Source organism: Cibotium barometz, chromosome 59 (assembly GCF_041138505.1).
Source record: "Cibotium barometz isolate CiBa-2024 chromosome 59, ASM4113850v1, whole genome shotgun sequence".
Lineage (NCBI taxonomy): Eukaryota > Viridiplantae > Streptophyta > Polypodiopsida > Cyatheales > Cibotiaceae > Cibotium > Cibotium barometz.
Window position 1 is genome coordinate 31316926 of NC_141104.1, and position 72089 is coordinate 31389014.

General features: G+C 40.7%; 1 protein-coding gene across 1 annotated transcript; it reads right to left on the minus strand.

Annotated features, from left to right (window-relative positions):
- Positions 1–42618: 42618 nt before the first annotated feature.
- Positions 42619–55398, minus strand: LOC147605708 (uncharacterized). Its single transcript, XM_086793637.1, has 4 exons — positions 54087–55398; positions 53838–53978; positions 53575–53742; positions 42619–42663 (listed from the first exon to the last, which is right to left on the minus strand). Exons 1-4 carry the CDS (start codon positions 54804–54806, stop codon positions 42619–42621), a joined length of 1074 nt encoding a protein of 357 aa, XP_086649763.1. The 5' UTR covers positions 54807–55398.
- Between the last annotated feature and the right edge of the window lie 16691 nt (positions 55399–72089).

The following is a 72089-nucleotide window of genomic DNA, read 5'->3' on the forward strand; positions in this document are numbered from 1 at the left end:
GTCTTTATGTCAAAATCTAATTCTAAACACATGAAAAGATAAATGCTTCATAAAACAGCTCCTAATGAAGGTTATACCTAAAATCTAGTCACAAACTGGTCAAATATTCTATCTTCTAATTCTTTAACTCCAAAAGGGTTTATTCTATGAGTCGGACTAAGGCAATCAGCAGCTCTTGGTGGAAAACCCTCTCTCTCCTCTTCTCGCGGTGTTTCCCATTCATTGCCATGGTTAAGCATGTCGTGCACCAACTCAAATTCTCTCATACACATGCCTATTGATTTATTAATTTAATCTCAAAAGAATTTAAAGCAAAATAATAGAAGGAGTGCTTGTGTACTTCCCCAATGTATTTGTTGATGTCTTGATTGATTGGGAATCCATGTCTACTCTCTAGGAGTTGTGGAGGAGGTGTTTGTAGATTTGGCAAGCCTCTTAGATCCATTGTCAGGACTGCAATCTGCAAGGTATAACTTCGCACACAATTATCAGATACTAGTTGTGTGGGTACTTAAAATTACTAGAACACATGCAGTCTATAACCTACCGTGAGCGAAATCACCAAAATCAGCTCTTTATGTGAAAGTGGACTCCAAAAATAGGTCACGTTTTACTTTTTTATCAAATTTCAATTCTATCTACATACTTTACGGCTTCCTTTGAGTATACTTGTATACTAACTAATTTACAACTCAATCTTGAATTTTCATTTAATTTTAACACTTACAATATTTACTGTTGAAAAATATTGAAAACCTGTTTGAATTCATTACTAAAATCTGTAGCATTCAAAACTTAGGATTATCTTTAACCATAACTTGGTTAATCTCAGAGGTATGTGACAAGGACTCTCCATCCATGCAACATAGAATTAAACCAAAAAACCACATAAGAATTCTTTTTTTTTTTCCAAAAAAGATCTTGTCATTAGTTATATAAAAACGCCCGTAGGGTTACAAAAGATCCCCTCCTTCTCTCATAAGAAAATAGAGTAGAGATCCAAGCAAGGCAGCTAGGGAGACTCTCCCTAGGTGCAGAAAAATACAAATACCAGTACACAGACTGAGGGGATATATCATACAATAGGGGGGGGGAAGCCAAATAGGTGGCCTGTAGTGCCAGCGGGGGGAGCCCGCGTGTAGTGTATAGAAGGGGCAGCTATGCCAAGTGGTGTGGAAGGCCTGGCGTTGCAAGATCGCCTCATGCGAGTTGCCCTAGATGCGGTCATACTGTCCTAGCAGAGTGTGGATCAACTCCTGCCAAATCCCCCAAGCAGTCTCTGCTGGTGGCTCCAGTCTCCCCTCAAAGGCCCTGAAACAGACACTACAAGAGAATGAGAACATAGCCGTGTAAACTAGAGAGAGATAGAACTGAGAGAGGGGCCATGGACGAATTTACGATCTGGCGGGGATTACGCGGCTAATTTGCAGCGCAAATAGTTGCGATCTGGCGGGGTTTACGCGGCTATTTGCAGCACAAATAGTTGCACAAATAGCCGCGCATATAGCGTCGCTCTGTTATAAAAAAAAATCGAATAATCCCAGGTTCGAGGCCACAACTATTTTCGCTTCCCCTCTGCTCCCTCTGCTGTACATAACCCTAAGTTTTTGCAACCCTCTCTTCCTCATGATGGCTGCACCTCACCCTTTGTCCTCTCCTCACAAAGTCTCATCCCAAGGAGGATTCCTTACAAGATAATTGAAAGTCTCCTCCCAATGATGATTCCACAAGGTAATCTCTATCCCACTTGTTTCTCCCACCTCTTCATATATTCATGGTTTTTGAATGGTATGTTTAGAATTAGGGTTTTTGATTAGTATTCTCTTTACTCTCTCTTTATCTCTCTCTCATGGATAAGCTTCTTATGTTTAACATTTTTGAATGGTATTCTCTTCTCTCTCTCTCTCTCTCTCTTTCTTATACATTAGCCTAAGAGGCTTATGCATAAGAGGCCTATTATGCATAAGAGGCTTATACTCAAACCTCCTTATGCATAAGGCTTAAACTTCTTTGTGTATCCATTCTATTCACACTTTTAGGGTTTTTTATTACTAATTCTTTTCTCAACTTTTTGTTTTGTTTTGTAGGTCTTCTAATCCTCTCTTTCAACTTCACCAAAGGAGGTAAATGCTTTTCTTTCTTTCCTCTCTTTTCGATTTTGTATGTATCCATTAGGTTCTTAGGGCTTTTGTATATATGCATTACTAATCCTTTCCTCACCCTTTTGTTGGTTTTGTAGGTCTTCTAATCTTCTCTTTCAACATCAACAAAAAGAGGTAAGTGCTTTCCTATCTTTCCTATCTTTTTATCCTCTTTTTCCTCATTTTTTATCTACCAAAAAGAGGGGTTTTGTTTTGTAGGTCCTCTATGCATAGAGATTAATTTATGAATAGAGCTCTAATCATAGAGCTTAATCTATACAGTAATCTCTATTGGTAGAGCTTAATGCATAGATTAAGCTCTATGCATACATTCATAATGCATGGAGATATATGCATAGATTAAGCTCTATGCATGCATTCATAATGCATAGAGATATATACATAGATTAAGGCTTGCATAGCAGAATAGCTTGCATAAGCTTTTTGTATGTATGCATTACAAATCCTTTCCTCACCCTTTTGTTGGTTTTGTAGGTCCTCTAATCCTCTCTTTCAACATCACGAAAAAGAGGTAAGTGCTTTTTTATCTTTCCTCTCTTTCCTCTATTATTATTGCACCCTTGGTGGGTGCTGGGGATTTGTTTTGTAGGTTTGCACATAAGGTTTATGCATACTGCTTTATGCATAAGCCTCATGCATAGCTTTATGCATAAGGTCTCATGCATAAGGCCTCATGGACAGCTTTATGCAAAAGGCCTCATGCAAAAGGCCTTATGCTTAAGGCCTCATGCTTAAGGCCTTATGTATAGTGCTTTATGCAAAAGCCTTATGCATAATGCTTTATGCATAAGCTTTATGCATAAGGCCTCATGCATAAAGAATTATGCTTAAAGCTTTAGTATGCATAAGGCCTCATGCATAAAGCATTATGCATAAGGCCTCAAGCATGCTTTATGCATAAGCTTTAGCATAGCTTGCATAAGGCTTAGGGCTTGCAGGGAGCTTGCATAGTGGCATAGCTTTCATAAGCTTTTGTATGTATATATTACTAATCTTTTACTCACCCTTTTGTTGGTTTTGTGGGTTTTCTAATCCTCTCTTTCAACATCACGAAAAAGAGGTAAGTGCTTTCATATCTTTCCTCTATTATTATTGCACCCTTGGATGCTGGGGATTTGTTTTGTAGGTTGTGCATAAGCTTTATACATTATGCTCATGAATGCTTTATGCATAAGGCCTCATGCATAAGCTTTAAATTTTCTTGGTCATTTGACTTAAAGAGCCGGGACTAGTTGTTTAATTTTTTTTACATTTTCTTGGTTTGTTTATTTTTTTTGTTTGTATAGATGTAGCATGGGTCCTCGTTCTTTTGTCCCACAGACCCACAGGTTAAGGCTCTCATCGAGTCTCAACAACGATTGTTTGCTAGGGAGGTAGAGGGCATCTTTGGCTATACTCCCACTCCCGATCAGTTAGTAGCCTATGCAGCAGGCACCCCTTTACCATCAGGTCCGCCCACATCCTCGCCCACATCCCAACAAAGTCTCTTGCTAGGCACTTCACTTGCCTTTACATTCAACCCTCATCCATGTCAGCCCCAGTTAGTGCTATAGCATCTCCTACATCTCCACCTTTACGAGATGTGAGACCTCATAGTTATCATGGCTCTCATGAGAGTGGCAGTCATCTTGTCGTAGGGAGGGTAGTCGTGCAGATAGTGGCGGACGTACCTCACACCGCACTAGCACTAAGAGTGAAGGTAGAGGAGATAGAGGATGCTTATGGCAGTGCTTTGGGACTAGGGATAGTTCTTCAGAGTCACTACCACATCATGGTGATATATCATATTATGAGATCACAAATGTGGGTGGCATAGTTGATGACTCTCATGGGAAGGAGGTGGTAAACTACTTGCACCAAGTAGTTTTTACACAGTATAAAGACTGCTTTATACATTTTAAGCAGCAAAGGGAGAGCCTAGTGGATGATTGCATTTAAATTTATCCACAAAAAGTATCCTAATCCACAACCAAAGGTTTAACAATAGATGGGCGTGACACAAAATCAAAGACATACTTAAGAATAGGAGGTCTCTAGTAAAGAGACATGCAAAGGAGGAGAATGCCCGAATAGATGGCGGTGCTCATAAGGGTGAGTGGAAGGAAGCCAAGATGGAGCTCTTAGAAAGATTAATGAACCAACAAAAAATGGAAGGGCGGCGAATACAAATGGAGCGATATGGATCGTCGTACTTTAGATCTGGATGTCATGCATCATGGGAGGCCGAGTTTGTATGTATAGTGCAACTTTATGTCTTTTCTTTGTATGCTCTCTATTTGAGTTGTGTTATAATTGTTATAATTTTTGTCTTGTGATGTAGAGATCCTACCTCAGAGCAGAGACTGGCTACCATCGTCGCCCCACAGTAGAGGAGATACGTGGTATTACCTTCGCGATGAAGGTATCATCTCCGAACGAACAATACAATCGAGCAAGGAGAACACCAATGTAGGTAATTCTTTTTATTTTTATTTACAAAACATGTTTCGACCTTTATAATACTTTCTATTTATATTTTTATATATCTTTACTTTGTGTAGGCACAAGGTGGACAAGAAGGAGGACAAGAATACTCCAAGAGTGATGACTCCTCCGAGTAGTCGCCCGCTAGTTTTTCTTCATGTATAGTTTTGGTTTATGCAACTATGTTTCGTTTTGTGCATATCTATCTTTAATTTAAGTTTTTATGTTGATATCTTTGCTGATCTTGATTCCCCTATGTACAAGTAAGCAAAACCTTAAACCAAAGAGCTGCCTGTGCCAAAAATGTAGCTGTATGTGTAAAAAATGTAGCTATACATCTGCACATGCAGCTCTCTGGATTTTTTTAAAATTCTAGAGCGTGTCTATTATGAAGTATAGATGTGCTTATAGCCTCTATTATAGACACGTGTCAGTAGATGCAATTTCAGACGTGCTTATAAATGCACCCGTAACATTTTAAACCACGTTGTCAAAATGCATCTATAAACGCGCCTACGATCGCGTTTCCTTGTAGTGGTGCTATAAGATACCTGGCTAGATTTATTTATCTTCTTTCTTAGGATTTATACCCATTGCATCAAGCATCCCAAAGGGATCCCTTTGGGTGTCAAGGAAATGAAGAGGAAGCCTTTCTATAGGTTAAGGAAATTATGAGTACTTTGCCTATTGTTATGCCCCCAGATTGGAGTAGGTAATTCTTTGTAAATCCTACTCTGGCACACGGGAGAAGATGCCATAGGTGTAATATTGTAGCAGAGCAAGGAACAGAGCATTCTTACATGAGGCCAGTATATTTTGTGATCAGAATAAAGACATTTGGAGAAAGGAAATATTCTAAGGCAGAGCTTGTAATGGTAGCTATGGTGTTTTCCTTAAGAAAATTCAGGTCTTACTTACTTCCTAAGACTTTCAATATACTGACACATTACTCTTTACGTTTCCATTTCATTCAATATGATCTTCCATCAAAGAGATTATCTAAATTGCTAGATGAGTTGCAAGAGTTCCAATTCACTTGCATAATAATAGTATAGGGGCTACATTTTGCAGATGTTTTGACATACAGAGACAATCCTTTCGTATTGAGGGAAGAGACCATGATGAAGAAGAAGGTACCCAAGTGGACCCTGAAGCAGATTTGTCTAATGCTTTTACTCTGTTTTTTGGATCCTTCAAGAGAAGCTAATTAGGGGTAGCCCCAGTGGGGTTGTTTTGTTGAATCAGAAAGGTACAATAGTATATCAAGAAGGTATTAAGTTACACATGTAGACTTGCAATGAAGGTGAGTATGCCACCTTGGAGTATGGACTCCAATAGTGTCCTAAGAGAGGGATTAGCAGGCTAACTATCAATGGAGATAGTTTACTGGTTATTAGACAGCTTCAAAATGTCTGGAAGGCCAAGAATCCCAAGTTGAAGGTGTGGTGCTGTAAGATTCCTCCCCAGCCTCTCAAAATGTCCAGCATCTTCCCCTGTAATCAATCCCTCTTCAGAAATATAAAAGACCTTGTTTCTAACTGTTTTAACCTAGAGAGAGAAAATATTCTAGAGAGAGAATATTCAGATTTTTAATATTTTTGGATAGAAAATTATCTCATCTTATTAAAATAAGTTCCCCTAAAACAGAAATTCAAAAAGAACTTTCCAATGTGCAATTGAAATTAATTGGAAATGGGTATAAAGGACCTTAGCCTAAGGGTCTAGATTTTCAGAAATTTTTGGATTATGGTCCAATTAAGGTTCCTATGGGCCAATAGCATCAATCCATGTGTAGGGAAGAGATAAATCCAATTTGTAAAAAGAAGATACCCAAAAATGAGTAAATGCTCACATAAGGTGAAGAGTTGAATATGTAAAAGGTTTATTGGATGTATGGATGTGAATGTGCATGTATAGATGTGAATGGGAATGTGGATGTGGATGTATGTATGTATGTGGATGTGGATGTATGAATGAGGACGTGATAATGGATGTATGCATGTGGACGTGGATATGTACAAGGTTTATTGGATGTATGGATGTGAATGTGCACGTATAGATGTGAATGGGAATGTGGATGTGGATGTATGAATGAGGACGTGATAATGCATGTATGCATGTGGATGTGGATATGGATGTGTATGTATGAATGTGGATATGGGATGTGGATGTATAAATGAGGATGTGAAAATGGAGATAAGCATGTAGATGTGAATGTATGGATGTGAATGTGGATGTGGATGTGGATGTATGGATGTGGATATGGATGTGAATATATGATATGTGACGTGAAGGAATCTGAAGTGAAGAGATGGAAAATGAGGTGATTGGATGAGTACACATATAAATGGAATGTGGAATAAGTAATGTGGATTAATGAGGGATAATGTGGAAAAATGAGAGTTAATATAGAAACTGTATTTGTAAACTGTTTGTAGATGCTGTTTGTAAATGGCTGTTTTATGTCAAGAATGTTGGGGAAGCATTTTGACCGTCTTGTGATGATTAAGGTCGTGGAGACCTAACTGATAAAGTTGCAACTGCTGACGGAGAGTCAATGGAGGACGTCTCGCGTAGCAAGGTCTCGACCGAGGTCTTGACCAGCCTCGGTTCGATTAAAATGGTGAGCTTCCGGTACGGTGGATGAGGGACCAAGGAAGCGGCCTATGAGTGAAGCGCTAGGTCACCTGCGAAGGATCCTAGAGGGTGCTGACCATACGGTGCTCGGGCTCTGGGTCACCCAGGATACCCACGCGTGCGTCGAGGAAGATATTGGAACAAGGAGTAAGAGTTGTTTTCTGAAACTGGGCATGGATCTGGTTGATTGACCTTGCTGGTCTTCAATGGATGAGTCTATGGCTCTTTATATGGATCTGTTGGTTGATCTTGCTGATCTTCAACGAGAGTCCGTCTTGATTTTTATAAGTGATTATATTGCCGAGTATTATGGGCTAGGAACTATTGAAAAGGCCCCTGTGTGGACAGGTGGTGAGCGTTCTAGTTGCCAATGATGCCATAGATACTCTGATGAAGGAATGATGGGAAATTGTAAATCAACCGGATAAATTGGAAGATTGTGATCAGTGGTACTATGGTTTCATTAAAGGATTGTTTTAAAGTTAGCTGATGCTAAGGAAAAGGCAAATTTCATATTGGGTGTGTAAGTGGTGTGGCTAGTTTTATGTTTGCATGAACTTCCGGCTAGGGGGCCTTGGAACTCTTTTCCTTGGTACCCGGGACAAAACCTAACCAAATTCCAAATTGGATCCCATTACTACAGTGGTTGGGCGGTTGGCTAACCCATGGGATCGGATGGGGTTAGGCTGGACTGATGGATCTGTAAATCGAGACTCAATTTCTGTTACTACGATAGATAAAGTAAATCCTGGATAGTAATTGTTCTATGGATAGGAATCAACGGTTGTGCCTCTTGATGGGGAAAAAAGCGTTGATCCCAATGATCCAAGTGTAAGTTTCTTCCTTGATCTGACCGAGTATCTTTATAGGTGCAGTAGGATCAGTTTGATCACTAATGGTCTTGACTACGTTAGAGTAAAAAGTTATCCTGGAGGAATCGCCCGTGCTTTTCGGATAAGGGAAGTTTTTTCAGGTTCGATTTTGGAAAAACCGACAGATTAGTCTTTTGTCTGGATATCCGTGGACGAGGCCCCGAGTGTGGGACCCTGCCTCGCGCAAGAAGTGCTACTTTCACTGCTAGTACCCGAATCCATTGCGCGGTGAGAACAGGGATCTTACAGTTGGTATCAGAGCAAATTGACTAATAAAGATCAATTGAGAAGCCAAAGATGTCAAAAATTTATCAAGAAGCACAAAAAGGTTGTAATTGTGTGATATAATTCATACAGTTTGATATTCAAACTGAAAATTCATAAATTAGCAATTGGGTCTTCAATTGGAAGTATCGCAATTGTATGGAATCCCGGACTTGCTTGAGGCCTAAACATGATAGTATTTACCTTATAGTTCCAAGTACCATGACTACCCGTATATACCGAGGGTATAACTGCAGCTCTTTACCGGCAGTATATACGAGTAAATCTAAGACTTGAAATTATAAGCGTTAATGCTATCCAGATGATGATTTCGAATGTGGTTGATATGATTTTTAATTCTATTTGAGAATTGATGAATTGATTTGGATGCTGATTGAAAAATGATGATTTCTGAAATTTAGTTGAAATATAATAACCTGAGCGAAACCACAATGAGGATGAATGGGACGAGTCTCGGTGATAATATTCATAACTGGAATGATGATAATGAATTCAGCAAATCACTATGAGATTAGTGGATTGTGCTGTCAAATTGCTACTGTTAACACTTGACTGGTAGACCAAGTTAAGGGATGACAAATTGAGAACTTACTTGACTGAAATTTCCATGGAGGAATGTTCAGAAAGAAATTTGCGGTCTAATGGACCATTATTGCGTTAAAAATATGAATGTTATGATCCGAATGAATTATATTTAATGATGAGTTCTATATAAGGGATATTTATCCCAGTATTCTGTTGAGTTGACCAGAATATAAGGAATCCCAGAATAAATTGGATCTTAAGAAAAAGAGTTGTCCTCTACCTTGCGAGATGAGGACATCTCGCATTTTTAAGTGGGGTAGAATGTAAGATTCTCCTCTAGCCTTCGAGGTATACAGGAGTAAGAATATCCCTTTTTGATCTTATAATTATTCCCTCTCTAAAATAAAAGAAAGATTCTGTTTAAAAAAGGAAGACCCTTTCCCTAGAATACTTCTCAGGAGTCACGCTTGTTTTAAGGATTCAGAACAATGAGTTCAGAAGTGAAAATCGGTGTTTTGGATACCAAGGTTTTGGTTTTCATTTGAGTACGGCCCAAAAGAAGTTCTTTATCTCTTGGGGAGTATAAGAAGTTATCCCCCAGATATTGTGAGCCTTATATCTGAATTCAATGAAAGTAGGTGACTTAGCCTACAAGCTTCTTTTACCTCCTCATCTCAAAGTTCTTAATGTATTTCATAGAAATATATGCCAAAACCAAATCATGGAAAGACGGTAAAACTTCAGTGATAAGATACCGTTGGCTTCTAAGTTACGCTAGCTCCTTCCTTTATATAAGTCGTAACTTTTACCTGTCGCCTCGCTCACAGTAATCTTACTTCCATCGATCTCCCTTCTTCTTAATCTCCTTCATGGCTTGGCAATAGGAATTAGTTTTATCCATGATGATTTCTCACCTTCAAGACGCAAGCGAGTCTGTGAAGAAAGATTTTATAGAACAGTATGAGCGCTCACTTTTTCCTCACTTGGGAACTTTTGTAGCTCAGACCAAATGGCGGACCTATCAAGACATAACTAGGGTAACACCCTGGGGTCAGCAGCACTTTCGTAACAATGTCGGCTTGGCCATGGTTATTGAAGCTTTGGGTTTGGGTCCCCGATACTACTGCGTCATGAGATCAAGGCATCTTGGGTTTTCTGAGCGAGTCTTCTTACTGGCGTGTTTTCTTCCTCATCAGAAGATATGCCTTTACCCCGTTTTTGGCTTGCCTCTCAGAGGTCCTTTTGTTAGATCACCTCATACCACTGAGATAGGTGCGGCAATAACCAACAGAATTATTCCCATAGATGAGTTACCTTATACGTGCGCAGCTTGTGAGTACTGCTTTTGTGATCATATGATGGACGGGCTTATGGAAGTGTAAAGAGTTCTTCTATCTTTACTGTATATGTTTCAAGAATGAATAAAGTTGAAATCTTTGTTCTTGTCTTGAGTCTTGCTCTCTTTGAGACTTTTCTTGGTGGTGGTTGATCTTAATTAAAAATTTTCTCTCAGTCTCATAATTGTGCATCTTGCGAAATTACCCCCAGTTTGTGAGATGAGGGCATCTCGCGTTTTTCAAGTGGGAGAGAATGTAAGATTCCTCCCCAGCCTCTCAAAATGTCCAGCATCTTTCCCTGTAATCAATCCCTCTTCAGAAATATAAAAGACCTTGTTTCTAATTGTTTTAACCTAGAGAGAGAAAATATTCTAAAGAGAGAATATTCAGATTTTTAATATTTTTGGATAGAAAATTATCTCATCTTATTAAAATAAGTTTCCCTGAAACAAAAATTCAAAAAGAACTTTCCAATGTGCAATTGGAATTAATTGGAAATGGGTATAAAGGACCTTAGCCTAAGGGTCTAGATTTTCAGAAATTTTTAGATTATGGTCCAATTAAGGTTCCTATGGGCCAATAGCATCAATCCATGTGTAGGGAGGAGATAAATCCAATTTGTAAAAAGAAGATACCCAAAAATGAGTAAATGCTCACATAAGGTGAAGAGTTGAATATGTACAAGGTTTATTAATAAGAAACTATGAGTAGTTTTAAAAATATGAGATATTTTGGGTATAATGATTCCATTTTGACACATATGTAAGGAAGGGGAGTTCTTTAAAGGAGGAGCATATTTCACATGCTTGAATGAGTTTTAAACTCAAAAATAATGTGATATTTTTATCTCTCCTCTCTCTTGAACCAAACCAAATCAAAATGGAACCAAACCGAATCAAAAAGTAACCAAACTAGGTCCAAATCTAGTCTAAATTCAACCAAACTGAATTTGAAAAATTCTAGAATTCAGTTAGCTTTGGTTAGAGCTTCCCTCTCCTATAAATAGAACATGAGTGATCCTTTGAAAAAAAATATAGAAGAATTTTACTATACTAGAGTTATGCTGAAATAATGCTAATTTCTACTATTCTCTAAAATTCTCTCCAAATTGAAGAAATTGGAGCTTCCCTCTTTCTTCAATCCCCATTGGTGGCTCCATCAACATACTTAACCAATTGATTGGTTGGGGGCCTCTACTGTGAACAAAGAATCAAGCAAATTGTAAGGTAAATGGTGAATTTTGATCTTTTCTATAATTTCTCAATGCTTCTCATCTTCTCAACCCCTCTCAAGCTTGAGAAGCTTAATTAGAATGGTTTTTGAATGCTATTAAAGTTAATTGATGAATGGTAGTGAAGAGTTACATAATTTGATGAATGCTATTGAAGTTAATTGATTAATGATAGTTAAGAATTATATAAATTTCCATTTATGCTTAATTCAAATGGTTTTTATGTAAATTCTCTCTCTCACTCAAGAAATGGTCATACTCATGACCCATTCTCAATCCAAATGAAGCTTTTCATAAAGCTTTTCCTTAATCCAAGATTAATCTATGCTTGAGGCCAAATTAATGGCTTTTTTCTATGCTTTTAGTTTATGTATTTCATGAATATTGATGATTCAATCCATTAGGGATTAATGATCCAATTAGGGATCATTCTAATTATTTTCTTAAAGATAAGCTTTATCCCTTAGAAAAATTGAGATTTATCAGTCTCATAGCAGCGGAGCTATGGTAAAATTTTTATAAAATTTACACATAAAATAATTTCATTCAAAGCATAAAAAGAGGACTTCCTACCATATTCTAGGAATTATCATCCTAGATTAATTGAAAGATATTCATTGTAATCCTAGGAAAATTGATTTTTATATTATGCATAATTGAATTTCATGCATAGAGGTATGCATAGAAGATGATTATTTTGTTATAAAAGAGTTACTTTTAGCATAATTGAATTTCATGCATAGAGGTATGCATAAGAGACGAATATTTTATTATAAAAGAGTTACTTTTAACATAATTGAATTTCATGCATAGAGGTATGCATAGAAGATGATTATTTTATTATAAAAGAGTTGCTTTTAGCATAATTGAATTTCATGCATAGAGGTATGCATAAGAGACGAATATTTTATTATAAAAGAGTTACTTTTAGCATAATTGAATTTCATGCATAGAGGTATGCATAGAAGATGATTATTTTATTATAAAAGAGTTACTTTTAGCATAATTGAATTTCATGCATAGAGGTATGCATAAGAGACGAATATTTTATTATAAAAGAGTTACTTTTAGCATAATTGAATTTCATGCATAGGGGTATGCATAGAAAATGATTATTTTATTATAAAAGAGTTACTTTTAGCATAATTGAATTTCATGCATAGAGGTATGCATAAAAGATGATTATTTTATTATAAAAGTGTTACTTTTAGCATAATTGAATTTCATGCATAGAGGTAAGCATAAAAGATATGGGAAGTGATAAGATGTGATAAGATGTATATGAGATGAGTTAAGATGTGATAAGATGAGTTAAGAAGTGATAGGATGTGTAGGGGATGAGGTAAGAAGTGTATGTGATGGGATAAGATGTATATGGGTTGTGATAGGGTGAGAATATGGATGTGAATGTAGATGGGTATGTATGGATGTATGCATGTAGATGTGGATGTATGGATGTGAATGAGGATGTGGATGTAGATGCATGGATGTAAATGTGGATGTGTATGTATGGATGTATGCATATAGATGTGGATGTGTATGTATGGATGTATGCATATAGATGTGGATGCATGAATGTGGATGTATGGATGTGAATGAGGATGTGGATGTGGATGCATGGATGTAAATGTGGATGTGTATGTATGGATGTATGCATGTAGATGTGAATGTGAATGTGGATGTATGGATGTAAATGAGGATGCGGATGTGGATGCATGGATGGAGATGTGGATGTATACATGTAGATGTAGATGTAGATGTATAGATATGGATGTGAATGTGGAGGTGGATGTATGCATGTAGATGTAGATGTATGGATGTGAATGTGGAGGTAATTGTATGCATGTAGATGTAGATGTATGGATGTGAATGTGGATGTGGATGTGGATGTATGCATGGAGATGTGGATGTATGCATGTAGATGTAGATGTATGAATGTGGATGTGGATGTATGCATGTGGATGTGAATGTACGCATAAAGATGTGGATGTATGGATGTGAATGTGCATGTATAGATGTGAATGGGAATGTGGATGTGGATGTATGTATGTATGTGGATGTGGATGTATGAATGAGGACGTGATAATGGATGTATGCATGTGGATGTGGATATGGATGTGTATGTATGAATGTGGATATGGGATGTGGATGTATAAATGAGGATGTGAAAATGGAGATAAGCATGTAGATGTGAATGTATGGATGTGAATGTGGATGTGGATGTGGATGTATGGATGTGGATATGGATGTGAATATATGATATGTGACGTGAAGGAATCTGAAGTGAAGAGATGGAAAATAAGGTGATTGGATGAGTACACATATAAATGGAATGTGGAATAAGTAATGTGGATTAATGAGGGATAATGTGGAAAAATGAGAGTTAATATAGAAACTGTATTTGTAAACTGTTTGTAAATGCTGTTTGTAAATGGGTGTTTTATGTCAAGAATGCTGGGGAAGCATTTTGACCGTCTTGTGATGATTAAGGTCGTGGAGACCTAACTGATAAAGTTGCAACTGCTGACGGAGAGTCAATGGAGGACGTCTCGCGTAGCAAGGTCGACCGAGGTCTTGACCAGCCTCGGTTCGATTAAAATGGTGAGCTTCCGGTACGGTGGATGAGGGACCAAGGAAGCGGCCTATGAGTGAAGCGCGAGGTCACCTGCGAAGAAGGATCCTAGAGGGTGCTGACCATACGGTGCTCGGGCTCTGGGTCGCCCAGGATACCCACGCGTGCGTCGAGGAAGATATTGGAATAAGGAGTAAGAGTTGTTTTCTGAAACCGGGCATGGATCTGGTTGATTGACCTTGCTGGTCTTCAATGGATGAGTCCATGGCTCTTTATATGGATCTGTTGGTTGATCTTGCTGATCTTCAACGAGAGTCCATCTTGATTTTTATAAGTGATTATATTGCCGAGTATTATGGGCTAGGAACTATTGAAAAGGCCCCTGTGTGGACAGGTGGTGAGCGTTCTAGTTGCCAATGATGCCATAGATACTCTGATGAAGGAATGATGGGAAATTATAAATCAACCGGATAAATTGGAAGATTGTGATCAGTGGTACTATGGTTTCATTAAAGGATTGTTTTAAAGTTAGCTGATGCTAAGAAAAAGGCAAATTTCATATTGGGTGTGTAAGTGGTGTGGCTAGTTTTATGTTTGCATGAACTTCCGGCTAGGGGGCCTTGCAACTCTTTTCCTTGGTACCCGGGACAAAACCTAACCAAATTCCAAATTGGATCCCATCACTACAGTGGTGGTTGGGCGGTTGGCTAACCCATGGGATCGGATGGGGTTAGGCTGGACTGATGGATCTGTAAATCGAGACTCAATTTCTGTTACTACGATAGATAAAGTAAATCCTGGATAGTAATTGTTCTATGGATAGGAATCAACGGTTGTGCCTCTTGATGGGGAAAAAAGCGTTGATCCCAATGATCCAAGTGCAAGTTTCTTCCTTGATCTGATCGAGTATCTTTATAGGTGCAGTCGGATCAGTTTGATCACTAATGGTCTTGACTACGTTAGAGTAAAAAGTTATCCTGGAGGAATCGCCTGTGCTTTTCGGATAAGGGAAGTTTTTCCGGGTTTGGTTTTGGAAAAACCGACAGATTAGTCTTTTGTTCGGATATCCGTGGACGAGGCCCCGAGTGTGGGACCCTGCCTCGCACAAGAAGTGCTACTTCCGCTGCTAGTACCCGAATCCGTTGCGCGGTGGGAACAGGGATCTCACAGGTGCTTTCAAATGAGAAGAATGTTGTTGAGATTTCAAGAAGTCTAGATTCAACATGTGAAGAGGGAACAAAACCAAGTTGTATACATATCAACAAGAGGGGGGTTAGGCAAGGATTTGGATGCATATGCCATAACTGTAACCTACCCTAGTTATGTTGGAATGGAGAGTTTACTTGAAGTGGAAGAGTTTTTGCACACCGGTATGGTACCTTCAAGTTTATCCAGAAAATAAAAATATGGTTTCAAGTTTATCCAGAAAATAAAAAATATGGTTTCATAAGGAGGGCTCTGCAATACAGTTTTGTTAATTATGAATTGTACATTAGGGGAAATTTGGACTTAAAATGGGACCTTTAAGGATTCCTACACATTCTCTCTCTACAAAAAATACGCTCATAGTGAAATTTTAATAAATTAACTCAGAAGTGAGTGGAGTTTGGACATTTAGAATCTACTCTTCTAGACCTTTCCAATAATATTTAGCATGATGGACAATTTTGCACATTCAAGAAGTTCCCGAATTTGGTGATGATAAACATGTCACGTAACCACCAAATTTAGGGACTTCTTGAATATATAAAATTTCCCATCATGATATATATCATTGGAAAAGTCTGAAAGAGTAGATTTCAAATGTCCAAAATCCATTGACTTTTGAGTTTATTTGTAAAAATTTCAACACAAGACCATTTTTGTAGAGAGAGAACATGTAGGAATCCTTAAAGGGCCCATTTTCAGTCCATATTTTCCCTAATGCATGAATGGCAAGGATTTGGTTCTAAGAAGGGTCCCAACCAGAGAAGAGATCTTTTTCATAATGTTTTCATGTCATGAAGGGGTTTGTGGAGGGAGCTTTTCCATGAAGTTATCTCTGAGAAAAGATTCTTATTTACAGGTTATGTGTGGCCCAGTTTGAGAAAGGATGTCTACCATTGGTGCAGAAGCTACGAGCCATGTCAAAAATAAGGAAGGAGAGTGTTTCACCATGAGTTTAGGAGAACCATTAGTTCATATGGAGCTTTTTAGAAATGAGGATTAGATGCAATTGGTCCTCTACCCACAACTGCGAGGGGCTAGAGCTACATCTTAACTAGAGTGGATTACCTAACCAGGTGGGCTAAGGCTAGATGTGTAAAAATCATTACTGTGCTAAGGAAGTGTCCATGTTTTTCTTTGAGGATATCTCTGCAAGATTTGGTATGCCCTTGGAGTTGTTGACAAATTGATCAAGGACCTAGTTTCAAAGGCCAGATTGTAGAAGAGCTCATGCAAAAATTGCAAATTACAAACCCCTTTATTATCCACAATGTAATGGGCTGGTTGAAAGGTTGAATGAGGAGTTGTGTACCATGTTGACCAAATTTCTAAAATACCATCCCAAATAATGGTACTTACATGTATCTTTAGCTCTGTGGGCCTACAGGACAACTACGAGAACAACTACAAAATTTTCACATACCACCTAGTTTTTGGGAAAGAAGCCCTAATGCCCATTCAAGTGGAAATTCTCAGTTTGCACTTTGTGTTAAAACATCAAGAGAAAGACATAGATAAATATAAAGAGAGGTTGTTGGATCTTGAGGAGATGTCCAAGCTGGCTAGGGAAGAAGCTCTAGACCACTACATTCAACTGAGCAATAAGAGGGATGAGCTGTTCAATGAGACAATGAAGGTTAAAGGCATTAAGGAGGGGGATATGGTGCTTAGGTACAAAAGAAATGTGGATAACACTTTCCAGACAAAATTCCAATTCAAGTGGGAAGGTCCTTTCAAAGTTATGCACATTTATGAGAATGGAACTTACTAGGTGGCAGATCTAGACGATCAACTTCATTCAAAGATGGTAAATGGCTATAGATTAAAGCCATATTGATGCAGAGTCGTGACAGTCTAGAAAGATTTAGAGAAAATAGAAGAAGACTTACTTGATTAATGAAGTTGCTGTTGTAGACAAGCATGAAGAAGGTTGTTGGCAGTTGGATGTATTGTTTGATGAGGAGTGCTTCAAAGAGTCCATAACAAATGGTTGAACATAAATGCTCCAACCATGGGGGGTTTCGCAAAAGATGAGAGGTTTTTTTGTGGCCAAGGGGATATGCTCCATGAAAATCCTCACCCCAACCCAAAGGGAAGAAAATAATACCTTGGGAATGATTAGGGAACTTAAGAAAACATAGGATCTTACATGGGTAGTTTCCCCTTAGTAACTGATTTTGTAAACAATTGATGTTAGAAATGTTGCATGGTGGTTAGCCGACAAGATTGGGTAGAATAGGTGAGAATATGCATGGAGATATATTAGATTTGCGCACAAAGAAGAGGGGGGTGTAAGTAACTCTAGCATGGAGAGAGAGCAGTGTAGAGAGCATTGTGGAAGCTTTTGTGTGTTCAAGAAGTAGCACACCTAGCATGCATTGGTTGCTCCTGATGCATGCCGGTAATTCCCAATGCATGCTGGTACTTTTCGGCATGCATTGGAAGCTATCGGCATGGCTAGGTAGCACCCAGCATTTATTGGGAGCTCCCGGTGCATACCAGTAGCTACTAGCATACTTAGGTAGCACCTAACATGCATTGGAAGATACTGGTATGCCTAGATAGCACCCGATATGAATTGGAAGCTATCGGTATACTTAGGTAGCACCCGACATGCATTGAGAGCTCATGCCTAGGTAGCACCCCGACATGCATTGGGTGCTCTCAGTGTATGTCGGTAGCTACTCTATCGACATACTTAGGTAGAACTCGGTATGGATTGGGAGCTCTCGGTGTATGTTATGGGCATGCATTAGAAGAACTTGGCATGCCTAAGTAGCACCCGCCGACTGGATGCTTCCGATGCATGTCGGTAGTAGCCGGGCATGCCTAGATAGCACCCGGTTGGGTGCTCTGAGTGCATGTCAGTAGTTATGGGCATGCATTGGAAGCCATCGACATGCCTTTGTAGCATTGGGCATGCGTTACGTGCTTCCAGTGCTTGTCGGTAGTCATCGCCATCATGCATTAGAAGCACCCGACATGCCTAGGTAGAACTCGGCATGCATTGGATGCTCTCGATGCATGTTGGTAGCTACCGGTATGCATTGGAAGCTCTGGGTGCATTAGAATCTACTAGCATGCCTAGCTTAGGTAGCATGCATTGGGTGCTCCTGGTGTATGTCGGTAGCTCCCAATTATTGGCATGCATTAGAAACAACCAGCAGGCCTAGGTAGCACCCGACATGTATTTGGGTGCCCGTGATGCATGCTGGCATACCAACATACTTAGGTAGCACCCCGTATGTGTGGGTAGCTATCTAGGCATGTCGGTAGCTATCCGCATGCTTAGGTAGCACTCGGCATGTAATGGGAGCTTCCGGTGCATTTCAATAGCTACCCACTTGCCTAAGTAGCACTCGACTAATGAATAAGTCTTATTCATAATATAAGGGTCATGCATACAGGCCGTATACATACTATGCATAAGGCTTATGCATAGCATTCATAGCTTGCACAAGGCTATGCATTCCTAGACTGCATAAAAGTATGCATAGTCTCATGTATAAACCTTATGTATAAGTTGCCGCATACATGAGGCTTATGGATTAGCCATATAGATAAGCCTAATACATAAGCCTGATTTATGTGGCTTATGCATAAAGCTTATGTACCCAACTTATGCATTAGTCGTATGCGTAAGCTTCATACATACGTTTTGTGCGTATGGCTTTATACATGATGGTTATGTGTATGGATAATGCATACGCCTCATGCGCATAAGCTTATGTATAAGGCTATGTGTAGAGGCTTATTGCTAATGTATAAGCTTTATACATGAGGCTTTATGCACACGTCTCATGAATAAACCTTATCTATAAGCCTCATGCATAATACTTATGTATTTGGTAATGCATAAGTCTCATGCATGAGGTTTATGCATTACCCTTATGTATGAGTCTTATGCATATTGCTAACGCAGAGGCTAAGGCATATTGCTAACGCATAACCTTTAAGAACTAGCCTCATACATGAGGCTAAGGCATATGGACACCACTTGAGAGGAGCTATGCTATCCATAGAGGGGAGAAAAAATAATAAATTCTAAAACTTACAAACATTATAACATGTAAAAGCACAAGAGAGGAAACATAAAAGGGAGAGATCTCTTACTTTATGAGGCTTATATGTGTGAACCTACAAAATCAAACCAAATAAAGAAAAAAAAAGTATTAGTAACCCTCATCTTAACCCTAATAGAAAGCATATACAAAACCTTAATCTTAATAGAAATCTTCATGAAAGATTTTGCATAACATAGAAAACTTATTGAATCTTTCTTTTTACCTTCTCATTATAGCTTAACCCTTACCCTAGCCTCTACATAGAAAACATAATAGAGAGATTTGATGCAGATCTCTCCATCAAAGCTCTCTGTTAGAGATTCTATACAGAAGCTAGGGTTAGGGTTAGGCTTCAATGAGAGGGAAAAAAGAAGAAAAGAAAAACTAAAAAAAGAGAGAAAAGACAAGGGAAATACTCACAAGAAAGCTTTCATGCAAATCTTGTTTGCATAGGAGATGAAAGAAAAGACAAGACATACCTTCCTTGAGCTTGAGGAGGATAGGTGTAGCAACATTTTTTCGTTGCTAAAAACGCTGCTGAGCAACAAAAAAACAATGCTAGGAGCACTCCTAATAAGCAGCAAAAAAGCGCTGCTGAGGAGCCCTTTTTCACTGCTCGGCAGCATTAAGAACCCCAACACTCCCTCTTCCAAAATGCTGCATTAAGAACCCCAACACTCCCTCTTCCAAAATGCTACCGAAACATTGCTAAAGGTGGAGTTAGGAGAAGTTTTGTATGAGAGAGTTTTTATGTTTTGTACATAGAAGAACTTTGCTGAAGTGAAATCTTTGTGATTCACATTACTTCACATCATTGTAATGACTCCAAAGTGGGTTTTGAGCACTTGGTTTTGTGCTAAAAATGTGCCTAGATTTTCGTGTCGAGACATTGCAAGTCCTAAACGGAGGTCAACAATAAAGATTTAGCCTGAGACAAAGAGATACAAAGTCGAAGAGAAGGATGGAATGTTCAAGATAAGCTTTTATTGATATCATTTACCAGGGTTAATGTGTTTAATCAAGATGTGTGTGCTGGTATGATACGGTGAGGATTAATGTATTTAATTAGGTGTGTGCATTGACAAATATTATTGTGGATGTAGGTGAAGAATGAGTAGCTAATTATGTGCGAATCGCAGTGAAACATGTGTTGGAGCACTATGGGATATTTTGGAAAACATGCGAAAACCTTTTATGGTTTCATATTTAGGTAGCATTTTTTTGTAGAGCTTGCATGCTCATAAACTCAAAAACACGTGCTTTTTTTTGGGGGGGAAACTATGATTATGATTCTAAAAAAGTTAATTATAGAGGTTTGGTCCATTGTCCTTTATACCTAGCTCCCATTTCACACTATAATCCTCCTTAGCCTTCACACATGACCAATCCCATTGGCTCATTACAGTTATTCCCCTTGGCCTTTGTCCCAAACATTAATTTTTATGTACAAGCCTCATGCCCACAAGTCACCACGTTACAAACCATTTCCATACAAATATGTTTCTTCCTTGAAATCATCTATATGGTAGAAGTAATGTGAAACTCTCTTGAGTGAAGGAAAATATTATTAGCAATATGAAACTTAAAAACCATCCGCGCCGATGATCAATAGATCTCAATGATTCCAAATCTATCCAAGAGAGTAATACATCCGTAACTATGGGAGGCAACGCTTGTGCAGCACTGGAGTGACCTGAAAAAAGTAAATTGGTGTTGTGTCAAACATGTTAGGAAACATCAAAAATGTGTTTTGGAAAAACGTTGGACAATCCAAAAAAAACCGAAGGAAAAAAAGAAATTCTCAAACTTGTTGGAGGCATCTGTAGGGCCGTCAAATGCCCCATACTAAAAGAGAGAGAATTTTTAGTTTTGAAAATTTATTTGAACCAAAATATCTCTTTTGATGTGAGGGATTTGTAAAGCAAAATAGATGGCTAATCAAATGCAAAAGGAGTGATAATTTTAGAGATCAAGTTAATAATGAAGCTACTTAATAGATGTGGACTTCTGAATTAGATAATGAAATCCTTTTGAGGTCATGTTGCTTATCAAAAAATTTGCTTGTATATCCTTTTCTTTTGGAAAGACCTCGATAACAAAAACAATTTCTACTCTATGGAGAAGGGAGGAGATATACATGCGACCTATAAATTCATTGTACTACTAGTGTTTAAAAAATAGACATTTAGAATGTTTTTTCAGCGAATAGAATGGAGCTAAGGAAAATTTGTTGCTATAAGATTCCATATATTCTAGTTATAAAATCCACATTTAGAGTAATTTTTGGGGATAAAAATTTGATTAAATTGAGGAGTTTCACTCTGTACTACTCCAATGACAATGGGCACCCTCCTGTAGTAGGAGGGAGAAAAAGAAGATACATAGGTAAAGGCATACCAATGCAAGACCAGACCTAGAAATCTCTTGTGTTATGGAATCACTGCAATCACTTTGGTGCCCGCCCACAAATTGAGTGATTCATATGCTCACTTTGTGCTCCAAACAAAGTAATTCTCTAGTGAAAAAAAATATCCTTAATCTCTTTTGTCTCTTAAATATAGTGATGAAGTGGAATTTTTTGGGGTTATATATTTTATATAAAATGTTTGGAGCAGTTATTAGCATGGTGTATTCATACAGTGTAGGCTTTCTTTTGGGAAAGTTTGAAGGCTTCTAGGGTAGTAGTATAATCATGGAGTGTAGGCATATATTGTTTTTTATTTTTGGGAAGTATGGTATACGCATCTAGTGTAGTTTGTTGATGTTTTAGCATGTTCTATATGTGTTGAATGATGCATGTGCTATATGTACTGAATGTTGTCACGTCCTATATGTGTTGAATGCTACCATGTTCTATATGTGCTTATATTATTTTCGGGAAGTATGCTATACACATGTTCTATATGTGCTTATACTGTTTTGTTTTTTGGAAGTATGCTATATTGAGCATCTAGTATAGTTTTTTGAGATTCTCGGGGGGTCACTCATAAATAAATAAGCATAGAATGTGGGTTTAAAAGAAAAGATTTTTAAAATCCTTTTTTTACACATTTTTTACATACAGAAGGGTACCATTTAAAGGGGATATTCATAAGTTAAATAGAAAAAGGATATGTTTTATTCATGAAAAAATTATAGATATAAGGGATTTTTAAAATAGGCCTTGAATGCACGTGATACAGAGGGTTTACTTATAGATAACCCCCCGAGGGGATTTGTAGCATGTTTTCTATGTGGTGCACACTGCCTAGTTTTATATTTGGTTCCTTTAACGCCTTTTAAGTTTTAATAATTTTCACATTCATGTTAATTGTGTATTTACACGTTACATGAACTAGTGGCTATTTGAGATTGTTGGATGTATATTCTTGTGAATTTTCACTTTAGATTTTGTTGTTTGGGGTTTTAGCATGCTGTATATATTGTCATTTTGTTACTTTAGATGTTGTTGTTTATGTTATATTCATGCAGTGTAGGCCTCTAGAGTAGTCTTATATTGTGTTATCTTTTTGGGAAGTATGCCATACCCATGTAGTGTGGTTTTTTTTTTGTTTTAACATTTTCTATATGTGATGAATACTACCAAGTTTTATCTTTGCTTCCTTCAAAACTTTTAAGTTTTAAAAATTCTTACATTCATGTTAATTGTATATTTTCAATTTACATGTTGGCGGGCTACTTAAGATTATTGGATGTATGTGGTTGTCATTGGTTACTTTAGATTTTGTTGTTTTATGTTTTATTGTTTTGTGCTTAATGCTTTAGGATTTAGTGATAATGCTTTAGGAATTAGGATTTAGATAGTGCTTTATTTATAATATATATTCACTCAAGAAAATATAAAACTTCTTTTGTTTTATGCTTTAGATTTTTTTGTTTAATGCTTAGCATGTACTTGACACCCACTTGGGAAAATATAAAACTCCTAACCTATCTTAAAGGTTGGTAGAGCTATCACTACAAAAAAGATCAAAATACTGAATCCAAAAACTTGCCATTTAAAAGATCAAATACCAACTCCCAGTCCGCTCACATAACATGAGGTATTTAAAAATAATTTACAAAGACGTACAAAACAGCCACAACATCATGGTATCACTAAGTGTTCATGCCATGTATCACAAATCCATACCCAATATAAACGTGCTTATTGAAATTCTTCAAGAAAGAATATTAACTAAACTCATCATTTTCGGAGACTTTAACATTGACACATATCAAACAAACAAAGCATCTAGAAGTTTACAAGCATTCACATATCTTCTAATAGACCACAAGCAGCCCGATACTCTGCCTCTGTCGAAGAGAGGGCAATAGTTGGCTGCCTCTTACTGTTCCAGTAAACTGCTCCTGAGCCGAGGGTAAAACTGTAACCTGAAGTAGATCTCCTCGTCTGGATCTCCTCCCCAATTTGAGTCACTCCATCCTTGGGGTCTGGCTCCATCACCTCCTGTGTAAAAGAGTCCTAGATCCTTCGTACTCTGCAGATACTGCAAGATCCGCAATCCTACGTCCCAATGAGACTTCAATGGCGTCTGCATAAAAGAGCTCAACAGCCCCACGGAGAAGCTCAAGTCCAATCTGGTGTTCAGCAACCAGATCAATGAACCAACCAATTTCTGATACTGCGAGGCAGCGCACATGGCATTTTTTTAAATTTTTTTTGATTTTTTTTTGGTGTCTTGTGAGGCTCATAAGGCTCTCAATAAGGGTCTTTAGGTGACTTTATAGACTCTACCTTTTTTGTATATATATATATATATATATATGTGTGTGTGTGTGTGTGTGTGTGTGTGTATATATATATATATGTGTATATATATAAATATATATGTGTGTGTGTGTATATATATATATATGTGTGTGTGTGTATATATATGTGTGTGTGTGTATATATATATATATATGTATATATATATATATGTGTGTGTGTGTGTGTATATATATATATGTGTGTGTGTGTATATATATATATGTGTGTGTATATATATATATGTGTGTGTATATATATATATATATGTGTGTGTGTATATATATATATATATATGTGTATATGTATATATATGTGTGTGTGTGTGTGTGTATGTGTGTGTGTGTTTTTTCCTGTGTGTATAGTGCTTTTATATTTTTTTTAATGAAATGTTCATTGGCACTGAGCATACAAAAAAAATTGGACTCAACAAAGAATTTAACACAACTCAAAAAGCTTCCATTAATGTTTGAAAATGTTACAAAGGATTTTGGGAAGATTACAAAAGTTTGTAGGGAGAATTACAAAGTGGGTTAGCCTATTGAGGTAGAAGGCTATGCTCTAAACGTAGGCATAGGGCTAGGGCCATATCTACAGGCTTCAAAGTGACTCTCTTGGCATGTGCCATACACAGCACTGAGTCTTCAAAATGAGTCTTCAAAAACGGAAACTACAATATCTTTAGCAACTTCTTGAAGAGCTTCAAGAGCTGTGCTCTGTATGCGGTCAACCCTGTCAGTAAATTTTTCCATTGTTTCTCTCACCAATCGAGAGAAGGGTGCCTTGGGGATGAGAAGATCTGTGCTTTTCTGATATTTCCTAATCTCTCGTAGTGCGACTGTCCCTGGCCTCCATTTTCTCTTCTTCTTTGTAACCGGTGGAGGCGGTGGTGGTCTTTGATTCTCCCACGGTGGTTGTTCAGACCTGAAATTCTTTTTCTTTTGTGCACGCTCTTCCTCTTCTAGCTGGTCTCGAAACTTGCCCTCCATTCTTTTGCCACATGTCTTGACTGGACATCTGGATGTTGTGGCTGCTTGCGGTTGTGCTTGGCTTGCCCTCCTTGCGTCCTCTTTGGGTTGCTGTCTCTTTTGCATTTCTTTCTCCCAAGCCGCCCTCACAAGAGCAAACAGGCTTTGTCAATGATATCTTTCGTGATGCCCATAGGACAAGAGCTCCCTATTCTGTAGGATAATCTCTAGCTGCTCTAGGGTGTCGGCCTCAATAACAATCTCGGGTGGTTGCCCTTGACCTTCCTCGGCTTCTTTTCGACGCCGCTCTTCTTCGGCCTCCTTCCTGCGCTCCTCTTCTTCTCTCATCTCCTTTGCCTCTTGCTCTGTTACTATAGGTAGATTTGTCCTTTTTTCTGTAGGTAGTGGGCTGAGTTGATCGAATAACTGCTCGTCTTGCTCCTGTTCTTCTGGCATGGCCTAGGTATGTACGTGTGCGAGAGATAGTGCGAGAGCAAGAGAGAGTAGAGCACAAAGAAGAAAATGAAATGTGGTGGTTATAATGGGAACATCTTTTGCCTATTGGAGGGACCATTCAGCTATTTCTTATATATATTATATTATTTAAAGGTGATAACATGATCATAACTAAAGAATTATGTTTTTAGCAATTACAATATAATTCTACATATGAAACTTGTTAGTTGTGGTACATATATAAAAAAAGTAATGCCACAATCAATTAACCAAACAAAAAAAATTACAAACACTTAGAAAATAACATATGAAACTTGTTAGTCACAGCACCAAATTACACGTTTGAAGTAATGAACTTTTATTTGAAGCTACACGGCCTTCTATAAAAACGTGGCAGCCCTCTCTTCCTTCCCACATAGTCACATACACGCGCGTGCACACACTCATCCACTAATTCACGAGTTACGTGGATGCTTATAAGATGCTTGTGATAGTTACGTGGATGGTGATCGCCTTTGCTTGCGCCGAATCAATAGGCCGACACCAACAGGGAAGGACAAGGAGTTCATGATCTCCGTGCTTTTAATCAATAAAAGTAGGAAGGACAAGGAGTTCATGGGTATGTAGAGGAGATCATCCCTAGACACATAGTAGAATAGACTTAAGTAATTTCACTAAAAAAAGCATACGAAATAGCTTTTAAACTTATATAATTGTATATCTAGATCTTTATTTCCAAAAAACTCATATTGTAGATCTAGACCTTTGGGCTTTCAAATGCACTTGCTACTTTCCTAAGATTTATGAACTTAGCTAAGGTCAAGGTAACCCTACTTGAAAATGTGGTTTTTGAGAATGGAATTGAGGAAGATCCTGAAAAAGTGAAAACTTTCTGTTAGAGGCACCTCATAATGTTAAGCAGTTGTGATGACATTCACACATAAGGTAACACTACAAGAGGATGAGAACATAGCCATGCAAACTAGAGAGAGATGGAAGTGAGAGAGGGGCCATGGATGAATTTGCAATCTAGTGGGGTTTATGCAGCTATATGCGCAACTATTTGTTGCACAAATAGCCGCACCAAAAACCATGCAAATAGCCACGCATATAGCCTCACTCTGTTATAAAAAAAATTCGAATAATCCCGCATCGACGCCGCAACTATTTTTGCTTCCCCTCTGCTCCCTTTGTTGCTGTACATAACCCTAAGATTTTGCAACCCTCTCTTCCTCATGATAGCTGCACCTCACCCTTTGTTCTCTCCTCACAAAATCTCCTCTCCCCACCCTTTGTCCTCACAAAATCTCCTCCCCACCCTTTGTCCTCTCCTCACAAAATCTCCTCCCCACCCTTTGTCCTCTCCTAACAAAGTGTCCTCTCAAGTCTCCTCCAAGGAGGATTCCCGAGGTAATCGAAAGTGTCCTCCCAATGACGATTCCTCATAAGGTAATCTCTATCCCCCTTCCTCTTCATATATTCATGGTTTTTGAATGATATGTTTAGAATTTGGGTTTTTGATTAGTATTCTCTTCACTCTCTCTTTCTCTCTCTGTCATGCATAAGCTTCTTATGTTTAAAATTTTTGAATGGTATTCTCTTCTCTCTCTCTCTCTCTCTCTCTCTCTCTCTTTCTTATGCATAAGCGCCTAAGAGGCTTATACTTAAACCTCCTTATTCATAAGGCTTAAACCTCCTTATGCATAAGGCTTAAACCTCCTTGTATATCCATGCTATTCACTTTTTTAGGGTTTTTTATTACTAATTCTTTTCTCAAATTTTTGTTTTGTTTTGTAGGTCTTCTAATCCTCTCTTTCAACTTCATCAAAAAGAGGTAAATGCTTTTCTCTCTTTCCTCTCTTTTTGATTTTGTATGTATGCACTAGGTTCTTAGGGATTTTGTATGTATGCATTACTAATCCTTTTCTCACCCTTTTGTTGGTTTTGTAGGTCTTCTAATCCTGTCTTTCCTCTATTATCTACTAAAAAGAAGGGTTTTATTTGGTAGGTCCTCTATGCATAGAGCTTAATCTATGAATAGAGCTCTAATCATAGAGCTTAATCTATGCATTAAGCTCTATTCATAGAGCTTAATGCATAGATTAAGCTCTATGCATGCATTCATAATGCATAGAGATCTATGCATAGATTAAGCTCTTTGCATAGAGCTTAATGCATGCATAAAGCTTAATCTACGCATGCATTAAGCTCTATGCATGCATGCTTAATGCATAGTGCTAGGGTATGCTTTAGTTTAGGCTAGCATGGCTTGCATAGTGCTTTATGCATAAGCCTCATGCATAGCTTTATGTATAAGGACTCATGCATAGCTTTATGCATAGGCTTTATGCATAAGGCCTTATGCATGCTTTATGCATAAGCCTTATGCATAATGCTTTATGCATAAGCTTTATGTATAAGGCCTCATGCATAGCTTTATGCATAAGGTCTCATGCATGCTTTATGCATAAGATTTAGCAGCATAGCTTGCATAGCGGCTGTGAGATCCCTGTTCCCACCGCGCAACGGATTCGGGTTGCTCGCAGCGGAAGTAGCACATCTTGCGCGGGCAGAGGTCTCACACTCGGGGCCTCGCCCACGGATATCCGGACAAGAGACTAATCCGTCGGTTTATCCAAAACCGAACCCGAAAAAAACTTCCTTTACCCGGAAAGCACGGGCGATTCCTCCAGGATAACTTTTTACTCTAACGTAGTCAAGACCATTAGTGATCAAACTGATCCGACTGCACCTATAAAGATACTCGGTCAGATCAAGGAAGAAACTTGCACTGGGATCATTAGGATCAACGCTTTTTTCCCCATTAAGAGGCACAGCCGTTGATTTCTATCCATAGAACAATTTCTATCCGGGATTTACTTCATCTATCGTAATAACAGAAATTGAGTCTCGATTTACGGATCCATCAGTCTAGCCTAACCCCATCCGATCCCATGGGTTAGCCAACCGCCCAACCACTGTAGTGATGGGATCCAATTTGAAATTTGGTTAGGTTTTGTCCCGGGTACCAAGGAAAAGAGTTCCAAGGCCCCCTAGCCGGAAGTTCATGCAAACATAAAACAAGCCACACCACTTATACACCCAATATGAAATTGCCTTTTTCTTAGCATCAGCTAGCTTTAAAACAATCCTTTAATGAAACCATAGTACCACTGATCACAATCTTCCAATTTTATCCGGTTGATTCATAATTTTCCTCATCAGAGTATCTATGGCATCATTGGCAACTAGAACGCTCACCACCTGTCCACACAGGGGCCTTTTCACTAGTTCCTAGCCCATAATACTCGGCAATATAATCACTTATAAAAATCAAGATGGACTCTCGTTGAAGATCAACAAGATCAACCAACAGATCCATATAAAGAGCCATGGACTCATCCATTGAAGACCAGCAAGGTCAATCAACCAGATCCATGCCCGGTTTCACAAAACAACTCTTACTCCTTGTTCCAATATCTTCCTCGACGCACGCGTGGGTATCTTGGGCGACCCAGAGCCCGAGCACCGTATGGTCAGCACCCTCTAGGATCCTTCGCAGGTGACCTAGCGCTTCACTCATAGGCCGCTTCCTTGGTCCCTCAACCACCGTACCGGAAGCTCACCATTTTAATCGAACCGAGGCTGGTCAAGACCTCGGCCGACTTTGCTACGCGAGACGTCCTCCATTGACTCTCCGTCAGCAGTTGCAACTTTATCAGTTAGGTCTCCACGACCTTAATCACAAGACGGTCAAAATGCTTCCCCAGCATTCTTGACATAAAACAGCCATTTACAAACAGCATTTACAAACAGTTTACAAATACAGTTTCTATATTAACTCTCATTTTTCCACATTATCCCTCATTAATCCACATTACTTATTCCACATTCCATTTATATGTGTACTCATCTAATCACATCATTTTCCATCTCTTCACTTCAGATTCCTTCACATCACATATCATATATTCACATCCATATCCACATCCATACATCCACATCCACATCCACATTCACATCCATATATCCACATCTACATGCTTACCTCCATTTTCACATCCTCATTTATACATCCACATCCCATATCCACATTCATACATACACATCCATATCCACATCCATACATACACATCCATATCCACATCCATACATCCACATCCACATGCATACATCCATTATCACGTCCTCATTCATACATCCACATCCACATACATACATACATCCACATCCACATTCCCATTCACATCTATACATTCACATCCACATCCACATTCCCATTCACATATATACATCCACATCTACATCCACATACATACATACATCCACATCCACATTCCACATTCACATCTATACATCCACATCTACATCCACATTCACATACATCCATATCCACATTCCCATTCACATCTTTACATCCACATCTACATCCACATACATACATACATCCACATCCACATTCCACATTCACATCTATACATCCACGTCTACATCCACATCCACATTCCACATTCACATCTATACATCCACATTCACATACATCCACATCCACATTCCACATTCACAGCTATACATCCACATACATACATACATCCACGTCTACATCCACATACATACATACATTCACATCCACATTCCACATTCACATCTATACATCCACATCTACATCCACATTCACATCTATGCATCCACATCTACATCCACATTCACATCTATGCATATACATCTTCATGCATACATCCATTTTCACATTCATACATCCACACTCCCATCTCCACATCCACACATCCACATACATACATCCATTTCCACATTCCCATTCATATAACCCCATATGCCTTCACATCTAATCTTTTACATCACATCCATTCTCGCCCTATCACAACCCATATACATCTTATCCATACACATCTTATCACATCTTAATTCATCTTATCACCTCCTAACTTATTTCATGAGCATCTTATCACCTCTTATCACATCTTATACACCTCTTATCATATCCTATCACATCTCATATCTATTTATAGAATACAAGAGAATTCTTATATTTGATATAAGATTTCTTTACACATTTATTTATGCATAAATTCTATTTAAGGAGATTAATACTTTCGAAGTAAAAATCAATCTTTTATGCATCTTCCTATGCATAAATTCATTTTAAATGAAAATGACACTTTTGAATTAAATTTCAATCTTTTATGCATTTTCCTATGCATAAATTCAATTTAGATGAGAATGACACTTTTGAATTAAAAATCAATCTTTTATGCATCTTCTTATGCATAAATTCAATTTGGTAGGAATTACACTTTTAGAATAAAAGAATTTCTCTTATGCATCTAAGTTATGCATAAAATCCATTTATGATGAAAAATCACACTTTTAGTATAAAAAGAATATCTTTTATGCATACCTCTATGCATGAAATCCAATATGATAAAAGTAACACTTTTATAATAAAATAATCAACTTTTATGCATACCTCTATGCATGAAATTTAAATATGATAAAAGTCACACTTTTATAATAAAATAATCAACTTTTATACATACCTCTATGCATGAAATTCAATTGTGATAAAAGTGACACTTTTATAATAAGATAATCATCTTTTATGCATACCTCTATGCATGAAATTCAAATATGATAAAAGTAACACTTTTATATTAAAATAATAATCTTTTATGCATACCTCTATACATGAAATCTAATTATGATAAAAGTAACACTTTTATGTTAAAATAATAATCTTTTATGCATACCTCTATGCATGAAAATCAATTATGCATAATATAAAAATCAATTTCTCTAGGATTACAATGAATATCTTTCAATTAATCTAGGATGATAATTCCTAGAATATGGTAGGAAGTCCTCTTTTCATGCTTTGAATGAAATTATTTTATGCGTAATTTTTAGAAAAATTTTGCCATAGCTCCGCTGCTATGACTGATAAATCTCAATTTTTCTAAGGGATAAAGCTTATCCTTAAGAAAATAATTAGAATGATCCCTAATTGGATCATTTATCCATAATGGATTGAATCATCAATATTCATGAATTATATAAACTAAAAGCATAGAAAAAAGCCATTAATTTGGCCTCAAACATAGATTAATCTTGGATTAAGGAAAAGCTTTATGAAAAGCTTCATTTGGATTGAGAATGGGTCATGAGTATGACCATTTCTTGAGTGAGAGAGAGAAATTACATAAAAACCATTTGAATTAAGCATAAATAGAAATTTATGTAATTCTTAACTATCATTAATCAATTAACTTCAATAGCATTCATCAAATTATGTAACTCTTCACTAACATTCATCAATTAACTTCAATAGCATTCAAAAACCATTCCAATTAAGCTTCTCAAGCTTGAGAGGGGTTGAGAAGAGAGAAACATTGAGGAATTATAGAAAAGATCAAAATTCACCATTTACCTTACAATTTGCTTGATTCTTTGTTCATGGTAGAGGCCCCCAACCAATCAATTGGTTAAGTATGTTGATGGAGCCACTAATGGGGATTGAAGAAAAAGGGAAGCTCCAAAAACTAGTGAATTATTAATGAATTCACAGTTCTTGGCTTAGGTGGAGTAGAGTAACGATGCATAAACACTATATATTTTTCAACAAGGGGGAGGCTTCTATTTATAGGAAAAATTGAGCTCCTAACCAAACAAACTGGTTCTAGAATTTTCCAAATCAGTTTGGTCAATTTTTGACCATTTTTAGGTTAGTTAAGCTAACTTTTTGGAACTAGACTTGAATGAGGAGAGAGGAGAGATGAAATATCTCAATTTTTATGAGTTTAAAACTCATTCAAGCATGTGAAATATGCACCTCCTTTAAAGAACTCCCCTTCCTTACATATGTGTTAAAATGGAATCATTATACCCAAATATCTCATATTTTTAATATTGCTCATAGTTTTTTACTAATAAACCTTGTACATTTTCAACTCTTCATCTTATGTGAAATATGCACCTCCTTTAAAGAACTCCCCTTCCTTACATATGTGTCAAAATGGAATCATTATACCCAAATATCTCATATTTTTAATATTGCTCATAGTTTTTTACTAATAAACCTTGTACATTTTCAACTCTTCATCTTATGTGAAATATGCACCTCCTTTAAAGAACTCCCCTTCCTTACATATGTGTCAAAATGGAATCATTATACCCAAAATATCTCATATTTTTAATATTGCTCATAGTTTTTTACTAATAAACTTTGTACATTTTCAACTCTTCATCTTATGTGAGCATTTACTCATTTTTGGGTATCTTCTTTTACAAATTGGATTTATCTCCTCCCTACACATGGATTGATGCTATTGGCCCATTTTTGGGTATCTTCTTTTACAAATTGGATTTATCTCCTCCCTACACATGGATTGATGCTATTGGCCCATAGGAACCTTAATTGGACCATAATCCAAAAATTTCTGAAAATCTAGACCCTTAGGCTAAGGTCCTTTATACCCATTTCCTATTTCGCCCCCACGGTGTTACCCTAGTTATATCTCGATAGGTCCGCCATTTGGTCTGAGCTACAGAAGTTCCCAAGTGAGGGAAAAGCGAGCGCTCATACAGTTCTATAAAATCCTTCTTCACAGACTCACTTGCGTCTTGAAGGTGAGAAATCATCATGGATAAAACTAATTCCTGTTGCCAAGCCATGAAGGAGATTAAGAAAGAAAGGAGATCGATGGGAGTAAGATTACTGTGAGCGGCAAGTAAAAGTTACGACTTATATAAAGGAAGGAGCTAGCGTAACTTAGAAGCCAACGGTAACTTGCCTCTGAAGTTTTACCGTCTTTCCATGATTTGGGTTTGGCACATTTTTCTATAGAAGGCATTAAGAACTTTGAGATGAGGAGATAAAAGAAGTTCGTAGGCTAAGTCACCTATTTTCTTTGGTCCACAATATCTGGGGGATAACTTCTTATACCTCCCAAGAGATAAAGAACTTCTTTTGGGCCGTACTCGAATGAAGACCAAAACCTTGATATCCAAAACATCGATTCTCACTTCTGAACTCATTGTTCTGAATCCTTAAAACAGGTGGGACTCCTGAGAAGTATTCTGGGAAAAGGTTCTTCCTTTTTTAAACAGAATCTTTCTTTTATTTTAGAGAGAGAATAATTATAAGATCAGAAAGGGAGGTTCTTCCTCCTGTATACCTCGAAGGCTGGGGAGGAATCTTACATTCTACCCCTCTTAAAAAGTACGAGATGTCCTCATCTCGTAAAGTAGAGGACAACTCTTTTTCTTAAGATCCAATTTATTCTGGGTTCCTTATATTCTGGTCAACTCAACAGAATACGGGAATAAATATCCCTTATATAGAACTTATCTTTAAATAACAATTCATTCAGATCGTATCATTCATATCATTAAATAACAATTCATTCAGATCATATCATTCGTATCTTTAACACGATAATGATCCATTAGACCGAAAAAATTTCTTTCTGATTCCTCCACGGGGATTTCAGTCAAGCAAGTTCTCAATTTGTCATCCCTTAACTTGATCCACCAAGTCAAGTATTAATAGTAGCAATCTGACAGCACAATCCACTAATCTTATAGTGATTTGCTGAAATCAATATCATCATTCCAGTTATGAATATCATCACAGGGACTCGTCCCATTCATCCTCATTGAGGTTTCGCTCAGCTTATTACATTTCAACCAAATTTCAGGGATCATCATTTTTCAATCAGAATCCAAATCAATTTATCAATTCTCAAACAGAATTAAAAATCATATCAACCACATTCGAAATCATCCTCTAGATAGCATTAACGCTTATAATTTCAAGTCTTAGATTTACTCGTATATACTGTCAGTAAAGAGCTGCAGTATACTCTCGGTATATACGGGTAGTCACGGCCCTTGGAATTATAAGGTAAATACCATCATGTCTAGGCCTCAAGCAAGTCAGGGATTCTATATAATTACGGTACTTCCATCTGAAGACCCAATTACCAAATTACGAATTTCAGTTTGAATATCAAATTGTGTGAATTATATCACACAATTACAACCTTTTTGTGCTTCTTGATAAATTTTTGACATATTTGGCTTCTCAGTTGATCTTTATTAACCAATTCGCTCTGATACCAACTGTGAGATCCCTGTTCCCACCGCGCAACGGATTCGGGTTGCTGGCAGCGGAAGTAGCACATCTTGCGCGGGCAGAGGTCTCACACTCGGGGCCTCTCCCATGGATATCCGGACAAGAGACTAATCCGTCGGTTTATCCAAAACCGAACCCAGAAAAAACTTCCTTTACCCGGAAAGCACGGGTGATTCCTCCAGGATAACTTTTTACTCTAACGTAGTCAAGACCATTAGTGATCAAACTGATCCGACTGCACCTATAAAGATACTCGGTCAGATCAAGGAAGAAACTTGCACTGGGATCATTAGGATCAACGCTTTTTTCCCCATTAAGAGGCACAGCCGTTGATTCCTATCCATAGAACAATTTCTATCCGGGATTTACTTCATCTATCGTAATAACAGAAATTGAGTCTCGATTTACGGATCCATCAGTCCAGCCTAACCCCATCCGATCCCATGGGTTAGCCAACCGCCCAACCACTGTAGTGATGGGATCCAATTTGGAATTTGGTTAGGTTTTGTCCCGGGTACCAAGGAAAAGAGTTCCAAGGCCCCCTAGCCGGAAGTTCATGCAAACATAAAACAAGCCACACCACTTACACACCCAATATGAAATTGCCTTTTTCTTAGCATCAGCTAGCTTTAAAACAATCCTTTAATGAAACCATAGTACCACTGATCACAATCTTCCAATTTTATCCGGTTGATTCATAATTTTCCTCATCAGAGTATCTATGGCATCATTGGCAACTAGAACGCTCACCACCTGTCCACACAGGGGCCTTTTCACTAGTTCCTAGCCCATAATACTCGGCAATATAATCACTTATAAAAATCAAGATGGACTCTCGTTGAAGATCAGCAAGATCAACCAACAGATCCATATAAAGAGCCATGGACTCATCCATTGAAGACCAGCAAGGTCAATCAACCAGATCCATGCCCGGTTTCACAAAACAACTCTTACTCCTTGTTCCAATATCTTCCTCGACGCACGCGTGGGTATCCTGGGCGACCCAGAGCCCGAGCACCGTATGGTCAGCACCCTCTAGGATCCTTCGCAGGTGACCTAGCGCTTCACTCATAGGCCGCTTCCTTGGTCCCTCAACGACCGTACCGGAAGCTCACCATTTTAATCGAACCGAGGCTGGTCAAGACCTCGGTCGACTTTGCTACGCGAGACGTCCTCCATTGACTCTCCGTCAGCAGTTGCAACTTTATCAGTTAGGTCTCCACGACCTTAATCACAAGACGGTCAAAATGCTTCCCCAGCATTCTTGACATAAAACAGCCATTTACAAACAGCATTTACAAACAGTTTACAAATACAGTTTCTATATTAACTCTCATTTTTCCACATTATCCCTCATTAATCCACATTACTTATTCCACATTCCATTTATATGTGTACTCATCCAATCACATCATTTTCCATCTCTTCACTTCAGATTCCTTCACATCACATATCATATATTCACATCCATATCCACATCCATACATCCACATCCACATCCACATTCACATCCATATATCCACATCTACATGCTTACCTCCATTTTCACATCCTCATTTATACATCCACATCCCATATCCACATTCATATATACACATCCATATCCACATCCATACATACACATCCATATCCACATCCATACATCCACATCCACATGCATACATCCATTATCACGTCCTCATTCATACATCCACATCCACATACATACATACATCCACATCCACATTCCCATTCACATCTATACATTCACATCCACATCCACATTCCCATTCACATCTATACATCCACATCTACATCCACATACATACATACATCCACATCTACATTCCCATTCACATCTATACATCCACATCCACATTCCCATTCACATCTATACATCCACATCTACATCCACATACATACATACATCCACATCCACATTCCACATTCACATCTATACATCCACATCTACATCCACATTCACATACATCCATATCCACATTCCCATTCACATCTTTACATCCACATCTACATCCACATACATACATACATCCACATCCACATTCCAAATTCACATCTATACATCCATGTCTACATCCACATACATACATACATCCACATCCACATTCCACATTCACATCTATACATCCACATCTACATCCACATTCACATACATCCACATCCACATTCCACATTCACATCTATACATCCACGTCTACATCCACATACATACATACATCCACGTCTATATCCACATACATACATACATCCACATCCACATTCCACATTCACATCTATACATCCACATCTACATCCACATTCACATCTATGCATATACATCTTCATGCATACATCCATTTTCACATTCATACATCCACACTCCCATCTCCACATCCACACATCCACATACATACATCCATTTTCACATTCCCATTCATATAACCCCATATGCCTTCACATCTAATCTTTTACATCACATCCATTCTCGCCCTATCACAACCCATATACATCTTATCCATACACATCTTATCACATCTTAATTCATCTTATCACCTCCTAACTTATTTCATGAGCATCTTATCACCTCTTATCACATCTTATACACCTCTTATCATATCCTATCACATCTCATATCTATTTATAGAATACAAGAGAATTCTTATATTTGATATAAGATTTCTTTACACATTTATTTATGTATAAATTCTATTTAAGGAGATTAATACTTTCGAAGTAAAAATCAATCTTTTATGCATCTTCCTATGCATAAATTCATTTTAAATGAAAATGACACTTTTGAATTAAATTTCAATCTTTTATGCATTTTCCTATGCATAAATTCAATTTAGATGAGAATGACACTTTTGAATTAAAAATCAATCTTTTATGCCTCTTCTTATGCATAAATTCAATTTGGTAGGAATTACACTTTTAGAATAAAAGAATTTCTCTTATGCATCTAAGTTATGCATAAAATCCATTTATGATGAAAAATCACACTTTTAGTATAAAAAGAATATCTTTTATGCATACCTCTATGCATGAAATCCAATATGATAAAATTAACACTTTTACAATAAAATAATTAACTTTTATGCATACCTCTATGCATGAAATTTAAATATGATAAAAGTCTCACTTTTATAATAAAATAATCAACTTTTATGCATACCTCTATGCATGAAATTCAATTGTGATAAAAGTCACACTTTTATAATAAGATAATCATCTTTTATTCATACCTCTATGCATGAAATTCAAATATGATAAAAGTAACACTTTTATATTAAAATAATAATCTTTTATGCATACCTCTATGCATGAAATCTAATTATGATAAAAGTAACACTTTTATGTTAAAATAATAATCTTTTATGTATACCTCTATGCATGAAAATCAATTATGCATAATATAAAAATCAATTTCTCTAGGATTACAATGAATATCTTTCAATTAATCTAGGATGATAATTCCTAGAATATGGTAGGAAGTCCTCTTTTCATGCTTTGAATGAAATTATTTTATGCGTAATTTTTATAAGAATTTTGCCATAGCTCCGCTCTGCTATGACTGATAAATCTCAATTTTTCTAAGGGATAAAGCTTATCCTTAAGAAAATAATTAGAATGATCCCTAATTGGATCATTTATCCATAATGGATTGAATCATCAATATTCATGAATTATATAAACTAAAAGCATAGAAAAAAGCCATTAATTTGGCCTCAAACATAGATTAATCTTGGATTAAGGAAAAGCTTTATGAAAAGCTTCATTTGGATTGAGAATGGGTCATGAGTATGACCATTTCTTGAGTGAGAGAGAGTAATTACATAAAAACCATTTGAATTAAGCATAAATAGAAATTTATGTAATTCTTAACTATCATTAATCAATTAACTTCAATAGCATTCATCAAATTATGTAACTCTTCACTAACATTCATCAATTAACTTCAATAGCATTCAAAAACCATTCCAATTAAGCTTCTCAAGCTTGAGAGGGGTTGAGAAGAGAGAAACATTGAGGAATTATAGAAAAGATCAAAATTCACCATTTACCTTACAATTTGCTTGATTCTTTGTTCATGGTAGAGGCCCCCAACCAATCAATTGGTTAAGTATGTTGATGGAGCCACTAATGGGGATTGAAGAAAAAGGGAAGCTCCAAAAACTAGTGAATTATTAATGAATTCACAGTTCTTGGCTTAGGTGGAGTAGAGTAACGATGCATAAACACTATATATTTTTCAACAAGGGGGAGGCTTCTATTTATAGGAAAAATTGAGCTCCTAACCAAACAAACTGATTCTAGAATTTTCCAAATCAGTTTGGTCAATTTTTGACTATTTTTAGGTTAGTTAAGCTAACTTTTTGGAACTAGACTTGAATGAGGAGAGAGGAGAGATGAAATATCTCAATTTTTATGAGTTTAAAACTCATTCAAGCATGTGAAATATGCACCTCCTTTAAAGAACTCCCCTTCCTTACATATGTGTCAAAATGGAATCATTATACCCAAATATCTCATATTTTTAATATTGCTCATAGTTTTTTACTAATAAACCTTGTACATTTTCAACTCTTCATCTTATGTGAAATATGCACCTCCTTTAAAGAACTCCCCTTCCTTACATATGTGTCAAAATGGAATCATTATACCCAAATATCTCATATTTTTAATATTGCTCATAGTTTTTTACTAATAAACCTTGTACATTTTCAACTCTTCATCTTATGTGAAATATGCACCTCCTTTAAAGAACTCCCCTTCCTTACATATGTGTCAAAATGGAATCATTATACCCAAAATATCTCATATTTTTAATATTGCTCATAGTTTTTTACTAATAAACCTTGTACATTTTCAACTCTTCATCTTATGTGAGAATTTACTCATTTTTGGGTATCTTCTTTTACAAATTGGATTTATCTCCTCCCTACACATGGATTGATGCTATTGGCCCATAGGAACCTTAATTGGACCATAATCCAAAAATTTCTGAAAATCTAGACCCTTAGGCTAAGGTCCTTTATACCCATTTCCAATTAATTCCAATTGCACATTGGAAAGTTCTTTTTGAATTTCTGTTTCAGGAAAACTTATTTTAATAAGATGAGATAATTTTCTATCCAAAAATATTAAAAATCTGAATATTCTCTCTCTAGAATATTTTCTCTCTCTAGGTTAAAACAGTTAGAAACAAGTCTTTTATATTTCTGAAGAGGGATTGATTACAGGAGAAGATGTTGGACATTTTGAGAGGCTGGGGAGGAATCTTACAGCGGCGTAGTTTACATAAGGCTTGCATAGCGGCATAGCTTGCATAAGCTCTTGTATGTATACATTACTAATCCTTTTCTCATTCCTTTTGTTGGTTTTGTAGGTCCTCTAATCCGCTCTTTCAACATCACGAAAAAGAGGTAAGTGCTTTCTATCTTTCCTCTATTATTATTGCACCCTTGGGTACTGGGGATTTGTTTTGTAGGTTTATGCAGAAGCTTTATTCATGCTTTATGCATAAGCCTCATGCATAGCTTTATGCATAAGGTCTCATGCATAGCTTTATGCATAAGGCCTCACACATAGCTTTATGCATAGGCTTTATGTATAAGACCTCATGCATGCTTTATGCATAAGGTCTCATGCATAGTTTTATGCTTAAGTCCTCATGATTAAGGCCTTATGCATAGTGCTTTATGCATAAGCCTTATGCATAATGCTTTATGCATAAGGCCTCATGCTGCATAAAGCATTATGCTTAAAGCTTTACTATGCATAAAGCATTATGCTTAAAGCTTTATGCATAAGGCCTCATGCATGCTTTATGCATAAGCTTTAGCATAGCTTGCATAAGGCTTAGGGCTTGCATAGTGGCATAGCTTGCATTATATTTTGTATGTATGCATTACTAATCTTTTCCTCACCCTTTTGTTGGTTTTGTAGGTCCTCTAATCCTCTCTTTCAACATCACGAAAAAGAGGTAAGTGCTTTCATATCTTTCTTGTATTATTATTGCACTCTTGGGTGCTAGGGATTTGTTTTGTAGGTTTGCACATAAGCGTTATGCATAATGCTTTATGCATAATGCTCATGCATGCTTTATGCATAAGGCCTCATGCATAAGCTTTAAATTTTCTTACTCATTTGACTTAAAGAGAGTCGGGACTAGTTGTTTAATTTATTTTTTAAAATTTTCTTGGTTTGTTTATTTTTTTTATTTGTATAGATGTGGCATGGGTCCTCGTTCTCTTGTCCCAGAGAGGCTTTCATCGATTCTCAAAGACTGCTTGCTAGGGAGGTAGAGGGTATCTTTAGCTATACTCCCACTCTCGAGCAGTTGTTGGTAGCCTATGCTGCAGGCACCTCTTTACCATCAGGTCCGCAATTTTATTGAGTCATTTTTGTTAGTGCTAACTGACTCGAAGCTTTATTTTAACACCGTGATAATTTTGGTAGATTATGCTACATCACACTATTTTTGGGGTTGAATGGTTAACCATACAATTTTGAAAGAAGATTAGATTATCTCGATTTTTCTTTATAGTACCCATAAATTGATATCACTTCCGGCTTCGCTAGAAAAAAAATTCTACCGTGGATGCAGACTTTGCATCGATACGATTCTGTTCCGTGTCTGACATTCATTCTAGTACTTGACCCCGAAGATCTTTGACCAATTAATCAGTTTTCACTATGGGGAAAGAGCTTTTATTTGAACGGGTCGCACACTAAGCATAGCAAATTTTTTTTAATTTGAAAGAAAAAAGTGAGTGTAGATTGTTAGAATTGGAATAGAATGGAGCTGTCGTGCATTCCGCCAATATTTCTCAAATAGTTTCACTTCCTATGGAAGGAATCATTCAGTATCCCTAAATATCCAAATCTTTATGCCTAAAACCCCATGAATCATTTAGGCCGGATGGTAGCAATAATTTATATGGGCCCTAATAGTCTGGAGAGGAACTCTACCCTCCCTGGCCCACTCGACTCGAGCCATTTCACTACCATTGAGACGTCCGGCTATTTGTATCTTAATACCTTTATTTTACTGGTTCTTCCAACCAATTCGATAGCTCTCTTCATAGTCCTTCGAAAAGTAACCCTATTTTTTGACTATGAAGCAACATGTTTCGCTAGGATTTTTGGTTTCCCATATGGTTGAGCAACATTATTCAGGTCTATTCGAAGCTTTCGATTCCTGAGACCTAACATATTTTCTATATCGCTTTTCATTTGATCAATTCCTAGACTCTGCTCCTCAATGAGTAGATCGGGAAATCCTGTATGTATCTCAATGTGAATGGGATCCGTCTTTCGCTGAATCTCTATATGCCCAACCCCGCCATAATTTGAAGAATCCTTCACGTGTTTTTCTACATACCTCTCAATGGAGGTGCATATTTTTTTATCTTCTTCAAGAGATTTTGGATAATCTTCCATCTGTGTGAACCGGTAAGAATAATGCTTCTAATTTACACCGAGTCGAAAACCGAGTGGATGAATCTTTCGCCCCATATATATTCTTCCCTGACTCAATATTAGATTAGTCTTTATTTGATATTCCTCTATTTCCCACATCCCAACAGCGTCCTTTGCCAGGCACTTCACTTGCCTTTACATTCACCCCTCATCCGTCAGCCCTAGTTAGTGTTATAGCATCTCCTACATCTCCACCTTCAAGAGATGTGACACCTCATAGTTCTCATGGCTCTTATGAGAGTGGCAGTCGTCATCTCGTAGATAGGGAGGATAGTCATGGAGATAGTGGAAGTCGTACCTCACGCCGCACTAGCCTTGAGAGTGGAGGTGAAGGAGATAGAGGGTGCCTAGGGTAGTGCTTTGGGGGTGGGGATAGTTTTTCAGAGTCACCACCACATCATGATGATATATCATATTATGATATCATAGATGTGCACTACAAGAGAATCATTGTTTTTTTTACGCTTAGTTTCCATGCCTAGTTGCGCACAAGATAATTTGAAATGTCGAGGGTGCGCAAAATCTGGAAAGATTTTGAATTTGAATGAAAAGTAGCGACCGTCGAAAAAGCCGTCGAAATATACGTCGAAAAGAGTGTGGAAATTTTATTTTTTCAACTCTTATTTCCACCCTTTTTCCCACGGTTATTTCGATGCTTTTTTCCACTCTTATTTCGATGCTTTTTCCACGCTTATTTCGACTCTTATATGTTTTTTCCATGCTTTTTTCACTGTTATTTTGGTGCTTTTTCCACGCTTATTTTGACTCATATATCGATGGCGCAGGTTGTTACAGTAAAACAAAACCTCTCTTTTTTCTGTGTTTTTTTCCATGCGCGTGTGTTTTTCTTGCTTCCTCACCAGGTATGCCTCCTTTTTCCTCACTCCCATCTCCTCTTGGTTACATGTACATGTAATGTAAAATGTCTGTGTGTGTAATTATGAGTAATTTTCTTATTTTTTTGCTCTCATTTGTTTTGCAGGTTCTTTCTCTCTCCCAAGCTCTTCTCCACCTCCTTCTTTGCCCTCCCTCCCCTCCCCTCCCCTCCCCTCCCCTCCCCTCTCCTCTCCTCTTGGTTGTTAAATTGGTGTGTGTGTGTTGAAGGATAAACCTCCTTGTGTATCCATGCTATTCACACTTTTAGGGTTTTGTATTACTAATTCTTTTCTCAACTTTTTGTTTTGTTTTGTAGGTCTTCTAATCCTCTCTTTGAACTTCACCAAAAAGAGGTGAAATTTTTTTCTCTCTTTTCTCTCTTTTCGATTTTGTATGTATGCATTAGGTTCTTAGGGCTTTTGTATGTATGCATTACTAATCCTTTCCTCACCCTTTTGTTGGTTTTGTAGGTCTTCTAATCTTCTCTTTCAACATCACCAAAAAAGAGGTAAGTGCTTTCGGGTGGTTGCAAGATGAGGTTATCTAGTTTCATGGCGTGGGCGCCCTTGGCTTTAGCTGAAAAACAGGCATTTTTTCAAGAAGAATAGCCAATCTCTCATAGTTAGCCAAGGAGTTTCACTTCAAGGTCTTCTAATGAAACATCATATGCAAAGTTGGGCACCTAAAACTATAATCTGATCGAATATCCAATAATTGCAAATCCCCTTTTCTTTGGGAACCAAGTTTGTATACAGGCCCTGTCCTAGGTTTAGACAGGTATAGTGAATGTGAGTAAATTGCCTATAACTTTTACATTATTACTCATACGATGTTCCCACTTTGCATTTCACAAATACAAATAACATAGAGCTTAACTTGATTTATCGAGTAATTTTTGATGTGTTCTACTATTTTCTATATTATTTAAAAGATATTAGAATTGTTAAAAAACATACTATTTTATCCTCCCACCACATCTACCATTTAAAATGCTCAAATTGTATGGATCTAGTGATGATTAGATTGGGAAAGATTAGTATAATGTGGGTATAAGATAAAATTACAAATCTAACGGTTTGATTTTTGTAGATTTACTTTGGAAAATTTATTATGACTGTCAGAGGCCCATTAAATCAATAGTAATTTAATTCTAGAAAATTAAATATTGAATCTTTCAATCTAAAAACTCATGGGATCAATACTCTTGTTGCCATGAATTTATCAAAAAAAATTTGGCTTGATTTGAGTATGGGAAGGTCCATTTTCAATCCTCCCAAGTGAAAATTCCCATATTGTGTCCACTCTCCCCTTTTCAAGTCTAAAACCAATCCTAGTTAGGTTTGGAAATCTAGGCTTGGTAAACTTCACAGCTTAGGTTTCATTCCATGTGTGAGGCTTGGGTAGGCCCAAACCTTATACATGCATGCCACTTTATGTCCACGTGAGCATCGAGAGGATCCACATAAGCAGCTTGCCACCTCAGCTTGCCACCTCCACCTTCCATGTCAACATGGTCAACCTAGTTGACTCCCCACCTCATCATCCTAGTCATCATTAATGCCACATCATCTTGCCACCTTTGCATGCCACCTCGCACATGGTGACATGGCATGCCACATCATGGAATTGCCACATCAACCATAATAGTGCCACATGTCAAGAGAATGCCACGTGTCATGCACGCTTGTGACACGTGGCATCTCCTTCCCACCTCCCCTCTTTTTTCAAAAACATATTTTTGGAAAAGTTAATTTAGTAATTTAGAGAAATAGAATATAGAAATTTAAATAATAAAATATATGTAACTTATTAAATAAAAGAATTTAAAATCACTAATTTAAAAGGATTATATTTTGGGATTAGATCAATAAAAATATTATTAAAGATCATATTATTAATTTTAAAAAAATAAATTTTTTATTTTTATATTTCTTGAAAATTTTTTATGTAGAATAAACCTTTGAATAAAATATGAAAAAAATACTTTATTTAAAAAAAGCAGTTATATAATTATAAAATAAAAGATTTCTTTAAAGATATATTTATATATATTTATATATCTGGTAATGATAAATATTTAGACTTGTTAATAAATATTATAAATAATATTAATTTTTAAGTGGATAATAGTTTATCTTTAAATATCTTTATGTTTATCTTAGTTATCCAATCAATCTTAGATAGGAAATCCAGTGAGATTTGAAGTGGATAACCTATTTTTCCTATATAATCACACATCTCTAGTACTATCCCACACTTATCTGTAGTACTATCCCATCATTGAGCCCTTATAATATTTTCTCTCTTAGCTTCCTTGAGAATGGGTTCTCAAAGCCGTAGGAGTCGGAAACGTGATAGGACTAGACTCCCCCCCATCCACCAAGTTCAAGAGGAGGAGAGGAGAAGGGTAGCTCGTGAGAAAAAGAGAGAGTGGAGAGCACGTCAACGAGCAACACCTTCCGTTGGCGATGATCCAAGCCTTGCTCCTCCTCTTCCACTTCCTCTCCCTTCGCCCTCTTCCCCCCCACTACCCCTTAGTTTAGATAATCCACATGAACCCGCCCTTCTTGAGTCCTCTCTTCTACAAGAACCCACCCCCCCTCCTTTGGGCGCCCTTCGTGTGGATAGGAAAGAACTATCAAAGTCAGGGGCACATCGTCGTGCCCATGCAATCTTCCAATCCTATTTCAAAGACCTCACATCTTCATCACAGGCATGTGTGCTTGATGCTTTGATTGATCTGCCCAACATGGCCAACTGCAGGGCGCTTTCCGACATTGGAGGTCGAAGAGAGAGGAGAGCTGGCATGGCGGTGCTACAAAGTGTTCGTCATTCCTATATAGTTAACAAGAAGAGGAACTCTGCGGACGCTTTGGCTGCTCGACGGGCTATTGTGGCAGCCATAAGTAGCTCCCAAATGAAGGGTAAGGTTAGTGCCACATCTCGCATCCTTTCCATAGCACCACACGCACTTAGAGTTGGGTCTATTAGGCGACAAAGTTTAGATGCCAATGAGGTTGGTGCTATGTGGGCGAGTAGTGGTCGTGTAGCTAGGCATGATCGCCTACTAGATGAAACCACTAGAACCTTGATAGAAAGTTTTTGGGAGGAGAATTGTCGTGCATCGCCAGTTTTCAAGAAAGCTTTGCGTAAGAGAGTGACAAGAGGAGTGTTCATTGAGCACGGTGCTTGCTTTCTTGAAATGTCCCAAACTGAGTTGTATTCTCAGTTTGTAGCTTCGTATCCAGAGCTTAAAATTGGGCAAAGGTCATTTGAGGGGTGTAAGCCTTGGTTTGTGAGGTACTCACGTCAGCGTGACACATGTTGTTGTCGCTACCATGTTGAGTTCAATCTTTTTTATGATGTGTTCCGTTCTCTTAGTGGGCATAGAGAGTTGCCTCGTAGTCCACGTGATTTCATCCACTCTCTTTTGTGTGCACGCACGGAGGATGCCCAGTTCCATAGGATGCCTTGTGTGGAGAGCAATTGCACATCATGTGGTTCACTTGCACATCTACAGATGGTAGATCTTGATGCAAGTGACCAAGAGATAGTGGCATGGCAACGTTATGAGTATGTGACACACCAGCTCCAGAGTGGTGGACAGTCCAGGAAGTTGCAGCTCGTGGACAAACATACACCACGTTGTCACTTCACAGCCACATTTAGGGAGCAGATCTACCCCTACATACGGCACAGTCATTGTGCCAAGTGGCAGGATCGTCAGTTCCGAGCATGCCTAGCAGAGTTTCCTATTGGTGTGGTCGTCTCTGTGATTGATTTTGCAGAGAACTACACTTTCACACCTTTTCAGGAGATACAATCTGAGTATTACTTCTCAGAGCAGGTAATGGTTATATTTTGTACTATTTGTTTTATGTTTGAGCTTCATTACTTAATTGATTTTTTGTGTCCTAAACGTATGTATTGCTTCCCTCACCAGGTTGCTATTTTGGTCCACATTAGCTATCGACATGCAGAGGCTCATGTAGATGGGATAGCGAGTACCCCCGAGACCCGTGTCATTATTCGAGAGTATCATTTCTATATCAGTGATGATCGTTCACATGATGCACATTTTGTGCAACACTGCTTTCGTCTCCATGACGATTTTTTAGGAGATTATGGGATCAGACATGTCCAGCGATGGGTTTGGTCGGATGGTTGTGGCGCACAGTTCAAGTCATCACGTCAATTCTATTGGCTCTACAGGTTGTACTTATGGCTTTCTTACATTTTCAATTAAACTAAATTCACTAGAACATCTTAAAGAAAACAATAACTAAGACTATCTTTTATGGATTTATAGGTGGCATGTGCAGTCTAGTATCCCAGTGATTTGGTCATTCTTTGAGACTGGTCACGGGAAGGGTGAGCATGATGGTGCAGGCGCGTGTGTGAAACGTGCCTTGAGGCGTCATCAGCTGCGACAGGATGCTCAGCGGTTCAGAGATGCGGGCCACGTAGTCGAGTGGTGCTCCCAACATTTGTGTGGGAGTGCAGCATCATCGTACCCCAGACGTGATGCTCGGATTGTCAGGAGATTTTTTTGGCATGTGGATGGTGGCACGATTGACCGCAGAGCCTCCCATGATTGTGACACAGTACCTGGCACCTTGGGCTTACATTCCATCAGGAGCACGTGCATGGCGGCCCCCACGATTTACACACGACGGTTTGCATGCTTCTGTGGAGCATGTATGGATGGCGATTGGTCACATTGTGCCTCGAGAGGATGGGCAGATGCATGGATACAGACATTCCTCTCCCCCGAGCATCCTTCACATCCAGTGGTGTCTGTTGAGCACACAGGTCCTGCGTTCATGGTCAGTTATGATGACCTGACAGATTTGCTACAGGAGGGTGATGTATTTGCTGTTATTGCCAGTGAGGGAAACAGCGAGGGAGTAGACTACTATCTGATGAGTTGCACTAGGCCAAAGTGCATGCTTGACCAGGATACAGTGGATGATCATGGGTTTTCTTATGACGCCCATAGCATGATTGTGGCAGGCCGGTTCTACCAGCAGATTCGACTTCATCGGGGGAGTCTTGAGTTCCAGCAGTGGAAGTGGGAGTTAGAGGCATTTCAATTCTCTCATCTAGTGGTTGCTACCAGGCTCACTCTTGTTCGAGTACAGAGCCGAAAACACAGTTCTCACCCTCGTTTTCGGCTTCGAGTGGATGACCATGAGAGCATTCTAGAGCAGTTGAGAGCTAGAGAGGGTGCTGCTGACTAGATCTCTATCTTGATAGTGACTAAACTCAGACTAGCTGGGTTAGCTCACTTACATTGTACTTAGATTTTTGGGCAGTGACTAACCTCAGACTAGCTGGGGTAGCTCATTTTCATTCTGATGTACTTATTTGATGTTTATATCATTATGAGTTTTCTCATTATTGAGTATCATTACATTTTAGTTGATGTTCTTGATTTTATTATATTTTTTAACACTTTGGCTATCATATTGTTTGTTGAAAATCTCCATGTGGGGGGGGCCCACCCCCACACGCTTGCAAAGTTTGGTCCCCATCGGAGCATGTTTGGATTGGCAATGGGCGCCCAGTGCGGGTTTTTCAAGTCTCTTGGTGCTTAAGAGGCCATGGAAAATCCGGGCCTTCCCCATACCATCGTACCCAAACATGCTCCGATGGGGACCAAACTTTGCAAGCGTGTGGGGGTGGGCCCCCCCACATGCTTGCAAAGTTTGGTCCCCATCGGAGCATGTTTGGGTTGGCAATGGGCGCCCAGTGCGGGTTTTTCAAGTCTCTTGGTGCTTAAGAGGCCATGGAAAATCCGGGCCTTCCCCATACCATCGTACCCAAACATGCTCCGATGGGGACCAAACTTTGCAAGAATGTGGGGGGGGCCCACCCCCACACGCTTGCAAAGTTTGGTCCCCATCGGAGCATGTTTGGGTACGATGGTATGGGGAAGGCCCGGATTTTCCATGGCCTCTTAAGCACCAAGAGACTTGAAAAAACCGCACTGGGCGCCCATTGCCAACCCAAACATGCTCCGATGGGGACCAAACTTTGCAAGCATGTGGGGGGGGCCCACCCCCACACGCTTGCAAAGTTTGGTCCCCATCGGAGCATGTTTGGGTACGATGGTATGGGGAAGGCGCGGATTTTCCATGGCCTCTTAAGCACCAAGAGACTTGAAAAACCCGCACTGGGCGCCGATTGCCAACCCAAACATGCTCCGATGGGGACCAAACTTTGCAAGCGTGTGGGGGGGGCCCACCCCCACATGCTTGCAAAGTTTGGTCCCCATCGGAGCATGTTTGGGTACGATGGTATGGGGAAGGCCCGGATTTTCCATGGCCTCTTAAGCACCAAGAGACTTGAAAAAACCGCACTGGGCGCCGATTGCCAACCCAAACATGCTCCGATGGGGACCAAACTTTGCAAGCGTGTGGGGGGGCCCACCCCCACATGCTTGCAAAGTTTGGTCCCCATCGGAGCATGTTTGGGTACGATGGTATGGGGAAGGCCCGGATTTTCCATGGCCTCTTAAGCACCAAGAGACTTGAAAAAACCGCACTGGGCGCCGATTGCCAACCCAAACATGCTCCGATGGGGACCAAACTTTGCAAGCGTGTGGGGGGGGCCCACCCCCACACGCTTGCAAAGTTTGGTCCCCATCGGAGCATGTTTGGGTACGATGGTATGGGGAAGGCCCGAATTTTCCATGGCCTCTTAAGCACCAAGAGACTTGAAAAACCCGCACTGGGCGCCGATTGCCAACCCAAACATGCTCCGATGGGGACCAAACTTTGCAAGCGTGTGGGGGGGGCCCACCCCCACATGCTTGCAAAGTTTGGTCCCCATCGGAGCATGTTTGGGTACGATGGTATGGGGAAGGCCCGGATTTTCCATGGCCTCTTAAGCACCAAGAGACTTGAAAAAACCGCACTGGGCGCCGATTGCCAACCCAAACATGCTCCGATGGGGACCAAACTTTGCAAGCGTGTGGGGGGGGCCCACCCCCACATGCTTGCAAAGTTTGGTCCCCATCGGAGCATGTTTGGGTACGATGGTATGGGGAAGGCCCGGATTTTCCATGGCCTCTTAAGCACCAAGAGACTTGAAAAAACCGCACTGGGCGCCGATTGCCAACCCAAACATGCTCCGATGGGGACCAAACTTTGCAAGCGTGTGGGGGGGGCCCACCCCCACATGCTTGCAAAGTTTGGTCCCCATCGGAGCATGTTTGGGTACGATGGTATGGGGAAGGCCCGGATTTTCCATGGCCTCTTAAGCACCAAGAGACTTGAAAAAACCGCACTGGGCGCCGATTGCCAACCCAAACATGCTCCGATGGGGACCAAACTTTGCAAGCGTGTGGGGGGGGCCCACCCCCACACGCTTGCAAAGTTTGGTCCCCATCGGAGCATGTTTGGGTACGATGGTATGGGGAAGGCCCGGATTTTCCATGGCCTCTTAAGCACCAAGAGACTTGAAAAAACCGCACTGGGCGCCCATTGCCAACCCAAACATGCTCCGATGCGGACCAAACTTTGCAAGCATGTGGGGGGGGCCCACCCCCACACGCTTGCAAAGTTTGGTCCCCATCGGAGCATGTTTGGGTACGATGGTATGGGGAAGGCCCGGATTTTCCATGGCCTCTTAAGCACCAAGAGACTTGAAAAAACCGCACTGGGCGCCCATTGCCAACCCAAACATGCTCCGATGCGGACCAAACTTTGCAAGCATGTGGGGGGGGCCCACCCCCACACGCTTGCAAAGTTTGGTCCCCATCGGAGCATGTTTGGGTACGATGGTATGGGGAAGGCCCGGATTTTCCATGGCCTCTTAAGCACCAAGAGACTTGAAAAAACCGCACTGGGCGCCCATTGCCAATCCAAACATGCTCCGATGGGGACCAAACTTTGCAAGCGTGTGGGGGTGGGCCCCCCCCACATGCTTGCAAAGTTTGGTCCCCATCGGAGCATGTTTGGGTACGATGGTATGGGGAAGGCCCGGATTTTCCATGGCCTCTTAAGCACCAAGAGACTTGAAAAAACCGCACTGGGCGCCCATTGCCAACCCAAACATGCTCCGATGGGGACCAAACTTTGCAAGCATGTGGGGGGGGCCCACCCCCACACGCTTGCAAAGTTTGGTCCCCATCGGAGCATGTGCGAAGACGATGGTATGGGGAAGGCTTCATTTTCCATGGCCTCTTAAGCACCAAGAGACTTGAAAAACCGGCACTGGGCGCCGATTGCCAATCCAAACATGCTCCGATGGGGACCAAACTTTGCAAGCGTGTGGGGGTGGGCCCCCCCCACACGCTTGCAAAGTTTGGTCCCCATCGGAGCATGTTTGGGTACGATGGTATGGGGAAGGCCCGGATTTTCCATGGCCTCTTAAGCACCAAGAGACTTGAAAAAACCGCACTGGGCGCCCATTGCCAATCCAAACATGCTCCGATGGGGACCAAACTTTGCAAGCGTGTGGGGGTGGGCCCCCCCCACATGCTTGCAAAGTTTGGTCCCCATCGGAGCATGTTTGGGTACGATGGTATGGGGAAGGCCCGGATTTTCCATGGCCTCTTAAGCACCAAGAGACTTGAAAAACCCGCACTGGGCGCCCATTGCCAATCCAAACATGCTCCGATGGGGACCAAACTTTGCAAGCATGTGGGGGGGGCCCACCCCCACATGCTTGCAAAGTTTGGTCCCCATTGGAGCATGTTTGGGTACGATGGTATGGGGAAGGCCCGGATTTTCCATGGCCTCTTAAGCACCAAGAGACTTGAAAAACCCGCACTGGGCGCCCATTGCCAATCCAAACATGCTCCGATGGGGACCAAACTTTGCAAGCATGTGGGGGGCTCCGATGGGGACCAAACTTTGCAAGCATGTGGGGGGGGCCCACCCCCACATGCTTGCAAAGTTTGGTCCCCATCGGAGCATGTTTGGGTACGATGGTATGGGGAAGGCCCGGATTTTCCATGGCCTCTTAAGCACCAAGAGACTTGAAAAACCCGCACTGGGCGCCCATTGCCAATCCAAACATGCTCCGATGGGGACCAAACTTTGCAAGCATGTGGGGGGGGCCCACCCCCACATGCTTGCAAAGTTTGGTCCCCATCGGAGCATGTTTGGGTACGACGGTATGGGGAAGGCCCAGATTTTCCATGGCCTCTTAAGCACCAAGATACTTGAAAAACCCGCACTGGGCGCCCATTGCCAATCCAAACATGCTCCGATGGGGACCAAACTTTGCAAGCATGTGGGGGGGGCCCACCCCCACACGCTTGCAAAGTTTGGTCCCCATCGGAGCATGTTTGGGTACGATGGTATGGGGAAGGCCCGGATTTTCCATGGCCTCTTAAGCACCAAGAGACTTGAAAAAACCACACTGGGCGCCCATTGCCAACCCAAACATGCTCCGATGGGGACCAAACTTTGCAAGCATGTGGGGGGGGCCCACCCCCACATGCTTGCAAAGTTTGGTCCCCATCGGAGCATGTTTGGGTACGATGGCATGGAGATTTTCAACAAACAATATGATAGCAAAAGTGTTAAGAAATATAATAAAATCAAGAACATCAACTAAAATGTAATGATACTCAATAATGAGAAAACTCATAATGATATAAACATCAAATAAGTACATCAGAATGAAAATGAGCTACCCCAGCTAGCCTGAGGTTAGTCACTGCCCAAAAATCTAAGTACAATGTAAGTGAGCTAACCCAGCTAGTCTGAGTTTAGTCACTATCAACAGCAACCCAATCAAAATCGTCATCTCTAACTGCCGGTCGACGTGCGCGTCGAGGCTGCTGTGCACGTCGAGGCTGCTGTGCACGTCGAGGCGGCTGTGCCGGCTGCGGGGGTCGTCGAATGTCTGCGGGGAGGTCTGCCTCAAAGGAAGGATCGTGAGCTGGTGCCGGTATACTCGGGAGCTCACGAGTCCCAAAAGCTGCTATGGCCCTCTCTCTCTCTCTGCGTCGTGCTAATGCAAGACGCCTCTGTCTGTACACCCAAAATCTATAATCTGCAATGGTGCGTGTCTGCCACTCTGCTCGTGTAAGCTCCTCTGCTGTAAGGACACGCTGCTCATGAGAAGCAGCACTGCTGCTAGCACCATCACCCGCTGTGCCACTAGGGCCAGCACCACCCACGCGCTCAAATGCTGTCACCTGGCTCTCATGTAGCACTCTCTGGTAAGCGTCGAACTCATGTGAGCTCCACTCTATCTCAGGAGGCACCTCATGCTCCTGGTCTCTATCGTCGAAGGCGTCGAGTCCCAAGTCCATAGCTGATGTAAAGTCGACAGGCCTCCCAGTCCTGGCATCTACTCGTACAAGGCCTGGGTGAAGATCATCGATGCCCAATACCCTGTACGTCGCTAAGTCGACGCGTGCACGGCAGGATGGGCATGCTGAGAACCGGACGAGCTCCTGGGTGATGCAAGACAAGTGGAAAATATGTCCACATCCTAGGGCATATCCTCCTGTACTGTCAATGTCCTCGATGCATAAACAGCAGCACGCATCCCATAGGAAGGGAGGTGCATCCTGAGGGAGAGGTCGTCGAAAAACCTCTGTGATAGGCCGTGGATATAACGGTAGGTAAGGCACTGTCACATCGGATGATCTACGATACTCTCGAACATGCAGCATCAGCTGCTCTGCCCTGTGCTGGGCAATCTGCTCCATGATCTGATGATGCTGTGCCTCAGCTCTGGAGCTCTCTACCTCGGTCCGAGCCTACGCAAAAAAGTAAAGCATTAAAATATTTGGTTAGTCTCTCATTAGGTATTACTTAAAGAAATTTGTAACTTAAACGTGCAAGAGAAACCTACCTGCTGGATGTCGGACTCTCTCAGATGCTGTGCCTCTGCAGTAGCTGCCTCTGCCATCTGTAATGCAGCTCGGAGGCGGTCTATCTCCGCTCTCGCCTCTACCAACTCCTGAGTGAGCCTCTGAGTGGCAGGTGTGGGAACCTGCGTGACACAATCAACCATGCTGCTCATGTAAAAATATAGAAAAGTACATATAAACATGAAGATAAATGACCAAAAAAACTTAAGACGTAATCTATATGTAAATACCTCCACATCTGTCGTCGGTATAGCTCGTGAGAATAGGCGCACCACGTGCTGGATGCTCTCCGTGGTACTCCGTACGTCAATGCCGACCTGCGTGCCAAGAGCCTCTACTGTCGACAATGGCACAAAGGAAGGATCTGTGGCGGCAGGTGCTACACGAAGTGCTGGTGGAGGCCGCCTACCCTGGTCCTGGAGACGGCCTCGGCCAGCACCACCACCCGGACGATGGCTGGTGTAATCGACCTCCTCCCCTAAGACAAACTCCGCATATAACTGCTTTGCGAAGTATATGGGGATCTGGCGGTTGTTCGGCATCCTCCCATATGCGGCAACATATCGACTATAGATATGTGCCGCCATACGAGGATGCGAACACCGCGAAATAGTGAGGGGCTTCCCCGCCCCGGGCCTCATCCCACGACTATCGAGGAAAAGATCTAGGAAAGCCCCATCCCTAATAGGAGCAAGATCACAGACCTGACGATATGTCAGGCCATGTGACACCGGAGCAGCGCGATGGTGGGCTATCCACTCATCTACATAAACAATATCGTGAAGGCTACGAAGGGACGCAAGCATCGCCTCCAAGTCTGCCACGATATGTAATGTAGACGGAGTGTCTCTAGCACTCCTACGGATAGCCGCTAGCTCACGGTCTATCTCCGCGATGAGGTCCGCAATAGATGAGCGGCCCTCCTCGTGGCCCTCCTCGTGGCCCTCCATGCTAAAACCTAAGCCCAATGTGAAGGGTCCAATGTGAAGGGTCTAATGTGAAAGGTCTAATGTGAAAGGTCTAATGCTTAGTGCTAAGTAGCACTAATGAAGCTAAAAACAAAGCTAATGGGCTCACTAACACTAATCCAAATCAAGAGAGAGCAAGGGAGTGAAAACGACTTGTGAAAATGAGCCAAAAAAAAAAGTTTTCCGGTTTTATAACCTCGATCGAGGTTCGGTAACATCATGCAATTTAGGGTTTGCAAGATTAACGCTCTGGATATTAGGGTTAGTGCAACATACGGCCAAGATACACACCTAATTCTAGGGTTGGGGAAGGATCGACGGCTGAGATTTGATATTAATATCTCGATCGAGGTAATTGGACGGCCACGATTTAGAGGCATTACCACGAAAAGGTATCTCGACGGTCAAGATTCATTATATACCTCGATCGAGATATTTAAACGGCCGAGATCGCATCTTCCAGCGTACGTGAATGGACGGTATAGATTGCGTTTCCTTATCTCGATCGAGATAATTGGACGGTGGATATTGCATCTACGTATCTCGATCGAGATATTCGGACGGTGCAGATTGAATCTCTATATCACGATCGAGATATTTGGACGGCTGAGATTTGAACGGAGTATCTCGATCGAGATATGGGGACGGTGGAGATTGTATCCGATTACCTCGAACAATGAATGGTCGCGATTGGATGTATATTTCTCGTTCGAGATACGTGGACGATGGAGATGTGCTAGTCAAATATGCCTACGGGGATACAGCGTGGCCCTGATGTGGATCCGAGTGGCATAGATATCTCGATCGAGATATTGTGGTGGCGGTGACATGTATTGGTGACATGGATGACGCCTGGAAAGCCGGACCTGCTAGCGTGGCATTAGTTGGCATCTCGATCGAGATATGTCGATTTAGGCTCGGGAGCCACGTGTCGTCTTTTGATTGGCGGCACTATCACGATCGAGGTACTCCGCCCGAGATGGATGGATGTCCCAATTTTGGAGAGAGTGAACGAAAGTGAGTACCCTCATCTTGCAACCACCCTTTCCTCTCTTTCCTATCTTTTTATCCTCTCTTTCCTCTATTTTTATCTATACCAAAAAGAAGGGTTTTGTTATGTAGGTCCTCTATGCATAGAGCTTAATGCATATGCATAGAGCTTAATGCATATGCATAGAGCTCTAACCATAGAGCTTAATCTATGCATTAAGCTCTATTCGTATAGCTTAATGCATAGATTAAGCTCTATGCATGCATTCATAATGCATGGAGATATATGCATAGATTAAGCTCTATGCATGCATTCATAATGCATAGATTAAGCTCTACGCATGCATTCATAATGCATAGAGATATATACATAGATTAAGCTCTATGCATGCATTAAGCTCTATACATAGAGATTAATGCATGCATAGAGCTTAATCTATGCATGCATTAAGCTCTATGCATGCATGCTTAATGTATAGTGTCGGGGTACGGTTTAGTTTAGGATAGCGTGGCTTGCATAGTGCTTTATGCATAAGCCTCATACATAATGCTTTATGCATAAGCTTTATGTATAAGGCCTCATGCATAGCTTTATGCTTAAAGATTTATGCATAAGACCTCATGCATGCTTTATGCATAAGCTTTAGCATAGCTTGCATAAGGCTTTCATAGCGGCATAGTTTGCATAAGGCTTGCATAAGCTTTTGTATGTATGCATTACTAATCCTTTCCTCACCCTCTTGTTGATTTTGTAGGTCCTCCAATCCTCTCTTTCAACATCACAAAAAAGAGGTAAGTGCTTTTCTATCTTTCCTCTATTATTATTGCACCCTTGGGTGTTGGGGGTTTGTTTTGTAGATTTGCGCATAAGCATTATGCATAATGCTTTATGCATAATGCTCATTCATGCTTTATGCATAATGCTTTATGCATAAGATCTCATGCATGCTTTATGCATAAGGCCTCATGCATAGTTTTATGCGAATAAGGCCTCATGCATAGTTTTATGCATAAGGCCTCATGCTTAAGGCCTTATGCATAGTGCTTTATGCATAGCTCTATGCATAGGTTTTATGCATAAGGCCTCAGGTATAAATGAATGAATTTTGAGGGATAATTCTTGTGTATGCTCTTATTAAAGTGTCCATGTGAGCTTTGTTATATGTGTGTGTAGAAACATGTCTCGCACACTAGATGAGACACCGGCTTACTCTCCATCCTTCTCTCCATATGCCATGTCGCCTGACCAGTTTATGGGTTTTTTAGCACAAGACACGCCCAAGCAAAGAGTGATGGCACAACAATACTTTTGGAGAGGGGTGGGCACTTTGGCCGCACCATCGGGCACCAACACTGCTAACCCTAGTTCACCTATACACCCCACAAAGAGCTGCTAGAACCCCTCCCTCAAGTCGCTCGTCCACTCGCAGAGGACAACGCTCGAGTAGTGGAGGTGGAGGCGGTTGTTATCTAAGTGGGGGCACGGATGGGTCTACGCCCCCACGTGAGCGTCCTTTCCCATGTAGCGCCAGAAGCACTCCACGCTCGTGATCATTGCGATGTTTCGACACACAGCCCACACCCGCCGATGGAGAAAAATTTTACACAATTGTGAATGGCAATGTGGTTTTGGATAATGTGGGGCAAGAGATGAAGAGCCGCATCCGCGAGCTTCGCCACATTGTCTTTGCAAAAGACTTTATGAATTTATGGCCAAAGTTGGATAAAGACAAGAAAGATAGAGTCATAAATCAAATCAAGGATGAGTATACAAGCCGGCCGCCGCGACGGTAGTGATGTCATCCCCATAAGGTGGATAAAGGACCACATGGTGGATGTTGGAGAGACGGAATAACTCTCTCACTTGTAGCAAGAGTAGTATGATCCACACTTAGCTCAATCCAATGGGATTTGCATCCCTTTCGGAGCTAGGGATTCAACCCGTACCGGTGCACAAAAGCTTATCCATTTGATGGAGAGAATGCTAAGAAAACTACTACTAATGACATAGACTCAACACACACTCAAGCTCAATCTTGCTATTGCTCACTCAACTCCACATTCCACTCATCCATACATCCAAACAAGAAGAAAGCTAAGCTATTGCATACACAAGCTCAAAGCATCCTTCATTCTCAAGATCTTACTCCCTAGCATGCACACAAACCTTGAAGCTATCAACAAAGAAACATGCATACTAGAGAATAGACATGAGAAGAGAGACAAACATCACTCATTGCATTGAATTAACAAAAGAATAGAACTTACAACAATGTTGATGGGGAGTGAGAAGAGCTTGCACCTCTATGAAAGAAGAGGGAGAGCTAGTCTCAAGAGAGCTCAAACATGAGTTTGCCCAATGTGTCCATGCTCTCAAATGAGCCACCTTTTATACAAAAATTCTAGAACTCTCAAAAGTTCCCATGTGGGATTATTGTGAAGCCCTCTCCCACATTCATCTACAAAGTGGAACTCTTTACAAAAGCCCTAAGTATCTTTTTTTATTGCATCCTTGGCATCCTTGTATTGATCTTCATTTGCATGCAACAGATGTTATGAAACATTGGCACGGAGATGTGACTAGGAGAGTGAAGGCAGGGGGTGAGAAGCCTTGGTTTATGAGCACCGAGGATTGAAATGAGGAGAAGAAAAAGTATACTCGAAATCCCCAATGCTACAAGAAACAAGAGGATGTGGCCAAAGCCTGAATGGAGAGCATAGGTAGGTCTCACCTGTAACATACCCATTGTAAATAACAATATACTTGCTTCAGAGTTGAAAAATATATCTTAGCTTGTCATTTTTTTCGATAAAAAACTTCTATTTTTGGAAAATGAGCCATTTTTGCTTAGAAATTTGTAATTTTGAATCCAAATTTGGAATCTACGTGTAATTTTACGCTTAAAATAGTTTTTTCTGAACTAAAAACGGGTACCCGGAATGGGTTTAATTAAACTTTTAAGCCTTTAAATCTGCGACTTCCGACCAAAAATAGTAACTATCCAGGCGTCTAATCAACGAACGGAACACGCCCCCATGGTCACGGGGCAAGGCCGGACATTTTCATCAAATAAAATTTTTTGACCCCCCCCGGGGCGGCGGGCGGCCGGCGTGGGCCCCACCACGGGCGCCGCCCGTGAAAAAAACCGACAATCCGCCCGGGACACCCAAGCGTGTACACGACCTAGACGCACCCTCCAGCACACCCCTACACGTACCCCCTCCTCCCAGAACCCTCTATCCCCACAGGTGTCGCGCTGTCTCTCTCTTGGGGACACCTCCACCCCCATGTGTCACACTTTCTCTCTCCTCGAGACACCTCCACCCCCAGGTGTCTCACGCCCACACCCTCTCCCGGACACCTACACCACCCAGGTGTCACCTTCCCGCACCCGGACGTCCACCCTCCAGCACCTATAAAAGGACCCTCCCAGCCCCCTTCTCCAGACAAGCTCCCAGCAAGCCCCTACGCGCAAGCCCTCTCTCAAGCTCTAGGACATGTCCTACACTCTTCTCCCCCCCCCCCCCCGTGTGAATAGACTTAAAGTGTGCCTCTCCTCCAACCCTTGCCTTACTCTTCCCTAGGCCTCCCTAGACGTACACTCTTCTCAAGAGCTCTCCAAGTTAAGGACACCCTCTCAATTCCCCCCCCCCATATGCGGTGACTTAAACTTAGGCTAAGAGGTCGTTCCTGCCCATAAGCCCAACAAGCTTTTCCTACCCCAAACGGACTCCGTTTTCGAATCCGTTTGAACCATTAGAATTCTCTCTTTTCTCTCCACGCTCCCAACCTCTTACATTCACCTCGTTTTCTCTCTATCCTCTTAAAACTCTAGTGCTCCTATGGCGCCGAAACGCCGCCGAATTGAAGAACCACGCGCTGCCCAAGGAGGGAATGAGGCGAATCGCGTCCCTGCAATCGACTTCGCCCCTCTTGAAGTGAATAGGCATGAAAACGATAACCAGGTTGGTCATTTAACAAGTTTAAGTAAAAATTCTCTCTTATGAAGCTTAATGCTAAGATTCGAAATAATAGGAAAGGAACCAAGGTTAAACCCCTAGTATAAATGGCCTAGAGTACCTTATGGTTACTCTTAAGTAAAGTTATAGGAAAATAATCTTACTTTTGAATCATTGTCTTTCCGAAACGATGGTTTTTATTAATGTGTGAATTCATTGAATAAAGGCTATGTCTCTTTTTATTGGATATACTGCTGGTTTATTGCTAACATGCAGGTACAGCTTCTCCCCCCCTTAGCTAACTCCGTGCTTGCCTGTGTAGCCGGGCGGAGGATATAGCGAGGCCGGGAGTCGGCCCAGGGCAATCCCCTCCTATGCCACTGGGAATTGGTTTTCACCACCAGGGTGATGTATATATGCTGCCTAGTTCTGTGGGTCCAGGCTAGTGCGGTGACTTAACCCCCACCTCATGAGGAGACGTCCCCTCCGAAGAGCGAGAGGGTTTGGTACAAGCGTCAGTACCTGAGGGGGTGACAGGACGGCTTGGCCCTCATCGTCTGGCTGACGACGAGGGGAGACGGTCCGTGAGGTTTACCCAGCTGGTTGAGGCTGGAAGATCGAATTCTAGATTATCGATGTAGTTGTGGTTATGGTTATGGTTTGGACATGAGTTTGGATTGGAATATCGGCCCGGTTTCAGGGTCTTTGTAAATATTTTTTCACTGTAAGTATGTTCGTTGATTTCAATGTTATGCTAAGGAAGATTTCCTTTAAGGAATCACGTGTAATTAATTAACAAAGGAATTTGTTTTTAAGTGTTTCACAGTGTGGTAGGACTTAATTAGAAAATAATTGAATGGGTGAGTGCATGGAAAGTGGGAGAATGGATGCCCTGACGGTACCATTCTAAGGATGGGTGGACCCGATCAGTCGAGTAGCTTTCTACTAGTCGTAACTTACGATACTTAGGGAATAGTAGAGTCACCAACAAGACTTGTTTTAGGGGACCGAGCCAGCGGCCGTGCCTCTTGAAATACGGGGGAAAAAGGCGTTGGCTTCCTTGAACCAAGTGTGGGTCTTGTTCCATCTCCACGCACATTCCGTGCTGGAGGTTAGAATTTCCTTCAGGATGACTACGCTTCCCCTGCGAGATAGAATTAGGTCCGTCCGTTTGCTCGTAACCTCGTATTTCTACGAGATCGAGGTGTCGTCAATCGGAAAATAACACGAGACTTAACTGCCTATCAAAAGGATTCCCCCGCCCTACGGGTCGGGGGCCTTACACGTGGTATCAGAGCGCGTTTAGACTTGGGAGATTTTATATTGTATTCTCTTGTTACTCTAGAAATTCTTGTTAAACTAATCTAGTTACGGCTGGATGCAGGAGGACGAGATGGATCCCTATTCTCGCTTCCTGGTATTCCAATGCATGTTCATGACTGCTTGTCGCTCTTCCGAATTCGAGTTCCGTGACACTATGATGCACATTGTAGACAAGCTAACCCTTCCTCTTTACACTCGCATCGAAAGGGGATGGAACAGAACTGAGTATTGGCATCGTCGATCTACCTACTTCATCATTCGAGCTGAGCACGTCGGCAATCTCACCAACGACTTGAGGCGGATCCGATATGCCGAGATGTTGCGGATGGTTCGCCTGTTCTGGTTTATTGGCACTCCTCGTAACACCTATGTCACTATCGATGGGAATCGCATGCTGCAGAATCGTTGGGTTTATGATAAGGTGACTCAAGTTGTATCCCCTGATAGAGTAGCCGTTACCCGCCTTTCTAGACGAGGTTTACCTCCCCTACCAGAGACTTATCGAGTTCTTGAAACCATGGGAGAACCCCCCTACTTTTTCAATGCTACCACCGCAGATCTTTATTAGGTTCCCTAGAAGACTACCATGAAAATAAATAAGATTGGATTTAGTCCAATCCTTGTAAATGGCTTGGTTTACTTGTAAATATTAAAGCTTGGAATAAAGGGTTTTGATTTTCACACTCATTGTCTTATGTGTATTAAACCGCCTAAGTGACATGATTCTAAATTTAGCTTCTTATTGATAACCAGGATCGTCAACTTCTTGCTCCCAATGCATTATATACAGATACACAGGAGAAGAAGCTTCTCCTCAAACAAATGCAACCTCCATCATTTAATGGGGCCGGTTCAAAGATTGAAAGGGATGCAGAAGTTTGGATAGAAGCCATGGACGATTACTTTTCGGCTGCTGGTACAGGAATTGGGAATCAATCTATGCTTGCCAGATTCCGTCTTACCGGGGACGCCAAACTTTGGTGGAAACAATGGTGCCGAGATAAGGGCGTCACTGAAGATACCCAAACCTGGAGTGACATTAAGCAAGCTGTGAAGGGCCGTTATCTTCCCCCATCTCATGAATCTATTAAGATGAACGAGTTCTTCAGCCTCAAGCAGCTTAGCTTAACCTTGGAGGAATACTACTCAAAATTTGTCACACTTGGCAAATATGCTCCACCTATGTCAATCACTCAACAAGTGGCCCGATTTTGCCAAGGGCTGAATGAACCTTTGGATTCTCGCCTTGAAGCAATGAGGCCAACCACCTTGCAAGATGCTCTTACCCGAGCCAAACCTCTAGCTAAAGAAGTAAAGAGTGGTCAAGCAAAGAAGAGAGTCTATCCTGAGTCTAACCCAAGGGGGCGCCTTCAGAGGAATTACCAATCGAATTTCCGCCACAACACTATTGGTCAGTATCCCAATAATTTTGTCCCCCGTAGTTATGCTAATTCCACTTCAGAATCCTATGGGGACCAAAGGTGCTTTTATTGCAATGAAGTTGGCCACTTCCGGAATGAATGCCCCAAACTTGCAAGACCCTCTCTCAATCCTAGTGTCACTGCTGCTCCACAAGGCGGCCGGGTAGTTCAAGGTCGTGGGATTCCTAATAACCGCCAAGCTAGACGAGGTGGTGGTGGACGTGGTAGAGGTCGTGGAGTGACTGCCCGTGTCTGCTCTATGATTGGTGAACCGACTTTAGAGATGGAAGAAGAAGAACAAGCCACCATTCATGCAGCTATAGAACATCAAGGACCTAATCAGCAGTTTTTTGTTATCCAAGCTCCGGCTACTTATCAAGGTAGATCTTTCCAGCTTTTGGTTGATTGTGGTAGTACGCATTCATTTCTTTCTCCAAAATGCTTGCGTAAGTTACAGTTAGATCAAAAACCAGCCCAAGCAATGATTGTTGAGTTAGCTAGTGGAAAAGAAGAAGTATCCCGACATTGTGTGGGAGATCTTGAATTTGAATTGGATGGTGAATCAACCCATGGGTATTTTAGAAGCTTACCATTAGGGATTTATGATGGAATCCTTGGTATGGATTGGTTAATTGCAAACAATGCTGACATTCACTATGCTGAAGGAAGCATCACCTTTAAGAATAGTCAAGGACAGGTAGTATCAGCCCAGGGAAAAACAGGTAAACCCAAATTTCATTTGGTCAAAGCTAATCGTCTTCTTAAGGGAGTGCGCAAGGCCAACAGATCTTCCTTGTCAAACTCAACAAGGTAGAAGAAAGCAACCCAGATTTAGAACCCTCTTGGCTCCAGGAGTTTTCAGATATTTTTCCAGAGGAACTTACAAAACTACCCCCATCTCGAGAAGTAGATCATGGGATTGAGTTAATCCCTGGTGCTGAATCAGTTTCAAGGAGACCTTACAAAATGTCTCTTCCCGAAGCCATAGAGCTCAAGGAACAACTTAGGCAGCTCATTGATCAAGGATTCATTCGCCCTAGTAATTCCCCATGGGGAGCGCCTGTTCTTTTCCAGAGAAAGAAGGATGGCTCGCTTCGGCTCTGTATTGACTACCGAGGCCTAAACAAGGTCACTGTCAAAAACAAATACCCCATTCCTCGCATCGACGAACTTCTTGACAGACTTTATGGATCCAAAGTTTTCTCCAAGATGGATTTAAGGTCTGGCTACTATCAAATTAGGATCAAGGAATCAGATATCTCCAAAACCGCTTTCAATACCCGCTATGGCCACTATGAATTTACAGTCATGCCATTCGGATTAACCAATGCTCCCGCCACCTTCAACCGCCTGATGCAGGATATCTTCCGACCCTACTTGGATGAATTTGTCCTTGTCTTCTTCGATGACATCTTGGTCTATTCTCAGTCTATAGAGGAACATGAGGAGCATGTACGCAAAGTATTGCAAATACTGCGCGAACATAAGCTCTATGCCAAGAAAAGCAAATGTACCTTCTTCACTTCCCAAATTGAATATCTAGGGTTCATTGTCTCCTCAAGGGGCATCTCAGTAGACCCTGCCAAAGTCAAGGATATATTGGAATGGCCACCCCCTAGGACAGTCAGAGAAATCCGTGGGTTTCTAGGCATCACAGGATGGTATAGGATCTTCATCAAGGATTATGACAAGATAGCCGCACCCTTAACTGATCTCCTCAAGAAGGAATGCAAGATAGTATGGTTACCAATCCACCAAATCAGTTTTAGCCAACTTAAGGCTATCCTCACCTCAGCACCAGTTCTGAAGCTCCCTGACTTCACCAAAGAGTTTGAGGTTGTCACTGATGCTAGTGGCCTTGCACTTGGTGGTGTCTTAATTCAAGAAGGAAGGCCTGTGGCTTACACTTCTCGTAAGCTTAAATCCTATGAAGTCAATTATGCCACCCATGATTTGGAACTCCTTGCAGTTGTTCATTGTTTCAAGTTATGGAGACACTATCTCCTAGGCCGTAAGTTTCTGCTTGTAACTGACCACCAGAGTTTAAAGTGGATCTTCACCCAGCCCAATCTCAACATGAGGCAAAGGAGGTGGATTGAGATTCTGCAAGAGTTTGATTTTGATATCAAATTTCGTCCTGGAAAGGATAATGTTGTAGCAGATGCCCTCAGTCGCAAATCCTTCCTAAGTGCAATCTCTATGCCAAATAACCCCATCCTAGAGAAGGTAAAGCATGTTTCACTTCATGACCATGATTACCAAAAGCTAGTAAGCCTGGTTCACAAGGAGGCACCCACAGAAAAGGAAAATATATTGATCAAGGGTTACACCCTCGATGATGAATGCCTCTACTTCATGCATAGGTTATGTATTCCCAAAGATCTTGCACTAAAGAAGATGATCTTGTATGAAGCTCATGATAGCCCCGTAGTAGCAGGACACCCAGGTTATGCAAAAACCTTGAATGCCTTAAGGAGAAGTTGTTTTTGGCCTGGAATGAAGAGAGATATCCTTCAATACATCAGACAATGCCTTTCATGTCAAAGGATTAAAGCTGAAAGAATCAAAATGCCCGGGAAACTCCAACCTTTGGACATTCCTCAGATGAAGTGGGAATGTATCAGTATGGATTTTGTCACAAGTCTTCCCACAACACAAGGAGGGTATGATTCTATTTTAGTAGTTGTGGATATGCTTACCAAAGTCACCCATATTATCCCAGTAAAGAAGACATTTAAATCTTCTGATATTGCCCGCCTTTTCATCAAGGAAATCTTTAGGCTTCATGGATTGCCAAAAAGAATAGTCAGTGACCGGGACTCTGACTTCACTTCAAAGTTCTGGACATCACTATTCCAGGCTATTGGAACACAACTTTGTTTCAGTACAGCTTACCACCCAGAAACAGATGGTCAAACTGAGAGAGTTAATCAGGTTATAGAAGACATCCTGAGAGCCTATTGTGGGCGTGAACCAAAGAAGTGGATTCAGTATCTCTCTCTAGTGGAATTCTCTTACAATACATCCTATCACCAAAGCATAGGGATGTCACCATTCAAAGCTCTTTATGGTCAGGAATGTTTATCCCCCTTAAATTTTTCTGACCCCACTCTAAAGGTCGAAGCCTCCAGGATAATGCTTGAAGAAATGGAAGAACAAACCAAAGCTATTCGTAAGGATATTAAAGCCGCCCAGGATCGACAGAAGCATTATGCTGATACCAAAAGATCTGAAAGAATTTTTCAACAAGGAGACAAAGTTTTTCTTTGAGTGCGGCCAAAGAGAAGTTCTTTATCTCTTGGAAAATTTAGGAAGCTGAGTCCAAGGTATTGTGGGCCTTATGAAGTCATCAAATGTTTGGGAAAACATGCCTACAAACTTCGCCTCCCAACCCACCTCAAAATCCATGATGTATTCCATGTAAGCTTACTCAAGCCATATGTGCCTCATCCTGATCATGTTCTTGATGATGAACAAATTGTAATGCCAACTCAGGGAGTCCTTGAAATGAGACCAAATAGAATCATCGACTCTAGAGAAAGAGTGCTTCGCAATAGAATCCTTAGGGAACATTTAGTGGAATGGAAAGATTACCCTGAGGAGGATGCCACTTGGGAGGAAGAGTCAACCCTCTAAAAGAATTACCCAGAGTTCGTGCCGAGATGAGGACATCTCGAGTTCTTTTAGTAGGGAAGGATGTAACATACCCATTGTAAATAACAATATACTTGCTTCAGAGTTGAAAAATATATCTTAGCTTGTCATTTTTTTCGATAAAAAACTTCTATTTTTGGAAAATGAGCCATTTTTGCTTAGAAATTTGTAATTCTGAATCCAAATTTGGAATCTACGTGTAATTTTACGCTTAAAATAGTTTTTTCTGAACTAAAAACGGGTACCCGGAATGGGTTTAATTAAACTTTTAAGCCTTTAAATCTGCGACTTCCGACCAAAAATAGTAACTATCCAGGCGTCTAATCAACGAACGGAACACGCCCCCATGGTCACGGGGCAAGGCCGGACATTTTCATCAAATAAAATTTTTTGACCCCCCCCGGGGGTCAAAAAAGGGCGGCGGGCGGCCGACGTGGGCCCCACCACGGGCGCCGCCCGTGAAAAAAACCGACAATCCGCCCGGGACACCCAAGCGTGTACACGACCTAGACGCACCCTCCAGCACACCCCTACACGTACCCCCTCCTCCCAGAACCCTCTATCCACAGGTGTCGCGCTCTCTCTCTCTTGGGGACACCTCCACCCCCATGTGTCACACTTTCTCTCTCCTCGAGACACCTCCACCCCCAGGTGTCTCACGCCCACACCCTCTCCCGGACACCTACACCACCCAGGTGTCACCTTCCCGCACCCGGACGTCCACCCTCCAGCACCTATAAAAGGACCCTCCCAGCCCCCTTCTCCAGACAAGCCCCCAGCAAGCCCCTACGCGCAAGCCCTCTCTCAAGCTCTAGGACATGTCCTACACTCTTCCCCCCCCCCCCCCCCCCCGTGTGAATAGACTTAAAGTGTGCCTCTCCTCCAACCCTTGCCTTACTCTTCCCTAGGCCTCCCTAGACGTACACTCTTCTCAAGAGCTCTCCAAGTTAAGGACACCCTCTCAATTCCCCCCCCCCATATGCGGTGACTTAAACTTAGGCTAAGAGGTCGTTCCTGCCCATAAGCCCAACAAGCTTTTCCTACCCCAAACGGACTCCGTTTTTGAATCCGTTTGAACCATTAGAATTCTCTCTTTTCTCTCCACGCTCCCAACCTCTTACATTCACCTCGTTTTCTCTCTATCCTCTTAAAACTCTAGTGCTCCTATGGCGCCGAAACGCCGCCGAATTGAAGAACCACGCGTTGCCCAAGGAGGGAATGAGGCGAATCGCGTCCCTGCAATCGACTTCGCCCCTCTTGAAGTGAATAGGCATGAAAACGATAACCAGGTTGGTCATTTAACAAGTTTAAGTAAAAATTCTCTCTTATGAAGCTTAATGCTAAGATTCGAAATAATAGGAAAGGAACCAAGGTTAAACCCCTAGTATAAATGGCCTAGAGTACCTTATGGTTACTCTTAAGTAAAGTTATAGGAAAATAATCTTACTTTTGAATCATTGTCTTTCCGAAACGATGGTTTTTGTTAATGTGTGAATTCATTGAATAAAGGCTATGTCTCTTTTTATTGGATATACTGCTGGTTTATTGCTAACATGCAGGTACAGCTTCTCCCCCCCTTAGCTAACTCCGTGCTTGCCTGTGTAGCCGGGCGGAGGATATAGCGAGGCCGGGAGTCGGCCCAGGGCAATCCCCTCCTATGCCACTGGGAATTGGTTTTCACCACCAGGGTGATGTATATATGCTGCCTAGTTCTGTGGGTCCAGGCTAGTGCGGTGACTTAACTCCCACCTCATGAGGAGACGTCCCCTCCGAAGAGCGAGAGGGTTTGGTACAAGCGTCAGTACCTGAGGGGGTGACAGGACGGCTTGGCCCTCATCGTCTGGCTGACGACGAGGGGAGACGGTCCGTGAGGTTTACCCAGCTGGTTGAGGCTGGAAGATCGAATTCTAGATTATCGATGTAGTTGTGGTTATGGTTATGGTTTGGACATGAGTTTGGATTGGAATATCGGCCCGGTTTCAGGGTCTTTGTAAATATTTTTTCACTGTAAGTATGTTCGTTGATTTCAATGTTATGCTAAGGAAGATTTCCTTTAAGGAATCAAGTGTAATTAATTAACAAAGGAATTTGTTTTTAAGTGTTTCACAGTGTGGTAGGACTTAATTAGAAAATAATTGAATGGGTGAGTGCGTGGAAAGTGGGAGAATGGATGCCCTGACGGTACCATTCTAAGGATGGGTGGACCCGATCAGTCGAGTAGCTTTCTACTAGTCGTAACTTACGATACTTAGGGAATAGTAGAGTCACCAACAAGACTTGTTTTAGGGGACCGAGCCAGCGGCCGTGCCTCTTGAAATACGGGGGAAAAAGGCGTTGGCTTCCTTGAACCAAGTGTGGGTCTTGTTTCATCTCCACGCACATTCCGTGCTGGAGGTTAGAATTTCCTTCAGGATGACTACGCTTCCCCTGCGAGATAGAATTAGGTCCGTCCGTTTGCTCGTAACCTCGTATTTCTACGAGATCGAGGTGTCGTCAATTGGAAAATAACACGAGACTTAACTGCCTATCAAAAGGATTCCCCCGCCCTACGGGTCGGGGGCCTTACATCACCTTGGAAGCGGTGGTTGGGATGCATTCCATGTCTACTTTGTAAGTATCAACATTTATCTTTTATGTTTCATTTGATGTTATGTCTACTTTGTAAGTATCAATGCTTATCTTGTTGTTTTGGTACTTTTAGAATCAGGTGGTTGGTTGACCGGGAGAAGGACATTGCTCGCCGCCATAACACATACACCAGCCTCAATTGGGGGTGCATTGTAGATATGGTAAGTGCGACAAGCCTTAACCTTATGATTTGTATACTCGCTTTGCCTTGTCATGTTAGATCGTTGTTTTGGTATACCAAAAAAAGCATCTTGTATGGTTTTTGCAAGGACCAATGCTTGATCGTGAGTGAGGGCTCCGCATAGAGTGGCCTTGCCCATGTCTTTCCCCTTGTACATACACATTTTGGTCAGCTCACATCTTTGTTTGAGCTTGTATAGATTGTACGCAAATTTTGGCTTATCTCGTCAGAGCTTGATATGTAAATTTCAATCTTAGCTTATCTCGTCAGAGCTTGATATGTAAATTTTAATTTTGGCTTATCTCGTTAGAGCTTGATATGTTAATTTCACATCTTGTAATATAATTTGGCCATTGTTTGCACTTGTGTGAATTGTGTACCTACTTTGTAATGTCGAAAATGTTATGGCACTCTCTCTAACTTTTAACAAATTCGCTTCGTTCTTCACATCAGAGTAGTACAGTTGCCTTTTAGTACTCTATAAATTTGGCATAATGGTGCATCTACTTACAAGACTGCGGCTGGATGCACCATTATGCCAAAAAAATTTAATACCTGCATGCGTCGAAATAGCAGTTGAAATAGCAATCGAAACAGCAATCGAAATAGTAGTCGAAATAAGCGTCGGAATAGCAATCAGAATGTTTGTCGAAATAATCGTCGAAAAGTGCGTGGTAAAATTACTTTTTTCGACTTCTTTTTCGACGCTTATTTTGGCGTCTATTTTGACGTTTCTATTTTGACGCTTTTTTCGACACGTATTTTGACGTTTAGGGAATTTTAAGCTTAGTTCTAAAGCGTCGAAAAAAGCGTGGATAATGGCCCCGCCTCTTATAGTGGTGGGTGGCATAGTTGATGACTCTCATGGGAACGAGGTGGTAAACTACTTACGCCAAGTAGTTTTTGCACACTATAAAGACTGCTTTATACATTTTAAGTAGCAAAGGGAGAGCCTAGTGGTTGCATTAAAGCTATCCACAGGAAGTATCCTAATCCTCACGACCAAAGGTTTAACAATAAATGGGCGTGACACAAAATCAAAGATATACTTAAGAATACGAGGTCTCTAGTAAGGAGACATGCAAGGGAGGAGAAAGCCCGAATAGATGCTGGTCAAAATGGACATGGTAAGCCATCTATTGCTCATAAGGGGGCGAGTGGAAGAAAGCTAAGAAGGAGCTCTTCGAAGGAGTAGTGACCCAACAACAAAGAGAAACGCGGCAAATACAAATGGAGCGGGATGGATCGTCGCACTTCAGATCTCATGGCTCGCAGTCGTCATCTCGTAGATAGGGAGGATAGTCATGGAGATAGTGGAAGTCGTACCTCACGCCGCACTAGCCTTGAGAGTGGAGGTGAAGGAGATAGAGGGTGTCTAGGGCAGTGCTTTGGGGGTGGGGATAGTTTTTCAGAGTCACCACCACATCATGATGATATATCATATTATGATATCATAGATGTGCACTACAAGAGAATCATTGTTTTTTTTACGCTTAGTTTCCACGCCTAGTTGCGCGCAAGATAATTTGAAATGTCGGGGGTGCGCAAAATCTGGAAAGATTTTGAATTTGAATGAAAAGTAGCGACCGTCGAAAAAGCCGTCGAAATATACGTCGAAAAGAGCGTGGAAATTTTATTTTTTCGACTCTTATTTCCACGCTTTTTCCCACGGTTATTTCGACGCTTTTTTCCACTCTTATTTCGATGCTTTTTTCCACGCTTATTTCGACTCTTATATGTTTTTTCCACACTTTTTTCACTATTATTTCGGTGCTTTTTTCCACGCTTATTTTGACTCATATATTGATGGCGCAGGTTGTTACAGTAAAACAAAACCTCTCTTTTTTCTGTGTTTTTTTTCACGCGCGTGTGTTTTTCTTGCTTCCTCACCAGGTATGCCTCCTTTTTCCTCACTCCCATCTCCTCTTGGTTACATGTAATGTAAAATGTCTGTGTGTGTAATTATCAGTAATTTTCTTGTTTTTTTGCTCTCATTTGTTTTGCAGGTTCTTTCTCTCTCCCAAGCTCTTCTCCACCTCCTTCTTTGCCATCCCTCCCCTCCCCTCCCCTCCCCTCTCCTCTCCTCTCCTCTTGGTTGTTAAATTGGTGTGTGTGTGTTGAAGGATAAACCTCCTTGTGTATCCATGCTATTCACACTTTTAGGGTTTTGTATTACTAATTTTTTTCTCAACTTTTCATTTTGTTTTGTAGGTCTTCTAATCCTCTCTTTGAACTTCACCAAAAAGAGTTGAAATTTTTTTCTCTCTTTTCTCTCTTTTCGATTTTGTATGTAATAATGTATGCATTAGGTTCTTAGGGCTTTTGTATGTATGCATTACTAATCCTTTCCTCACCCTTTTGTTGGTTTTGTAGGTCTTCTAATCTTCTCTTTTGTTGGTTTTGTAGGTCTTCTAATCTTCTCTTTCAACATCACCAAAAAAGAGGTAAGTGCTTTCCTCTCTTTCCTGTCTTTTTATCCTCTCTTTCCTCTATTTTTATCTACCAAAAAGAAGGGTTTTGTTATGTAGGTCCTCTATGCATAGAGCTTAATGCATATGCATAGAGCTCTAATCATAGAGCTTAATCTATGCATTAAGCTCTATTCGTATAGCTTAATGCATAGATTAAGCTCTATGCATGCATTCATAATGCATGGAGATATATGCATAGATTAAGCTCTATGCATGCATTCATAATGCATAGAGATATATACATAGATTAAGCTCTATGCATGCATTAAGCTCTATCTATGCATGCATTAAGCTCTATACATAGACCTTAATGCATGCATAGAGCTTAATCTATGCATGCATTAAGCTCTATGCATGCATGCTTAATGTATAGTGTCGAGGTACGGTTTAGTTTAGGATAGCGTGGCTTGCATAGTGCTTTATGCATAAGCCTCATGCATAATGCTTTATGCATAAGCTTTATGTATAAGGCCTCATGCATAGCTTTATGCTTAAAGATTTATGCATAAGACCTCATGCATGCTTTATGCATAAGCTTTAGCATAGCTTGCATAAGGCTTTCATAGCGGCATAGTTTGCATAAGGCTTGCATAAGCTTTTGTATGTATGCATTACTTATCCTTTCCTCACCCTTTTG

What these genes read in the sequence shown, in the direction of transcription:
- LOC147605708 (XM_086793637.1), bottom strand. Translation starts at nt 54,806, where the DNA reads ATGGAGGGCCACGAGGAGGGCCACGAGGAGGGCCGCTCATCTATTGCG. An exon ending in TACCGACGACAGATGTGGAG is followed by an intron (nt 53,979 to 54,086) that starts GTATTTACATAT and finishes TGTGTCACGCAG; the next exon opens with GTTCCCACACCTGCCACTCA. An exon ending in ATCCACGGCCTATCACAGAG is followed by an intron (nt 42,664 to 53,574) that starts GTTTTTCGACGA and finishes AAATCTTTCCAG; the next exon opens with ATTTTGCGCACCCTCGACAT.